Below are 69,078 nucleotides of genomic sequence, written 5' to 3' on the forward strand. Positions count from 1 at the left end.
CCCACAGCCTCAGCTTCATCATGGGAGATTCCAATAATTTTGAAGCTGCACCACTTGTTCGGCAGATAGTCACATGAAAAAGTAAGTACACCCCATGTAAAGTTTTGACTTTTTCAACATATTTCAACATACAGCTATTTGATCTTCATTTAAACAATATTGATGGATAAAGGTGATATACTATAACAAATATCATGAAACATTTACATTTTGTCGTCCATTGTATAATTTAAATAAACATAAATGCAAATTTCGCATGTGGAAAAAGTAAGTACACCCCATGAAATGTTTTTTAAAATCTTTTTAACATATGTGGACATATCAATATTTGATCTTCATGTAAACAGTATCTATAGATGAAGGTGATCTAATTGAACAATAAACAATGAAAAGTTGACTGCAATCATTTATTCAACAAAAACATTAACAGAGATGCCATTTCCTTCTGTGGAAAAAGTAACGACATCATTGGCTCTAATAGGTGGTATTGCACCCTTTGGCAGAAACAACCTCAAGTAGGCGTTTCTTATAACTGTCTACCAGTCTCTGACATCGACTGGGAGAAATTTTTACCCACTCCTCCATGCAGAATTATTTCAACTGTACAATGTTTGAGGGGTTTCTTTCATGCACAGCTCGTTTCAAATCCCCCCCACAACATCTCGATGGGATTTTGATCCGGGCTTTGACTCAGCCATTCCAGAACCCTTCATTTCTTTCTTTTCAGCCATTCCTTGTTGGATTTACTGGTATGTTTAGGGTCATTGTCATGTTGCAAGGTACACCTTCGGTTGAGCTTCAACTTTCCGACAAATGGCCTCACATTATCCTCAAGCACCCTCTGGTACAATGAAGAATTCATAGTGGATTCTATGATGGTGAGCTGCCCCAAACCATAATATTTCCACCACCATGCTTTACAGTTGGTATCAGGTTCTTGTGGCCAAATGCTGTCTTTGGTTTTTGCCAAACATGTCTTCTTGTACTGTGGTCAAATAGCTCTACCTTTGACTCATCTGTCCAGAGCACATTGTTCCAGAAGTGCTGGTCTTTGCCTAGGTGTTCATTGGCAAACTTTAGTCTTGCCCTGATGTTCTTTCTGGACAGCAAAGGTTTCCTCCTGGCACACCTCCCATGAAGATCAAATTTGTGCAGCCTCTTTCTGATGGTAGACTCGTGCACTTTGACATCAACAGTGGCAAGAGCTACCTGTAGGTCCCGTGATGACATTCTGGCGTTCTTCGAGACTTCTTTCAACATCTTGCGGTCTGCTCTCGGGATGAACTTGCTGGGCGGCCTGGCCTGAACAATTTGGCAGTTGTTTGGAATCTTCTCCACTTGTAGATGATCTTCTGGACAGTCGAATGATTGATTTCAAATTGTTTGGAGATCTTTTTAAATCCCTTCCCAGACGCGTAGGCATCTATAACCTTCTTTCTGAAGGCCTCAGAGCTCTTTTGATCTCGGCGTGGTGACGCCGCTCACTTCAACAACAAAGAGCAAACCAAACTAAATGTCTGAGGTTTAAATAAGACAGGTTCCTCCAAGATCCTCTAACGATGTTCTAATCATCTGAGCATCTGAGCATCTGAGCTGGTGCTGGTGCACTGAGCTGGTGCACTTGCTGGTGCTGGTGCACTGAGCATCTGAGCTGGTGCACTTGATTCAAATTTTAGGTATTTGAAGTAGTGATAAATGTAGGGGTGTACTTACTTTTTCCACATGCGAAATTTGCATTTATGTTTATTTAAATTATACAATGGACTACAAAATGTAAATGTTTCATGATATTTGTTATATTATATCACCTTTATCTATCAATATTGTTGAAATGAAGATCAAATAGCTGCATGTTGAAATATGTTGAAAAAGTCAAAACTTTATATGGGGTGTACTTACTGTTTCACGTGACTGTATATTATTATACCAAGAATACAACAACAACAACAACAACATGCATTTTAATGCCATTTTCCCTGCTAGAGCGGGGGTTAGCCTTGCGGTCCCCATGACGATCTTCTCCATTTTGCCCCATTTTCTGCATTTCTCCTTGTTAACCCCCTTGCCCGCATTTCTTCTTCCACTACCTTTAGCCAAGTCTTTCTCGGTCTTCCCCGTCCTCTACTTCCTTCTACATTCATTTCCATCACTCTTTTCAACCAGTCACTTTCATCCTTCCTCAACACATGACCAAACCATCTCAACCTGTTCCTCTTCACAGCATCAATCACAAGCTCTATTCCCATCATCTTTCGCAATTCAGAATTTGTCTTCCTCTCTCTCAACGATACTCTGCACATCCACCGAACCATTCGCATTTCCACCCAACCCATTATTATACCAATAATATGCAACAAAATGTGTATTTTGATGTGCACAAATTTATGATCTTTGCTACTAAAAACCTGTTTGACACTTAAGAGTTTTACACATGATCTACACAAAATGATTGTCGATTTACATGGTTTTTATTAACGGCTGTGGCTGATTTTGCAATGTATTTCACAATCTCCGTTAACTCCTCCAAAATCTAGTGAGACACCATCATACGCTGGTGTCCACTAAGAACCCATAACCTATCTATCCATGTGCAATAGCGGAGCAGCCATGATGTAGTTTTCGAGAACTATCAAATGCACTGTTGTCACGTCAAAGGTCAAGAGTGCATGCACTCGTTGAACACTTCATTCACAAAGCAAGGCATACATGTAACATGCATGCATCAATTTTGTTCAAACTTGGCACAAGCACAGCACAAGAAGGCATATACGTGCACCTCACTTTATTTTGCGATTATTCAAAGATGGTCGACTGATAGACTGATGGCCATTTCAGTTGTAAAAAAAACCCCTGATATTGACACGTCCTCAACCATTTCTCGGAAAAGCATTTACCGATCTTGTTCAAATTTGGCACACAGATAATGAATGATGGGTTAAATACAACAACAACAGGCATTTTAAGGCCATTTTCCCTGCTAGAGCGGGGGTTAGCCTTGCGGTCCCGATGACAATCTTCTCCATTTTGCCCTATTTTCTGCATCTCCCCTTGTTAACCCCCTTGCCCGCATTTCTTCTTCCACCATCTTTAGCCAAGTCTTTCTCGGTCTTCCCAGCCTCTACTTCCTTCTCCATTTATTTCCATCACTCTTCTCAGCCAGTCACTTTTCATCCTTCCTCAACACATGACCAAACCATCTCAACCTGTTCCTTTTCACAGCATCCATCACAGGCTCACGTTCATTACCCATGTCTCGCTCCCTTAAATCATAACACTTCTCACACATGCAGCATACACCTTTCCCTTTTTTTTATTTTTTTTATTTTTTTTATTTTTTTTTTGTATACAATATCGAGGCTCGTGAAAGAGTGAACATTAATCACACAGAAAGACAAACAGACACATAAAACAAATAACATCGGGAGCGGTAGACAAGATGGGGAGAGAGGGGGAAGGACACAAACACAACATTTGAGAGCAGGGACCGAGAGACATGGAGACATCGAGAGATCTGTGGGAGGGAGAGGGCTTTGGGGGGAGGCATGTGAAGGGGGGGGGGGTGGGAGAGGTATAAACATATGGACACTGCCAGGACTTCCAGGAAAGAAGTTGGAATTTCAAACAAGGTGGATCTGGGGTGAATTAGTGGGGGTAGAAAAGATCAAGGTTTTGGATGGGGAAGATAAGAGATAGTGGTGAACAGCTGTTTTAAAGACCTGGAGGGAGGAGTGGGATTGAAGGGAGTGGGGGAGTTTGTTCCAGAGGCGGGAGAAAAGAGGAATGAAAGAGTGAAGGTGAGCAGAGAGCCGAGATTTCGGCAGTTTAACCATCAGAGGGTTGCTGGCAGATCTTGTGCGACCTGTAGGAATATTTGGGGGACAGAGCACAGAGAGAGCTGGGGGAGCAAGCCGGAGAGGAGTCGGTAGAAGACAGAAAGACCACCTACCTGCCTGCGGTGAGTGAGTGAAAGGCCCTCAGAGATAGCTTCAGCGCGGAGATTCCAATGATTTGAAAGCTTTGGATTCAACAGCGTGAACCGAGCCAGGTGTGAGGCAGGAGCACCAGCCCATAGGGGAGAACAGTATTCCATTGAGCTGCGGATGAAAGCCTTGTATGTGGTGAGGAGCTCAGGTGTGCCGAGGAAGGACTTCGCACGACGGAGGATGCCCAGTCGGCGACTGGCTTTGGAGGCCAGCTTGGAAATGTGGTTTTCCCAAGAAAGATCATGGCAGATAGTGAGACCCAAAAGCTTGAGCGACAGAACTTCTTGGAGAGGATTGTTGAGAAAGTATATGGGAGGGTTGTCCAGTCGATCTTTTCGGAGAGACATAGTAAGAGAGTGAGATTTGTCAGGATTGAAAGACATTTTCCACTTGTTTGACCAGTCTGTCATTTTGTCCAGGTCTTCAGAGAGTGAGGAGGCTGCAGACTGCTGATCCGAGGGAAGAGGAATGGAGCGGCAGAGAGTGGAGTCATCAGCAAAGAGATAGAGAGGATTTTCCAGAGAGTCGGAGAGATCATTGATAAAGACCAGAAAAAGCACAGGGCCCAGCACACTGCCTTGGGGAACTCCAGCCTGAAGAGGAAGGGGAGATGAGAGAAATCCATTCAGGGCCACACGTTGACTACGACCAGAGAGGAAGTCCGCGAGCCATGCATGGAGATTTCCATGGATACCATAGGAGGAGAGTTTGGTGAGCAGAGCTGGGTGCCAGACCGTGTCGAAGGCACGTGATATGTCAAGGGAGACAGCTCTGATTTCCTGTTTGGCATTGAGGACCTCCATCCATTGTTGAGACAGCAGAAGCAGCATGTCCAGAGTAGAGTGACCTGGTCTGAAACCAAATTGATGATCAGAGATCAAGCCATTGGAGAAGAGGAAAGATTTCATATCCGAAGCAATGATGGATTCCATGACTTTGCTGATAATTGGGAGCAGGCTGATTGGTTTGTAGTTGCAAGGATCTGTTTTTGCACCTTTTTTGTGTAAAGCGGTAATGTTAGCTGATTTCCAGGATGCTGCAGATGACCTTGAGCAAAAGATAGGGTGAAAAGAACAGAGAGAGGGTGAGATAGAGCGGCAGAGCAGGATTTTAGGACCGTGGGCTGATGCCGTCTGGTCCAGTTGCAGAATCAGAGTCGAGGTTTGACAAAAACTCCTCCACCTTGTCAGGAGAAAAGGACACAGAGTCCAGGAGCAGTTGGGTTCGACTGGGAAAGGTGGGAACAGAGAGAGATGGGTTTGGGACTAAGGATTTTGAGGCAAACACAGAGTTGAGGCATTCGGCTTTGTCACGTGCGATGTCAACTGTGTGGCCATTTGAGGTAAGGGAGGGGATGGAGGGGGAACAAACACCAGAAACGGATTTGACCAGACGCCACCAGGATTTGGAGGAAGGAGACAGGTTTGAGAGTTCATTCTTGAGTGAGGAGAGATAGTGCTTCCTGGCACTCCTGAGGGTAGACACACACTTGTTCCGAGCTTGGTGGAAGGAACTGAGATTGCCTTCAGTTGGATTAGCCTTCCAAGAGGCAAAGGCAAGTTGTTTCAGGGCAACTGCCTCACCACAAGGTTCAGTGTACCATGGACGGGAGGAAGGGTAAGACAACTGAAGGCGAGATGGGATAAATCTGTGCATGAGAGAGATCAGTTTGCTTTGGAAGAATTCCCAGGAAGAATTGATGTCAGAGGCAGTGGAGATGGGAGACCAATCCAGACGATTGATGGCTGCTTGAAGACCGTCCCAGTCGGCCTGAGTGAAATGCCAGACTCGTCGACGCTGAGGAGGCTCTCTGAGAATGGCCAGAGAGATGTCCACTTTGACAAGCACATGATCAGAAGAACCGATTGGAGCAGAAGAAGAGCAGCAGACATTAGCAGGGAAGTTTGTCATAACCAAGTCTAGAAGAGAAGATACTCCATTGGCTGAGATCCGGGTCGGGAAATTGACAGATTGTGTCAATCCCAGTGAGTCACAGAAGTCCTTTGATGAGGTGCCATGACTGGTGAGAGAGGAACCCACACCCAACCAGGTGGCATGATGACAGTTGAAGTCACCACATATGAGAAAGAGAGAGTTGGGATGAGTGGATAGAAGTTGGTCCATGTTGTCAGACAGTGAAATGTAGATGGAGTCATCACTGTTTGGGGGACGGTACAGAACACATATGAACAAAAGGTGGGAGCGGAGAGGAAGCCGTAGCCAGAGGTACTCCTGGGGGCGAGGAGGAAAGAGGGCAGTGCAAGGAGAGTGAGGAAGAGAGTTTTTGATAAAGATAGCCACCCCACCACCAGCCGAGGCTCAGGTCTATCATACCGGAGGAGGGAGTAAACCAGGAAGAGATATTAAGGAATCAGAGATATCATAAAGGAGGAAAGTCTCTGTTAAGCAGATCAAGTCTGGATTGTCAGAAGCAACCTGTATGGAGAGATCAGTCAGGTTTGAGCGAAGGCCCCGGATGTTTGAGGTCCATGCCGTTAATAAAGAGAGAGGGGGAGCATCGGGTACAGGACAGGGGAGGGGAGGAGTAGGGTAAGATGAAGGATGAGAGGGGGAGGTAGGGAGAGCAGTTGATAGTGTGTCAGATATTGCAGAAGAGTTCCAAGAAAGGGAAGGATGAGGAGGATGAAAGGTTTGATGGTGAAGGGATGAGGCACAGTGAGGGGTTGTTTGAGGGGGGGCAGAGGAAAGTAGAAGGTTTGGGGGGGTGGAGGTATGAGATAGAAGGGAGACGAAGTGGGGAGGAGGCAGCTTGGAGGAGGAGGGGGGAGGAGGGAGAATTGGAGAGGAATGGTATGGGGGGAGAATTGAATGGGAGGGGTTGGGGGGGAGTTTCGAAGGGGAGGAGTGAGGGGGGAGTTTAGGAGGGGAGGAGCAAGGGGGGAGTTTTGGAGGGAAGGGGCAAGGGGGAAGTTTAGAAGTGGAGGGGCAAGGGGGGAGTTTAGGAGTGTAGGGGCAAGGGGGGGGATTTGGAGGGGAGGGGCAAGGGGGGAGTTTAGGAGGGGAAGGGCAAGGGGGGAGTTGAGGAGTGGAGGGGCAAGGGGGGGATTTGGAGGGGAGGGGCAAGGGGGGAGTTTAAGAGGGGAAGGGCAAGGGGGGAGTTCAGGAGTGGAGGGGCAAGGGGGGAGTTTAAGAGTGTAGGTGCAAGGGGGGGGGGGATTTGGATGGGAGGGGCAAGAGGGGAGTTTAGAAAGTGGATGATTAATGAAAGACGAACATTGATAACAAATTGGGTTTGTTGTTATTTTCAAGTTAGCAATCCGATTCAGAACGATGGAGGAGGGATGGAATGAATGTGAATTTAGACCATGTAGTGAGGGAGACGTATAAGATATTGAATTTCTTTTTTTTGAAGTGGAATGAGTTGGAGAGGAAATTGAGAAAAGCCTTTTAAATAGGAAGAAAAACAGCGTGTTGTAAATTACCACTGAATAAAACACAGAAGGGGAAAGGTTAAACATATTTAAATAATATTTAAACAGAACTGTGAACAATCTTATATGCACAAAATACCAATACCAACGGGGGGAGAGCCGAGAGGGACCACCACGAGTCACGTGAACAGGGCAAACGGTGGATGGCAAGGAGATAATGGGGGCGGGGCGAACAGCACACCTGGACAGAAAATACAGGATGAGACAACAGTGCACGTGGAGAAAGGAAAATAAATGCTTTTGGTTTTGTTTTGTTTTTTGGGGGGGGTGGAGGGGGGGTGGGGATTTAGAACGTTAGACAGAGTATTATGTTCGGGGTAGAAGGGAAAAAACTAAGAGCCAAGCAAAACACGCTTAAGTTAACAAAACACCGACGGGGGTACAACTACAAGGCCACACACGAGGAGCAGAACACGATTAATTAATTACGAGTTACAGGAAATTCAAACCAAAACGAACTATAATCAAACAATATCGCATGGACGATAAAATAACGAGTTGAAATTTGACTATCTGGGGAAATGGGGGAGAAACACGTGGTCGAAGAACGAACGAACGAAGAAGAATGAATAAACGAATGAGCACAGAGAAGGTAGTCTTTTTTTTTTCTTTTTTTTTGAGTTGAGCACCTCCATCCCTTCAACTTCAATGACACTCCCCTCCTTGTCAGCACGCCACTCAGTTCCCAAAACTTCTTCCATGCACATCTCACTCGAGCAACCGTTGCTGAGTCTGATCCACCTTCTCCATTCAGCTTGTCTCCTAGGTAGCAAAATGTTTTCACACCTTCCAGCTTCACGCCGTCTCCAAGATCCAACTCAACATTTCCTCCATCTGCGGCTCCCTCTGTGCACACCTTACACTTGAATGTAGCTGCCACACTGGTTAATGACCCTCTCAAACTACTACATTTTTGATAAACCCACTCAGCGCACATTGTACATTGAATGGAGTTCACTCCGACACCCTTCCTGCACACAGCACACGGCCACTTCCCAGTTCTTTCCACCTCACCACATGCTTGACCACTTGCCATCACCTTCGTTTTTCCGATATTCACCTTCAGACCTTTTCTCTCCATACATTCCTTCCACTTGTTCATCTTCTCCTTCAGTCCATCCATACTTTCTGTAATCAACACCAGATCATCTGCATAAAACAACTCCCACGGTAAACCCTCCTTTACGTTCCGAGCCAGCACCTCCATCACAGCTGCAAATAGTAGTGGACGTAGTACCGACCCCTGATGCACTCCCACCTTCACCTCAAACTCACCACTGTTCCCGTCCTTCGTCCTTACAGCTGTGTGCGCTATTTCGTTCATTGCCATCACTGCTCTGATCAACCATTCCTCCACTCCTAATTTCCTCAATGCCCATGGCACTACTTTGCGTGGAACCCTATCGAATGCTTTCTCCTGATCAACAAACCCAAGAAACAACTTCTTCCTCTTCATGTACTTCTCCTGCAACTGCCTTACGATAAAAATCGTGTATGTTACATATGCACATATGTTACATATTGTTGCGGATCTCACCGTCGGCCCCTTTTCCCCTTACCAAGGGGGAATTAATCCCCTTGTCTGCGACTGACCGACGTGAGTCCTGAAGCTGCCCAGCTCCCTCCAGAGGCAGGTGAGCAACCTCGTTCGAGACCGCGGACAAGATGTTATTTGCCGAGCGGATTAGCAGCCGCGCCTCGAACCATTAACAATTACTAGACCCGATTCTGAACGTTGGCCAAATTGTGCCACAGGTATTCAATGGGGAAATCACAAAGACGATCTGACGAGGAAGAAGAAGAAGGCAAAGGTAAGAAATGACAGGATTTATTATTATTTACACAAGACAAAATCAAGTAGAGAAGCAATAAAAATAATATACAGGAAAATGGAAGGATCAGAAGGACGCAGAGCAATTCCTTAAACAAGCTTCACTTATACCCAGTGACAAGACACACAAAACAAACTCACGTACACAAATAGGGAATTGCAGGCAGGAATGGCTCAGGGAGCGAATGGTCCAGGCTGATGGTAAGGATGCGTCAGGGGGGGGAGAAGGATCCAGGCAGCGGTAAGCATTGAAGTTCACGCTCCGGGCTCGGTGAGAACAACAGCCGGCAGCTCTGCGTCTTCACAACCCCGGCGACAATAGGGCACCTAGAGGGTCTCGGTTTATTGCCGCAATATCAGCACCCCCTCGCGTCTTTCCGTCTTCTCCGGTTCAGCTGGATCACACATCTCCTGGTTCACGCATCTGCCGCATCTCTCCGAAAAGTCTTGCGCGGGCGCTTTTATAACGCGCTTCCAGATCAATGCGCGCCACGCCCATGATGGTCTCGCATCAGCCCTGGTTGGCTGGTGGGGGCTCGCTGGCTCCACCTTTTGATGACGATGGGCGGGCAATGCCCTTGATATAGCTCCTCCCCCTTCTCAGAGGCTTGACCACGCCGTAATGGTGGCAAATGCAGTTGGCAATGGAGGCTTAGAGGGAATTTGAAAGAAAGGGGATCTATCTTATTTCAATTCGGTGCAATGCAGAGTCAACTAATGGGAAACAGAGTCTTATACTAACATAGAATAAGAAATAACTATTTAGAAGGGTATATGGTGGCCTACGTGCTTGCGATGGATTAACTAAGAGGACGACCTTTGACCTTTACACTTAACGGAGGTATTTACAAGGATCATTACACTATTTACAGAGGGTGATATTTACAACAAAGGATTCTCAGATCCGCAACGATATGTTACATATGGGTTACATCTGCACATCATTTTTTTCCGAAATCGATCAAACATGGCCGACTGGCAGCCATTTTGTTACTTAAACGTCTCCCCATCCTTTTCTCGGACATGCATGGACCAATTCCCCCCCCCCCCGCCCACTCCCCCCCCTCCCCCGCCCAAAAAAAAAATTGCCACAAAGACAATACACGAGACAATATTCAGAAGATTTTGTTTTGCTATCCAATCAAAGATGGCTGACTGACATCCTTTAACTCAGTTCAGTAAAATTACTAAAACCACAGCAGGGGCTGTGACATTTCATGTCTTTTTCTTCTTGATTATCTATTTATTTATCTCTCCATCTATAATTCCATAAAGCTTTTTGCTCCATGTACAAGTGGCAATGGGAAAAGGATATGAGGTCTGTGTAGCATTTCAACAAAGTACTGTTACTTTTTGTCTGTACCTCTGCCACCAAAGGTGGATGGAGGTTGTTTTCACCCCTGACGGTCTGTCTCTCTCTGTCTGTCTGTCCGTTTGTGAACAAGATATCTCAAAAAGTTGTGGAAGGATTTGGAGGAAATTTGGCAGAGATACAGCGTATGTCACATGGACGAAATTATTAAATTTTGGTGAAGATCCGGATTGGGATCCGGCCACTAGAATTTTTAAGTGATTCTTCACCATTGGGAGATAGGGCCAAAAACGATACACAGCAGGATATCTCAAAAAGTTACGGATGGATTTGGACGAAACCTGTTGGACAGGTTGTGTGTGTGACTAGGAAGAATCGATTCAATTTTGGTGAATATCCGGATCCAGCTGGTAGAATTTAAAAAATGATTCTTCACCATTGGGAGATAGGGCTACAAACGATGTATAGCAGGATATGTCAAAAAGTTGTGGACAGATGATTTTGATTAAATGTGATTCTGTATTGTGAATTCTGGTCTATTCTGGGATACAAAACGTAAACTGTTCACCTGGCGGATGTATGCTCTCCACTGAGTGCCGTTCTAGTTATTTTTGTGTACAAAGTCGAGGCTCCTGGAGTAGTTAGAACATAGAACAGATCAGGACATGACAGACCAAAAAGAATAATAGAACGAGACGGGAAACACATCAACAGCAGGGATGAGGGACAAAATAGAGGGAGGCTTGGACATGGGATTGGGGGAAGAATGATAAGTAGGGAAGGATGCATGAGGTGTGCAAGATTGATGCATACGTAAACTCTCAGGAAGGGAAAACTGGAATTGGTGTGTTGTGCATGTTGATAGGGATAGAAGAGATCATCGTTTTAAAATGCTTTCTTGTTCTCCTCATTGTCGTTGTTCTTCTCATTCTCCTACTTCTCCTACTTCTCCTCCTGCTCCCCCACCTCCCTCTTCTTCCCCTCTTCCCTCTTCTTCCCCTCCTCCTTCTCCTTTTCCTTCATCTCCTGTTAAAAGCAGGAGGAGCAGAAGAAGATGGGCATTGGCAAATTCAAACGCTTGGTCACATCTTTCATTGGAAAATGTCAACTTTGTCACGTCTTTCAATTATTGAATGTTTCAAGTATCGGTTCCCTTGCATGGTGCCTATGCCAAACCAGTGGCAATGCCTGGACAAATCACAGAAGCCCCCAGGAATATTGCAGTATTAAAAACAAAAAATTCACATTGGTGGTGTTGTTCACAAGCTTCACCATTTAGAAATGATATTCAAAATGTAAGAGGTTGAAATTTGTGCCCAGTTCCTAGTCGTATTGGTGAGGCCAGAGTGATGTCTAAAAAATGATTTAAAAAAAAAAAAAACTTTAGAGGCCATTTTTCCCCGCAAAGCGGGGGTTGGCCTTTTTCGGGCACTGTGGTTGTTGTTGTGTGTGTGACACCAATTGTTACGGTTCTGGGGTCGGCGCTCCCCTTACCAAGGGGGGGGGGTCAATCCCCTTGTCTTTTACACTGGCCGATTCCCCCAGTCCTGGAAGTATGACGTCACGCCCGGTCAGCACTGAATAGGGTATTAGGCCTATCCGTCCTATGACCTAAGTACCAGCGCCTCCCGGTACGCAAGGAAATACTCCCGCTCGTGCCGCAGTGTAATTGATGGATTGCGCCGAGCGAAGCGAACTGCGGCGCGAGCCGTTTAACAATGACTAAACCCGATTGCGAAGCGTTGGCCGAAATCGCGCCACAGGAACTCAATTGGGAAATCACGAAAGCGATCGGATGAGAAAGGAAACCAAAGTAAGGAGGAACAGGTATTTATTAATTGTTCAAAAAATGATTAAGCTATAATAATCATTTCTCTGACATTCCAACACATCTAGTACCATTTGCAATGGACTTCAGATCGCACAGATAAAATGTAACTGATAAACCAAGGTTGTCTCGATTGTTTTGACAGATGTGTGAGGGTCTGGAGAGAATGTGGTGACCATTTCTCTTGCTCCAGCTTGTTACAAAAAAAACAATATGGAGGAGCATCTCTGTCATGCTACGGGCTGGAATCATCTTGCATATAAAACACAATGCCAGTTTGTGTACTTGTGTGTTTGTACAGAAGTCTGTCTCTCTTCATAAGTGTTGGTTTTAAAGGTCAATCTTTTAACACGAATGTGTGTTCACTATGGTCTATTTTTGAGGATAAAACGAGCTCGAAAAATATTTTCCATAAAAAAGTAGTTGTGTCTCTTCTATTAGAATTGTAGACGGTGGCTTGCAAACCGAGTCACAATGGCGGTGTATAGAAGCGTTTTTTTATATAACAATAAATACAATATGCAGGAAGGTGAAATTCGCTGAACGTGATGTGCAATGCGCAGAGTTAAACGAATGTTTATTTACATCTGTATGATGTCTAAAAAATAGTTTGACACTAGGCCGAGGCTTCAGACTTGGGCACGCTCACGAGGCTGCACCGTCGAATAAACTGTTCCAACCCATCGTTTTTGATGGGCTTTTCACTAGTCAGCATAAAAGAAATGCCAGACATCCATGTCATGCAGAACAACATGTTTAATGGAGTTGCATTTTTCGTTGATGAATGATAATTAGGAATCCACATAAAGCAAGAATCACTGCTCATCTGTAACAAAAAAAAATTAAGAGGATGGATCGACCAACATGATCTGACTTGAACTTGATTGGACCTACAATGTGCTACCGTGGAAGTGTCACACCTGTTTCGTGCAATCCAGGACGTGGCAGGAGTCTAAGGATGCCTTTGTCCAGGAATGATCTCCGCTTTCACAACAATATGCATGGCGTGTCATTAGTGGGACAGACGTTGCCGAAGTGTCATCGTTTCTCAAGATATGTGGGACTGATCTTATCCACAAACACAAGACGTTTATCTTAAAACAAAAAAAACATACATTTATTATGACTGCACAAAACTGTTTTCTGAACAAGGTGCTTGCTTTCTCTCCACCAATCCAATTAATCACTTTTTCTTGACTTCCTTACTTGTTGTTCTTCCTTTATCAGCAGGTTAAACTGTATGCTGTATTAACCCAACCATCCATTTCATCAATGGCCACCGTTGTGCAATTCCTTTCCCTCTGCTGTGATGCTTGCGTTTATTGTTCCACTTTTCCCTTGCCAAATATTGTCTGTTGATATGGTACATTGCCATTGTGGGTGGGAAATGGTGGGTGGGTGGAGTTGGGGTAAGGTTGAGTTGCGGGTGAGGATGGGGGAGAGGAGAAGAGATGGGTGGGGGGGGGGGGGGTGTAGGGGGAGAGATTGGGATCGGAGGAGAGGAGGGAAGGGTTGGGGATTGGGGTAGACAGAGTTGAGGATGGCTATTTTGGAGGTGGGAGGGTAGATTGAGGATAGGGATTATAGGGGAATAGTTGAGGGGGAGAAGAGTTGAGGATGGGGATGAAGGGGGTGGGGGAAGAATTGAGAATTGAAGGTGGGAAGAGTTGGGAATGTGAAGGAGAGGGAAGAGTTGGGGAAGGGGGGAAGGTGCGATGGAAGGGGATGGGAAATTTATTTGTGCACTGACATACTTTGTGTATTTATCATTGGATATGAAGATTGCCATATTGTATTTGTTCGTCCTCTTCAATGCCAACACCTTTTTTTCTCCGATCTCTTCGTCAGTATCCACCACCTGAATGAGGTTTTCAGTGACTCAGACATGTATGAGTGAGCTCCTTCATTTGGTATATGACTATTTATTTATTTATTTCCTTTTTTTTCTTTTACATTTCAACTCAAATGATATTATAGTTGACACCATTTCCATCGATGCCAGAAAAGTGTTGGGTAAAAGTCAGTTGTCGGACCTTGCATTATTGTTTTATGCATCTGCCGACGAAGATGACGGAGGCATTATTTTTGGGTTGTCCATCCATCCGTGCGTGTGTCTGTCCGTCCGTGATAGCTTTTGTTACCGCGATAACTTGAGAACGGCTGAAGGGAACTAAGTCACATTTGGTACAAGTATGTATAATGATGTAAAGATAAATGGATTAGGTTATGATGTCAAGGGGGTCAAAGGTCAGAAGTCTCATGAGGTAAAAAATTCTGTGACTGCACTAACTTGTGCACCAGTGATTCGATTTTGACCAAACTTGGTATAAGTATATATTATGATAAGATGAACTGATTAGATCTCGGCATCAAAGGTCTGAGGTCATGTCAGGTAAAAATGTGATATTTGAGAACAGCTTAAGGGATTTAAATCAACGTTGGTACAAGTATATGCAATGATGTGATTGATAATGTGGGTGGAGGCATATCTGTCGACATCACAATGTCGAAGAGTTCCATTCTAGTTGCTTTTTTTTTCCTCATTGAAGGTCTGAGAATATTGCTCATTAGACAATAACAATGGAATGCACAGCCTTAAAATTCGTAATTGTGCTTGCTTTGCCTTACTGCAGAGGCCTTTTGATCACCTCGATTGATGTAAGCACCTTGTGTCCAAAGAACAAGCATCTACATGTTTGGTTTGAACTTGCCACAAAGAAGCACCTGTAGTCTCTTGTCACAGCTCAATTCTGACGTCTGCTCTCACCACTGAACCACTATATGACCGCATGTTTTGTGGGAACGTAACATTAAGTTTTTAATTTTGAAAATATGGGGTTTACCGCCTGGGGATCGTTAGATCAAGAATAGTACAAATGGTGCTCACTGTTCAAAAGTCCTTTTTAGTTGCACTCTATAGGGTTTGCAAAATTTGATGCTGTGAAAAATGGTGCCAGTCATTGTGAACTTTCAGCATGTGTGCATTGAAATACGTTTGTTTAAATGAGAGTAAACACATTTGAGTCACATCCCGATTCATTTGCAAGTTCATTTTGACTGGAACATGCATGTGAATGATCTCGGAACATCTGGGGATGCATACGAATCTTTCTTCTGTGCCAAAGTATGAAGATGGGCATCTTTTATATCGGTGTATATGCATTATAAAGTGATATTTCTATGCATTATTAAATGGTATTTCTATGCATTATAAAGTGTTATTGCATCACCATATTTATTGACGAATTGAAATGAAAAATGCTTGGCCTGCGTGTCTCGCATATAATGTTCTCATCACCCTGCTCTTCTCCTGGCTGCCTGCCGTCCCCTGATATTGATTGATGCATTGGCTCGTAGAAACCACCCAAGTAGGACAAGCTCCTTGTGTTCAAGGGAAGATAATTTTTCATGGGGCAGGTGACAGCAGTACAAAGAGGTGCATTGTTTCTAAAACCACTGCACCAACCACAGCCATTGTGTACCCGCCCACTTGTAATGCCGTTGTACGTTTGTGGTCCTCTGTAATGTGCCGCATTTAAAGTTAGGATTCCTCGTGGCTGTGCAAATGCGGCAAAAGTTGGAACTGTCTCCTCGGTGGCATAATCTTGGGTCTGATTAAGTATTGACACCTTGGGATGTTTCGTCGATCGTAGCAGATAATTTGGTTGTTCAATTTGCAAAAGTGTAGTGTGCAAGCGATTTGCAAGAAATTGGGAGTCAACCGAACCCCCACAAAAGCTTTGGGAACCTTTTCGAGAAAAAAAAGCATTATTTGCAATATGAATGCAACTCGACTATATAAAGCCCGTTGGGCTGTCACCATTTTTCTCAGATGCTTTAACGGATTTTCGTCAACCGTCCAGAGGTTGATCAGTGAATGCTTGGGAGTTTTTTAGGCAAAATATATATATTTTTAAGTTCGTTTATTTTATTTTTTTAAATCGTTCGTAGTGCCCAAGCCTTTTTGATTAATGACAGTTATATACTAGAACGCCACTCAGTAGGGCGCATACTCCCGCCGTGGGTTTAGTTGGAATAATACGTTTTGTTTAACATCCCCTCTCCGACTCCGACTTCCGGTCCCTCGAGCGACGAGGCTTGCTTCGATCTCTCCACGGCATCAAAGTTTGAGTGTTCTCCCGTTCGTGTCTTTGTCAAATTTCCGCTGGGTATTTTGTTGTGTATGTGTTGTGTGTTTTGATTTGGTTTTGGTTTTGTAGTTGTTGCAAATTTTGTGTGTAATTAGTCGTTTTTTTGTTCATGCCTCGTGCGGCCTGGTCTCTCCAGGCTCCTCCACACCCCCCCCCCCCCTGGTCAGTGTTTTGTGAATATGGGTTCTTTCCTTCATAGTATTTGCTTGTTTCTTTGATTTTCTTTTCTCCCCCCTACCTCTCTCGAACATCTTACCCTTTGTCCAGCGTTTTGAAAACAGAACAAACAAATAAACAACAACAAAAAAAATTCTATATTAATTCTTTCTCTTCTCCCGGACACGTGCTTGTTCGCTCTCCTCCTCGTCTCGACTTGTGCCCCGCCCCCTATATCTCGTTTTTCTTCCACCTCTGCTCCTGCTTTCTCAAATCCACGTTCTCACTTAGAGACTTTTCCCAGATTGTTTTTCATGGTTTTGTTTAAATATTATTTAAATATGTTCAAAACCGCAGCCGTGATGCTGACGCCGCCCCCCCCCCCCCCCAGAATTTCCATGTTTTAAACGTTTCCCAGTGAGTACCCTGGATTAGAATAGGTACACCGTATCCCTGCGTGTCGTAAGAGACGACTAAGAGGGTTGGCGTCAGGAAGGGCATCCGGCCATAACAACATTGCCTCAAAAAGAGAACCATGACAATTACAACTACATATGGGCAGGGTACAGCCCGAAGTGGAGATCGGTTTCTGATGTTTGGGACATGGAATGTAGGGACAATGACAGGGAGATCAGGAGAAGTGGTGGAAGTATTGGTCAGAAGAAGAGTGGACATATATTGTGGGCAAGAGACGAGATGGAAGGGAAGTGGTGTGAGAATGGTGAAGGGTAGGCAGCGACAGAAATACAAGTTTGTGTGGCAAGGGTGCCTGGAGGGCGTGAATGGTGTTGGTGTCCTGTTTTTTGAGGAGTTTGTAGACAGTGTGGTGAGTGTGACTAGAGTGAGTGATAGGTTGATGATGGTGAAAATGATGATTGGAAAGCTCTTGGTGAACGTCATCTCGGGATATGCTCCGCAGGTTGGTCGAAGCGATGAAGAGAAGGACAAGGTCTGGTGTGCGATAGAGAAGCTGATGGAAAACGTGAAAGATGAGGAAGTTGTTGTGGTAGAAGGAGACCTAAATGGACATGTGGGAAGGAGTATGGATGGTTTTGACTGAGTTCATGGGGGTTACGGATATGGTGTGAGAAATGCAGAAGGTGAAAGGATTTTGGAGTTTGCTGATGGAGCTGATTTGTTGATTTGTAATACTCAGTTCCAGAAAGAGGAAAATAAGCTTGTTACATACACGTCAGGTGGGTCGACGACAACCGTTGACTACCTGATGGTGCGTAGGCGAGATAGGGGGCACCTCCGGGACACAAAGGTGATCCCGGGGGAGGAGGCTGTTTCACAGCACCACTTGGTTGTCTGCGACATAAGGGTGAAAGGTGTGAGGAGAGCTCGGCGGGTGAAGTACCAACCGAGAATGAAGGTGTGGAGGTTGAAAGAGGTGACAGTAAGGGAGGCATTACAAGAGAGTCTGAGTAGGGTCGAGGATGATGTGGTTGAGCTTGAAAGTGGTTGGATGTCAATGAAAGCTAGTCTGTTGGGAGCCGTTGGTGAGGTATGTGGATGGACAAAAGGACCACCGAGGCACTCGGAAACATGGTGGTGGGATGATGAAGTTGGAAAGAGGATTGACGAGAAGAGGAAGAAGTTTAAGGAGTGGCAGAAGGCGAAGGGTACGGGAGCAGAAACAGCAAAGCATGAAAGTTATAAGGCAGCCAGGAAGGCTGCAAAGAAAGAGGTAGCAAAGGCGCAGGAGGCATGTTGGAAAATGTTCGGAGAATGCTTGGATTCGGAAGAGGGTCAGAAAGCAGTATTCAGGATTGCAAAGCAGATAGCGAAAGAGAGGTGTGATGTGATGGGGGTGAGTTGCTTGAAGGATGAAGTGGGACAATTCGTTGTCGACCCAGATGGAATTAAAGGAAGATGGAAAAAATATATGAAAATGCTGTTGAATACAGAGAATGAATGGGATGGCAACATAGAGAGTAACCCAGTTTTAGGACCGGCAGAGAAGATAACTGAGAAGGAAGTTGAGGAAGCGATAAAAGCAATGAAGGGTAGAAAAGCGGGAGGGCCGACGGGAGTTGTGGGAGATATGTTGAAAGCAGCAGGAAGTTGGGGTGTGAAGAGAATGACAGAGATCTGTAATCTGGTGGTGAAAGAAGGCCGCATTCCAGTGGATTGGGAACCGAGTACCCTCGTCCCTCTATACAAGGGGAAAGGTGACCCTCTGGAGTGTGGCTCGTACCGAGCGATAAAGTTATTGGAGCATGGAATGAAGGTATTGGAAAGGGTGTTGGAGAGGAGGATAAGGAAGAAAGTGAAGATCGACGAAATGCAGTTTGGATTTATGCCAGGAAGAGGAACGACAGACACGCTTTTCATTGTGAGGCAGTTGCAGGAGAAGTACATGGAGAAGAGGAAGTAGTTGTTTCTTGGGTTTGTTGATCTGGAGAAAGCATTCGATAGGGTTCCACGCAAAGTATTGACATGGGCATTGAGGAAGTTAGGAGTGGAGGAATGGTTCATCAGAGTAGTGATGGCAATGTATAAAAGAGCCCGCACAGCTGTAAGGACGAAGGACGGGAACAGTGGTGAGTTTGAGGTGAAGGTGGGAGTGCATCAGGGGTCGGTACTAAGTCCACTACTATTTGTAGCTGTGATGGAGGTGCTGGCTCAGAACGTAAAGGAGGGTTTACCGTAGGAGTTGTTGTATGCAGATGATCTGGTGTTGATTGCGGAAAGTATGGATGGACTGAAGGAAAAGATGAACAAGTGGAAGGAATGTATGGAGACAAAAGGTCTGAAGGTGAATATCGGAAAGACGAAGGTGATGGCAAGTGGTAAAGCATGTGGTGAGGTGGAAAGGACTGGGAAGTGGCCCTGTGCTGTGTGTAGGAAGGGTGTCGGAGTGAACTCCATTCAATGTACAATGTGCGCTGAGTGGGTTCATCAAAAATGTCGTGGTCTGAGAGGGTCATTAACCAGTGTGGCAGCTACATTCAAATGTAAGGTGTGCACAGAGGGAGCTGCAGATGGAGGAAATGTTGAGTTGGATCTTGGAGACGGCGTGCAGCTGGAAGGTGTGAAAACATTTTGCTACCTCGGAGACATGCTGAATGGAGAAGGTGGATCAGACTCGGCAACGGTTGCTGGAGTGAGATGTGCATGGAAGAAGTTTCGGGAACTGAGTGGCGTGCTAATGATGAGGGAAGTGTCGTTGAAGCTGAAGGGAAAGGTGTATGCTGCATGTGTGAGAAGTGTTATGATTTATGGGAGCGAGACATGGGTAATGAACGTAGAGCAGCAACGAAGGTTGGAAAGGGTGGAAATGCGAATGGTTCGACGGATGTGTGGAGTATCGTTGAGAGAGAGGAAGACAAATGATGAATTGCGAAAGATGATGGGAATAGAGCCTGTGATTGATGCTGTGAAGAGGAACAGGTTGAGATGGTTTGGTCATGTGTTGAGGAAGGATGAAAGTGACTGGTTGAGAAGAATGATGGAAATGAATGTAGAAGGAAGTAGAGGACGGGGAAGACTGAGAAAGACTTGGCTAAAGATGGTGGAAGAAGAAATGCGGGCAAGGGGGTTAACAAGGAGAGATGCAGAAAATAGGGCAAAATGGAGAAGATTGTCATGGGGACCGCAAGGCTAACCCCCGCTCTAGTAGGGAAAATGGCCTTTAAAATGCATGTTGTTGTTGTTGTTGTTGTTGTTGTTGTTGTTGTTGTTGTTGTTGTAACATCCCCTCTCCCCAAAACAATAAATGAAAAAGAAAGTAGGCCCTAACTGGTAGAGAATTTATTTTGATATATCTCGGAATTGGAGGAGATAAACATCATTTAAGAATAAGAACAAAAGCTTTCATGCAGTAAAACAGAAAAAAACCTTTCCCAAAAAAAATTCCTGGATCTGGAATAATATCCTGAGCTTCACCAAAAACTAATCAATTCTTCCTTATCCCAAGGGCAATCATCCCACCAACTTTCATCTAAATCCGTTCAGAACTTTTCCGGATATCTTGTTCATGAACATACGAACACACACACACACACACACACACACACACGGACACACGGCCACACACACACACACGGACACACACACACACACACACACATACACACATACACACGGACACACACACGGACACGGACACACACACACACGGACACACACACACACACACACACACACCACACACACACACAGACGGACACAATCGAATGTACCTGAAATCGTAATAAACCTGAAAATCGCAGAGCCAGAACCAGAATTATTTATTTGGTCTGGGAAGCCCATTTGACGTTTCTTCTTCTTCAGCCTCTCACAGCCCTGGGTGAATATTACACGATCTTTTTTTTTTTAAGTTGGAATTTTGCCAAATCTGTTTTATTCATTTGTTAATATACCTCAGCCATTGATAAATCTGGAATTATAATTTTACTTGAGGTTCAAATTAACCCGGGAGATTGTGTCAAACGATGCCTGCAAGTCTGTACATGTGATAAATTATAATTAATCATCCACAGTCGAAGACTTCTTCACGCAATAACAACTTCTAGCTTCCAGACCGTACATCCAATGGTCTTCAAATTTTGCACACTTGTTACTCTTCATGACCGATTACAGTATGAAGTTTCACGGCGATCAATGAAGTGGTTCAAGAGATATAAATGTTTTTATTATTTGCGTTTAATTAACGATGTCTGCCAAACCACGTGACCTATCGCAAATTCCAAAAGGACATTTTAGTAGACTGATATGCTGAACAGATCTATGAAGTTTCCCCTCGATTGGATCACAAATGAGGGAGGAGCTAGGTTTTAAATGTTTGTGCTTAAAAACGTCATAACTCTGAAACCATGTGATGCATGACGTCATTGATGCATGAAAAACGTCATAAATCCCCGACGGAGGATTCACTTTTTTGTTCGTCATGGGTATGCTATTCTGCCTGCAAAGTTTGGCCTCGATCTGTTCAGGCGTTTTGGAGAAAATTGGCTTTTCGTGTTTTTCACTCAAAACAATATGGCGGCCGAACCACGTGACCTGTGACGTCATAATTACCATAAATATATTCTACAGACCGAGTCCCTCCTATGGTGAAAATTTGCTCTCAATCGCTCCAATTATTGCAGAGAAAATGGTTTTTAAAGGAAAACAGAAAAAAAAATTCCCCAAAAAATTCCTGGATCCGGAATAATATCCTGAGCTTCACCAAAAACTAATCAATTCTTCCGTATCCCAAGGGCAATCATCCCTCCAACGTTCATCCAAATCCGTTCAGAACTTTTCCAGATATCTTGTTCACAAACACACGAACACACACACACACGGACACGATCGAATGCATTACTCCCTGGCGGGAGTAACAAGTACACATTCACATAAAAAATACAAAACAATTACCAGACATTCGAACACAAATAACCAAACGATTCCGGAAGCGGTCGAAGTTGGTGGTAGGGCTTCTTCTTCTTCTCCATAAACGTCATCATACTTAGAAACGTGATCAACAGCACATTCAGGAGCATATATTCAATGAAAAGGTAACATTATGATTTGACATTTGTGATGGATTCTGATTTGGATGTGATTGCTTTTCCATTATATTTGCCCTCATTTCAAATAATATTAATGTTAATGTTAATGTTGATGTTTCTTTTTCGCTTGAGCAATGCTGGGTACACCAGCTATAAATGCTTATATATTTTACTCGGGGTACAAATACAAATACAACTTTGTCTGGGGGGTAACAGGCTATGTGGCCGCGGCCTCATTCGGGGGTGTGTTGGTGTAAATTCTCTTTGTAAATGTGTACTGTGTAGTGCCACCTGGTGTTGGTGGCAGAGGGTATTACAATTTCGTTTTTTACCTGGGCAATACTGAGGTTAAAGCACTCTTTGCACGGGTAAATTTTTCCTCCTTCCCTTCTCCCCTCCCACAAAACAGAGGGGCTTGTCAAAGCCACCCCTCTACCCCCTCCCAAAAGATGTCTATGCAATATATCTTTCCCCTCCCTCTCCCCTCACCTCCCCTCACCTCTCTCTCCCCTCCCCCTTCCACTCCCCCTTCCACTCTCCCCCACTCCCTTCCTCATCCCTCTCTCCCCTAACTCCATCCCTTCCCCCCGGCAACGCCGGGTACTCCTGCTAGATTGTCATGATGCTGAAACGTATGAATGCAATATTGCTGTTGTTCATGTGAATTGATGAAGTAAACGACCTGGCACTGCATGGTCATTTTAATTGTTATCTCGTCTTTGTTGCCGTGCAGATTTATACTTTTAGGCTATATGATATTAATGGGTGCTTTGCAAGCGTAAACATCATCATTCAGTCGCATTTCTCTGACACAACGTGTCTGATTTTCTCTGAAGGCTGAAGTTTTTTTTATTTTTTGTTTTTTTTTGGATACAAGATCGAGGCTTGTGTAAGAGCTAACATCAATCACAAAAAATATAAAAAGACACAAAAATATATCATGAAGGGAGTGGGAGACGAGATGGGGAGAGAGGGTAGCACACAAGTACAACAGGGACATCGGGAGATCTGTGGGAGGGAGAGGGCTTGCGGGGGAGGAGGCAGCTGATGGGGTGGGGGGGGGGGGGGGTGCGAGAGGGATAAAACACATGGGCACTGCTGGGACTTCCAGGAAAGCGGTATTTCGAAAATGTGGATCTGGGGTGAATTGACAGGGGTAGAAAAGATCAAGGTTTTGGATGGGGGAAGATAAGAGATGGTGGTGAACAGCTGTTTAAAAGACCTGGAGGGAGGAGTGCGGTTGAAGAGAGTGAGGGAGTTTGTTCCAGAGGCGGGAGAAAAGAGGAATGAAAGAGTGAAGGTGAGCAGAGAGTCTTGATTTTGGCAGTTTCACCAGAAGGGGGTTCCTGGCAGATCTTGTGCGACCTGAAGGAATATTTGGTAGACAGAGCACAGACAGAGCTGGGGGAGGAAGGCCGGAGAGGAGTCAGTAGAGGACAAAGACCACCTACCTGCCTGCCTGCCTGCCTGCAGTGAGTGAGTGACAGGCCCTCAGAGTTGGCTTCATCGCGGGAGATTCCAATGATTCTGAAAGCTTTGGTTTCAACAGCGTGGAGCCGAGCTAGGTGTGAGGCAGGAGCACCAACCCAGAGGGGAGAGCACTATTGCATCGAGCTGTGGAAAAAGCCTTGTATGTGGTGAGGAGCTCGGGTGTGCCAAGGAAGGACATCGCACGACGGAGGATTCCCAGTCAGCGACTGGCTTTGGAGGCCAGCTTGGAAATGTGGGTTTTCCTCGGAAAGATCAAGGCAGATAGTGAGACCCAAAATCTTGAGTGACAGAACTTCTTGGAGAGGATTGTTCAGAAAATAGATGGGAGGGTTTTGCAGATGCTTTTTAGAGAGACAAAGTGTGTGTGAGAGTTGTCAGGATTGAAAGACATGTTCCACTTTTTGACCATTTTATGATATTGTGCAGGTCGGCAGAGTTAAGAGGCCACTGCCTGCCGATCTGAGGGTTGAGATGTGGAACGATTGATATTTGGTTGGGATATCTGATTGGTATTTGGTGGCATTTCACGCACACACGCACACACGCGCACATGCTTCTAACAACATTGGATGCTTAAATTTAGTATATTTTCTATTGTGGTCCTGAAACCAAACAAACAATATGTTTTTAACAGCCCTCAGTTTGTGAAGATGATTATTATTTTCTTTTTATTTATATATTTTTTTATATATATTCCGTATGTATGTATGTATGTATGTGTATATATATATATATGTGTCACGCTACCAGGTTCTTGTACCAGATGCGCTAATCATCTACTGGGTATAAACGCCGTTGAAAGGCGGCGCCACGTGTTTCACCGTTTTCTCTTCTGGATTGATCGTTTATCAGCAATAAACTTCCGTAAATATACCTTTATTGGACACAGTTTCGTCTTATATTTCACCCATCGACGGAAAAATATACGATCTTTCGTTCTATGACAGTGGCATTACCTGTTATGATCGTTGAAGCCTGAATTTTGCTTCGGACTCGACGGTCATTTTCCGCGATTCCGCGGCAACAGTCGCCTGGTGGCGCGCTAGTCGCTACACGTGTTTGTTTAGATAATGATTATGATACTGATAATGAATAATACTAATTCGTGACTGATAATTATCATTGAGTCATTATCTTGTGAGTCTAATTCACAAAGTACATACAAGTACAGCATTGTTCAGTAAACGATATTCTTTGTCCAGTATATGAATAAAATATCATGCACACTGGATGCACAGCACTGAGCAGCATGTACAGGTCTTATCAATTGCACAAACTATGATGACTGTCTCAATCATTATAATGATTATAATGATTTATAATGATTTTTATAATCATTATAATGATTGAGACAGTCATCATAGTTTGTGCAATTGATAAGACCTGTACATGCTGCTCAGTGCTGTGCATCCAGTGTGCATGATATTTTATTCATATACTGGACAAAGAATATCGTTTACTGAACAATGCTGTACTTGAATGTACTTTGTGAATGTCTCAATCATTATAATGATTGAGACAGTCATCATAGTTTGTGCAATTGATAAGACCTGTACATGCTGCTCAGTGCTGTGCATCCAGTGTGCATGATATTTTATTCATATACTGGACAAAGAATATCGTTTACTCAACAATGCTGTACTTGTATGTACTTTGTGCATTAGGCTCACAAGATAGACTTGACCTTTGAATCACACTTCTGGCTGCCAACTTAATATCCCGTGGGGGTTTAAAGTGTAAGTAGTTTGATGCCACATGCATTTCTTGTCCTTCATGGATAAGTCAAGCCTCGTGTACATGCAACAACAACAACAACATGCATTTTAAAGGCCATTTTCCCAAAAAGAGCGGGGGTTAGCCTTGCGGTCCCCATGACAATCTTCTCCATTTGCCCTATTTTCTGCATCTCTCCTTGTTAACCCCCTTGCCCGCATTTCTTCTTCCACCATCTTTCGCCAAGTCTTTCTCGGTCTTCCCCATCCTCTACCTCCTTCTACATTAATTTCCATCACTCTTCTCAACCAGTCACTTTCATCCTTCCTCAACACGTGACCAAACCATCTCAACCTGTTCCTCTTCACAGCATCAATCACAGGCTCTATTCCCATCATCTTTCGCAATTCATCATTTGTCTTCCTCTCTCTCAACGATACTCCGCACATCCGTCGAACCATTCGCATTTCCACCCTTTCCAACCTTCGTTACTGCTCTACGTTCATTACCCATGTCTCGCTCCCATAAATCATAACACTTCTCACACATGCAGCATACACCTTTCCCTTCAGCTTCAACGACACTCCCATCATCAGCACGCCACTCAGTTCCCGAAACTTCTTCCATGCACATCTCACTCTAGCAACCGTTGCCGAGTCTGATCCACTTTCTCCATTCAGCATGTCTCCGAGGTAGCAAAATGTTTTAACACCTTCCAGCTTCACGCCGTCTCCAAGATCCAACTCAACATTTCCTCCATCTGCAGCTCCCTCTGTGCACACCTTACATTTGAATGTAGCTGCCACACTGGTTAATGACACTCTCAGACCACTACATTTTTGATGAACCCACTCAGCGCACATTGTACATTGAATGGAGTTCACTCCGATACCCTTCCTACACACAGCACAGGGCCACTTCCCAGTTCTTTCCACCTCACCACATTCTTTACCACTTGCCATCACCTTCGTCTTTCCGATATTCACCTTCAGACGTTTTGTCTCCATACATTCCTTCCACTTGTTCATCTTTTCCTTCAGTCCATCCATACTTTCCGCAATCAACACCAGATCATCTGCACACAACAACTCCCACAGTAAAGCCTCCTTTACGTTCTGAGCCAGCACCTCCATCACAGCTACAAATAGTCGTGGACTTAGTACCGACCCCTGATGCACTCCCACCTTCACCTCAAACTCACCACTGTTCCCGCCCTTCGTCCTTACAGCTGTGCGCGCTCTTTTGTACATTGCCATCTCTACTCTGATCAACCATTCCTCGACTCCTAACTTCCTCAATGCCCATATCAATACTTTGCGTGGAACCCTATCGAATGCTTTCTCCAGATCAACAAACCCAAGAAACAACTTCTTCCTCTTCTCTATGTACTTCTCCTGCAACTGCCTCACAATGAAAAGCGCGTCTGTCGTTCCTCTTCCTGGCATAAATCCAAACTGCATTTCGTCGATATTCACTTTCTTCCTTATCCTCCTCTCCAACACCCTTTCCAATACCTTCATTCCATGCTCCAATAACTTTATCGCTCGGTACGAGCCACACTCCAGAGGGTCACCTTTCCCCTTGTATAGAGGGACGAGGGTACTCAGTTCCCAAACCACTGGAATGCGGCCTTCTTTCACCACCAGATTACAGATCTCTGTCATTCTCTTCACACCCCAACTTCCTGCTGCCTTCAACATATCTCCCACAACTCCCGTCGGCCCTCCCGCTTTTCTACCCTTCATTGCTTTTATCGCTTCCTCAACTTCCTTCTCAGTTATCTTCTCTGCGGGTCCTAAAACTGGGTTACTCTCGATGCTGCCATCCCATTCATTCTCTGTATTCAACAGCATTTCCATATATCTTTTCCATCTTCCTTTAATTCCATCTGGGTCCACAACGATTTGTCCCACTTCATCCTTCAAGCAACTCACCCCATCACATCACACCTCTCTTTCGCTATCTGCTTTGCAATCCGGAATACCGCTCTCTGACCCTCTTCCGAATCCAAGCGTTCTCCGAATATTTTCCTACATGCCTCCTGCGCCTTTGCTACCTCTTTCTTTGCAGCCTTCTTGGCTACCTTATAACTTTCATGCTCTGCTTTTTCTGCTCCCGTACCCTTCGGCCTTCTGAAACTCCTTGAACTTATTCCTCTTCTCGTCGATCCTCTTTCCAACTTCATCATCCCACCACCATGTTTCCGAGTACCTCGGTGGTCCCTTTGTCCATCCACATACCTCACCAACAGCTCCCAACAGACTATCTTTCATTGACATCCAACCACTTTCAAGCTCAACCACATCATCCTCTACCCTACTCAGCCTCTTTTAATGCCTCCCTTACTGTCACCTCTTTCAACCTCCACACCTTCTTTCTCGGTTGGTAATTCACCCGCCGAGCTCTCCTCGCACCTTTCACCCCCATGTTGCAGACAACCAAGTGGTGCTGTGAAACAGCCTCCTCCCCCAGGATCACCTTTGTGTCCTGGAGGTGCCCCCTATCTCGCCTACGCACCATCAGGTAGTCAACGGTTGTCGTCGACCCACCTGACGTGTATGTAACAAGCTTATTATCCTCTTTCTGGATCTGATTATTACAAATCAACAAATTAGCTCCATCAGCAAATTCCAAAATCCTTTCACCTTCTCCATTTCTCACACCATATCCGTAACCCCCATGAACTCTCTCAAAACCGTCCATACTCCTCCCTACATGTCCATTTAGGTCTCCTCCTACCACAACAACTTCCTCATCTTTCATGTTTTCCATCAGCTTCTCTATTGCACACCAGAACTTGTCCTTCTCTTCATCGCTCCGGCCAACCTGCGGAGCATATCCTGAGATGACGTTCACCAAGAGCTTTCCAATCATCATTTTCACCATCATCAACCTATCAAGACTCACCACACTGTCTACAAACTCCTCAGAAAACAGGACACCAACACAATTCACGCCCTCCGGGCACCCTTGCCACACAAACATGTATTTCTGTCCCTGCCTCCCCTTCACCATTCTCACACCACTTCCCTTCCATCTCGTCTCTTGCACACAACATATGTCCACTCTTCTTCTGATCAATACTTCCACCACTTCTCCTGATCTCCCTGTCATTGTCCCTACATTCCATGTCCCAAACCTCAGAAACCGATCTCAACTTCGGGCTGTACCCTGCCCATATGTAGTTGTAATTGTCATGGTTCTCTTTTTGAGGCAATGTTTTTATGGCCAGATGCCCTTCCTGACGCCAACCCTCTTTGTCGCCTCTTACGACACGCAGGGATACGGTGTACCTATTCTAAGCCAGGGTACACACCGGGACACTTGTTTTGTGGACAAAAATGGGTACCTCATTTTTACTTACAGGCCTTTCCCCATATTTACGACCCAGCAGTATTGAATTTCTGTGTACGATTCATGCAGTATTTGTAAAAATAGAAAATGGCTTGTGGATACAAATATTCAATTTCATACATATGCTCTTCAAGTTATCAATAAATGTCAAACGTGATTAATATTGGAAACTCTCATTGACAGAAACGCATGGCACCAATGATTTTGCATTGGCCAAAGATGGTGTGTCAAAAGCAACGGTGGAGGAGCCAGGTACACAGCCAAATGGAAGTGCAGTGCATGAAGCTGGGCAGGTGCCCGACACGTCGTCTGTAGTCGCCGAAGCTCCATGGCGAGGGCCTTCGACGAAGGCTCTGCAGTTTATCAAAGCCTATGAGGATAAGCAGCGGATGTTTAATGAGGAGATGCAGAACACGAAAGCGGGTTTTGAAAAAACTCAACAGCAAGCTGTGAACCAGCGGCCCAGCAGTAGTACGAACTCGAGTTTCCTCATGAGGGTTCAGCAGAAAAGCAAGGGCAATGTTTCTCAGTCTTATACAGCTGATCATGCAAAAGAGCCTTCAAAATCAGCAGGATATTCTGAAAGTGGAGCTGCTTCTACGGTCAATAAAACGAATCCTATAAAAGCAGTGGTAATACCGCAAAATGATTATTCATCAACCAGTGAAGACCAAATACGCAAGAATGAAAAGTCCTTATCCACTGAGAATGACCTTGCAAAAAGTTTGGACATCCATGATCAATCAAAAGCACAAACGTTATTCAATGAGCCTAAAGTAGAAAATGGTATAACTAATAACAAATCCTCTGCATTTGCTTCTCATAGCTATTCTGAGCAAAAGGTCACCAATGCAGTTTCAGCACCATCTAACCGCAGCGGTGCTCCTCTTCACCGTTTTGAAAAACAAGAACCAACTCCGATCTTTCGGCAGGATGTCTGACACGAAAAAGAACTGATGAGGTTACCAGGGATTATACACCTAAGGTTGGCTTGACCACGTTTAAGGTTGTTCCCTCGAAACCTGCATCGGTCATTATGGCTGAGAGGGCATCATATGCATCCTCTAATGATGTGAAGGCTGAAAATATACAAGATAAAAGAAATGATCTGGATGCTAAAGTCTTGCTACAGCCTGGGCCCAACTCGCTGGCAAGCAGCCGTGAGAAAATCTCCAGCGACGGCAGTGTGCCAGCGTTATCCTTTGCTGACAAAACTCCGGCGCAGGGTGAGCATGTGGATGTGGGCAAGAGGTCTGAAGTGTCCACGTTGGATTCTGTTGGCGACACAACCGGCAAACCATTGAGCCCACAAGGGAAACTAACAGCAAAAGATATTCCTGGAGCCAATGCTCAAAAGCAGCACCCAGGTGCTCATGTTGAGGCTCCTCCCTTTTGGCTTGCACGCTCTTCCTCCTCCTCCTCCTCCTCATCTCAGTACGTGACATCTGCAGTTGCCCGAAAGAATTCCCTTCGGTCACCTCGAGAGACGTTTGATGAAGGAAAGCAAAAGGATGCGGTTAGAAAACCCATGTCTCCCATTGTCCCTCCCAAGCCAACATTTAATCTGGTAGGCAGTCATATCATTCCTCCACCACCAGAGTTTTCTTCAGATAGACCTCTGCCAGGAGAGCAGGTTTCAACATCCAGAGTGGTGGTCATTGAAGGGTTTGGCTCTATGCCAATGCCTTACAGAGCTCACAGGCCAACTCATTTGCCTAGCCGTACATTTCCATTTAATAAGGCTGCGTCATTGACTGGAATTGCTGCACGTGGAGCCCAATCCAACAAAGACACTTCAGCACTACTTTCCCAAAGAGGGACTACTGGCAACATTGAAACCAAATCGACTTATTTAGAGACATCCCGTTCTCGTGGAATGCCGCAGAGGTTGCCTAGAGCAAATCCTTTCTTCCAGCCACCTCTAATCATTGATGGCTGCTGTGATAGTGCTCCTCGAGAGCCGGACTCCCTTTCACCATCATCTGGAGCCGCGATGTTTGGTCCTGTACAGAAGTTCAAGACCATTGTTCAGAAGCCACCTCCAAAAGAGACGTCGCGGCACAGTGACCTCATGGAGGAAATCCAGTTGGGAGGAAGTGAGAGACTCAAAAAGGTACACTATCAATCTAGAATTTCCTTTCTCTTTCCAATTCCAAGTAATTGGGTTTGGCTTTCGTGTATTCAAAGCATTTTTGCCTTGTTCAGTATTTTTGATCCACTTAATAAAGGCAAAGCATATTCCATGACTGTTGACCTCATCAAATGTTTTTGTCTGGATGCATTTTTATTTTTACGGCGTAGCCCATAGGGCAATGCTGTCTAGAACAGTGTTTATCCATCTGTATGTATGTCCCCTCAAACGTATACCAATCAGAGCTGAGGATCTGGTCACATGACAGGGTGATGTGATTACGTCTGATGTCATTATGGCGGTATGGCAGCTGACTCTGCACATCGCCATTTTAATTCCAATTTTAATTCCAAAATTTTAAATTCCATTTAATTCGTTCAGGCAGATCATATCGTCGAACCTGTCATATATCACATTCACCATGCTCTACGTTTACGTTTTTCATTCAGTGTGAAACCCAAACAAACAGGTTGTTAAAATGACCATCAAATATCGAAAGCATAGACGTTACGTCTCTTCCAACAATACGGTACGTATAGGCCTCAGGCTTTATGCTTCACCTTCGGGCTGCTACGGACAAATTAAGCCCAGGTTTATTAATACAGTTGTATCGTTTCAGTAGTATTGTTTTCGTTATCTCTTATATATACAAGAGCAAGTGTTTGTATGTATGTATGTCCGCACTTCACCTATTGGTTGGACAGCTGACCTGACTCCACCCACAAATATAACCTGAAATACTTAACCTGAAGTACCCAGAGGACCCAAAAGACACCATCCCCCCGAGAACCCAAAATACCCCAAGGACATAAAACACCCCAAAAGACACCGAAGACCCAAAAGACCCCGAAGACTGAAAAGGCCCAAAACACGCCGAAGACACAAAATACCTCAAAGACTGAAAAGACCCCCAAAGACATAAAATACCCCAAAGACTGAAAAGACCCCAAACACCTAAAATATCCCAAAGACTGAAAATACCCAAAAGACACCAAATATCGAAAAGACCCCAAAGACCCGAAATATTGAAAGGATCAAAATATCCAAAAGACCCCAAAAAACCCCAAACACCGAAAAGACCCCGATGACCTAAAATACCCCAAAGTCTGAAAAGACCCCGAAGACCTAAAATACCTAAAAGACTCCAAATACCTAAAATACCCCAAAGACTGAAAATACCTCGAAGACCCAAAAGACCCCAAAGACTAAAAAGACCCGAACACCGAAAAGACCCCAAATATCTGAAATATTGAAAGGATCCCAAAGACCCAAATTATCCTGCAGACCTTAAAAAAACCCAAAGACCCCCCAAAAACCCTGAACACCGAAAAGACCCCGAAGACCCAAAATATCCTGAAGACCCCAAAAAATCCTGAATACCCCCAAAAACACTGAAAATACCCAAAAGACCCCGAACACCGAAAAGACCCTGGAGACCCAATGGACCCCAAAGACCCAAAATACCCTTAAATACCATGAAGACCAAAACACCAAAACACCAAAACACCAAAAAGACCCTGAAGACTGAAAAGACCAAAAACACCCTGAAGACTGAAAAGACCAAAAACACTCTAAAGACACTAAAGATCCAAAAGACCCTTAAAGGGGAACCCAAATTCAATTTTTTTTTTCTTCTGAAAACCATTGACAATCAATCACAGTCTAATTTGAAGGGGATTTTATTTTGTTTGTGAATCATAAAGTGCTGAAAAATCAGTGTCGAGTTTTCCAGTGACATCACATTGTGAACTCACTGTGATCCTGCTGGTGACAGCACATAGAGACAGTGCATTCCGAGCTGCTCGGATTCCCATAATGATTGGGGATGTTGGAGGCGGCGGGTGTGTAAGTTGGTCGTGGGTATTGTTATCTAGGGGCAATTGTTGTTGGGGGGTTGTGTGGGGGAAGAGGTCATGAGTATTGTTAGTTACGGTGATTGTTGATGGGGGATTGTGTAGTGGTGGTGAGGGGTGGTCATGAGTATTGTTGGCTAGGGTGACAGTTGTAGGGGGATGGTGAGAGCATGGTGGATGGGCAGGGGGTGGGGGGGAGGGTTTGTAGGTTGGTCGTGGGTACTCTTGGCTAGTAGGGTGGTGGTTGATGGTTTATTTTTTGGGGGAAATTGGGATGCCTCAAAACCCAAGGGCACCTAAGTTGAACAGAGAGATGGTGTGGGATGGTCATAAGTATTGTTAGCTAGGGTGATTGTTGATGGGGGGTTGTGAGAGGATGGTGGAGGGGAGGAAAGAGGGTGTTGTGGGGTTGTTGTGGGTATTGTTAGCTCGGGTGACTGTTGAAGGGGGATTTTGAGGAGATTGTGGATGGGAGGGTGGGTGGGAGGTGTGGGGTTGTCGTGGGTATTGTTAGCTAGGGTGATGGTTGAAGGGGAGTTTTGAGGTGGTGGAGGGGAGGGTGTGGGGGGGGGGGGTGGTGTGGGGTTGTCATGGGTATTGTTAGCTCTGGTGACAGTTGAAGGGGGATTTTGAAGGGAGGGTGGGGGGGTGGTGTGGGGTTGTCATGGGTATTGTTAGTTAGGGTGATGGTTGAAGGGGGATTTTGAGGAGGTGGTGGAGGGGAGGGTGGGAGGTGGGGGTGAGGTGTGGGGTTGTCATGGGTATTGTTAGCTCTGGTGACTGTTGAAGGGGGGGGGGGTGTGGGGTTGTCGTGGGTATTGCTAGCTCGGGTGATGGTTGACGGGGGATTTTGAAGGGGGGGTGTGGGGTTGTCATGGGTATTGTTAGCTAGGGTGATGGTTGAAGAGGGATTTTGAGGAATTGTTGGAAGGGGGAGGAGGGGGGACGAGGTGAGTGTGGTTTGGTCATGGGTATTGTTAGCTAGGGTGACGGTTGATGTTTGTTTTTCTGGAAAATTGAGATACCTCAAAAACCACGGCTACCTAAGTTGACCAGAGCCAGCAATATTACCAAAGGAAATATTCAAGAAATCCAAGTCAAAGCAGTTGTATCAGCAGAAACTATCCTCCAACTAGATGGTATTCATAGAATACTTACCCTGCACATTCAACTTGGTGTGAGCCAACTCTTGTTTTTGAACGTTTCTTTTATTTTTTTGATCCAATATGGCTGCCAGACCACGTGAGCGATGACATCGTAAATTTATATTCTCTAAATAAATTGTTGCATAGATCATGCTCAATAAATTTCAAACTGATCAGACTAAGTGTTGTCCCTGCCGATTTATGATGTCATAATTATGGCAACAATGACGTCATCGTTAACAACACCTATTCCCCATATGGAGTTATTTACAATGAGCCACGTTCAACTTTTTCCATAGAGCGGTTTTGGAGATGAAGAGGTGCAACGTTTTTCGGTTTTTCCAAGATAGCGCCTGTAACACATGACCTATGACATCATGATTATCATTAAAATATTCCAAAGGAGGAGGCGCTCCTATGGTGAAAATTCAGTGTCTATCAGACCAACAGTTGCTGAAAAAAAATTAATGATCGGATGGATAAGTGTTGTATTTGTCGAATTATGACGTCATAACGAAGGCACTGATGACATCATCATTTGGTATCCATGGAAACTCCTTTGGTATCCATGGAAATCTCCACGCATGGCTTGCGGACTTCCTCTCTAGTCGCCGTCAACGTGTGGCCCTGAATGGGTTTCTCTCATCTCCTCTTCCTGTTCAGGCTGGAGTTCCCCAAGGCAGTGTTCTGGGCCCCGTGCTTTTTCTGGTCTTCATCAATGATCTCTCTGACTCTCTTGAAAATCCTCTCTATCTCTTTGCTGATGACTCCACTCTCTGCCGCTCCATTCCTCTTCCCTCAGATCGGCAGTCTGCAGCCTCCTCACTCTCTGAAGACTTGGACAAAATCACAGACTGGTCAAACAAGTGGAACATGTCTTTCAATCCTGACAAATCTCACTCTCTTACTATGTCTCTCCGAAAAGATCGACTGGACAACCCTCCCATCTACTTTCTCAACAATCCTCTCCAAGAAGTTCTGTCGCTCAAGCTTTTGGGTCTCACTATCTGCCATGATCTTTCTTGGGAAAACCACATTTCCAAGCTGGCCTCCAAAGCCAGTCGCCGACTGGGCATCCTCCGTCGTGCGAAGTCCTTCCTCGGCACACCTGAGCTCCTCACCACATACAAGGCTTTCATCCGCAGCTCAATGGAATACTGTTCTCCCCTATGGGCCGGTGCTCCTGCCTCACACCTAGCTCGGCTTCACGCTGTTGAAACCAAAGCTTTCAGAATTATTGGAATCTCCCGCGATGAAGCTATCTCTGAGGGCCTTTCACTCACTCACCGCAGGCAGGTAGGTGGTCTTTCTGTCTTCTACCGACTCCTCTCCGGCCTTGCACCCCCAGCTCTCTCTGTGCTCTGTCCCCCAAATATTCCTACAGGTCGCACAAGATCTGCCAGCAACCCTCTGATGGTTAAACTGCCGAAATCTCGGCTCTCTGCTCACCTTCACTCTTTCATTCCTCTTTTCTCCCGCCTCTGGAACAAACTCCCTCACTCCCTTCAATCCCACTCCTCCCTCCAGGTCTTTAAAACAGCTGTTCACCACCATCTCTTATCTTCCCCCATCCAAAACCTTGATCTTTTCTACCCCCGCTAATTCACCCCAGATCCACCTTGTTTGAAATTCCAACTTCTTTCCTGGAAGTCCTGGCAGTGTCCATATGTTTTATACCTCTCCCACCGCCCCCTTCCCATGCCCCCCCCCCCAAAGCCCTCGCCCTCTCTCAGATCTCTCGATGTCTCCATGTCTCTCGGTCCCTGCTCTCAAATGTTGTGTTTGTGTCCTTCCCCCTCTCTCCCCATCTTGTCTACCGCTCCCGATGTTATATGTTTTATGTGTCGGTTTGTCTTGCTGTGTGATTAATGTTCGCTCTTTCACGAGCCTCGATCTTGTATACAAAAAAAATAAAAAATAAAAAATAATAATAATAATAAATAAAAAAATACATTAACATATCTTATTCCCCATGGGGAGTCGGTGACAATGAGCCAGGTCTCGTTTTCTCCATGGAGTGGTTTCAGAGATGTAGAGGTGCGAAGTTTTTCCAAGATGGCGCCTGCACCACGTAACCTATGACGTCATAATAATCATTGAAATATTCTACAGGAGGAGGCCCTCCTATGGTGAAAATTTCGTGTCAATTGGACCAATAATTTCAAAGAAAAAAAATTCATACTGATCGAATCAAGCGTTGTACAGGGTCCGTCAGGGAGATGACGATTTTCAGAAAACTCGTACACAGTTATTTTTAGTCGAATTTCAATTTTTATTTTTTTAAAAGACTACATATATAATGCCATGTAATACACTGTAACAAAGACATTTAAAAAAAATGTAATTCATGTTTGAAAAATGACATCATCTAAATGGCGGCCGTTCTTGTCCAAGCATTCTTGCAGACGCGCGGAAAAGTTCCAGCATTTCTCAGCACAGCAGCATCCCTCAGCAGTTCCAGCATTCTTTCTGCGAACGTAAACCGCCGTACGAAATCATTCTGCTGCAGTTCTTGAACCACCATGATTTTGTACGCGTGATAATGAAGGTCCAAGTGCAAAATTCGACAAACTGATCTGTCTGACATCCGTAGAGCGCGAGCGTGCCGTACCGCTGACCGACGAGGGCTGGCCTCCACAGCTTGTCGAACCCTTTCGATGTTTTCCGGGGTCGTAACGGTTCGATCACCTCCCCAAGCTGCTCCCGGCCTCACAGGTCCAGTTGTCCTGAAGTTTTTTTACCCACTTCAATATTGTGTTTCAAGACGGAACGGCGCCACGTCGACCAACATTGAAGTGAGTACGAAATCTGCGCTGTGTAAGCACCACCGAACTACCCGTTTGATTAAACGTCTCAACAACAAAGACGCGATGTTCCAGCGTCCACAGCTTCATGGCTACTGAAATGGCGCCTAACAACGAGTAACCAACAGCCATCTCACGCATGCGCTAGACCCCCCACTTGCATTGTTATACCCAATTCAAACATGAATTACATTTTTTAAATGTCTTTGTTACAGTGTATTAAATGGCATTATATATGTAGTCTTTAAAATAAAAAAAATTTGAAATTCGACAAAAAATAACTGTACGAGTTTTCTGAAAATCGTCACCCCTCCCAGCCGGACCCTGTACTTGTCGAATTATGACGTCATAATTAAAGCACTGATGACATCATCATTAACATATCTTATTCCCCAAGCGGAGTACTTGACAATGAGCCATGTTTGTTTTTTCCCATGGAGCGGTTTCGGAGATAGAGGTTATAGATATAGATATGGAGTTATAGATGTATATATAGAGGAGATATAGAGGATAGAGAGGATATAGAGGCAACCTTTTTTCGATTTTTCCAAGATGGCGCCTGTACCACGTGACATATGACGTCATGATTATCATTTAAAAAATTCCACAGGAAGAGCCGCTCATATTCTGAAAATTTCGTGCCAATCGGACTAACAGTTGCAGAGGATTTTTTTTTTTTCATACTGATCACATCAAGTGTTGTACTTGTTGAATTATGACGTCATGATTAAGGCACCGATGACATCATCATAAACATATCTTATTCCCCATGGTGAGTACTTGACAATGAGCCATGTTTACATTTTTTCCATTGAGCAGTTTCGGAGATATAGAGGTGTAACGTTTTTCCAATATGGCGCCTGTACCACGTGACCTATGACGTCATAATATTCACTAAAATATTCTATGGAAGGAGGCCCTCCTAAGGTGAAAATTTTATGTCAATCGGACCAACGGTTGCCGAGAAAATGAATTTTTAAAATGCAGACATGGCATAGACTTGACCTTACTGAAATGCAGACACGTACGTATATAACTGAATGCGTAACCCCGCTTTTTGCTTCGCGAGCACAGGGTAATAAGAGATGGCAGAAAATGTGTTGTACGCTTGGAACAAGAATGCCCATAGGGTCCGCCCGTAGGGCGGGTACTCTGCTCGTAATAATAATAATAATAATAATATAGTAAATATGACCATTGTGGCGGACACAAAAGCCCACTGGCGTGGCGACATCATTCCACGCACCAAGTGGGCGGTGGCCACGCCCGAGGGGTAGGTGTGGCCTCATGATATACACCGGGCGACCAGCCCGGAGCATTTTCAGTGTTACAGTGTAGTCTTACAATAAAGACGTTTATATGTTACCGCTTGTCCGCTTCCTCCTTGCTCACAAGCAGCGCGCGTAACTCCGCGCTTTACTGGTGAACCTCGACGTTGGATCTGCCGAAGCGATCCTTCCGAACACGACGCCATGGCAATGGCGATTAAACTTCCCGAATTTTGGGAGGCCCAGGCCGAGGTCTGGTTCGTTCAAGCCGAAGCCCAGTTTCAGCTTCGGCGCCTCACCAACGACGACCTGCGCTACTGCCATGTCGTCGCCTCCCTCGGGCCCGGCACGGCCGCTCGAGTTGTGTCCGTCCTTCGCCACCCACTGGACGGCCACAAGTACGAGACACTCAAGCGGCGACTCCTAGCCACGTTCGGCCTCACGGACGACGCACGTGCCGACCGCCTCCTGGATCTCCCCGAGCTCGGTGAGACGCGCCCGTCGGTCCGAATGGACCATATGCTGTCCCTGTTGGGCGACGAGGCCCCCGGTTCGCTATTCCGGGCGCTTTTCCGGTGCCAACTTCCAGCGCAGGTTCGCCTCGCGTTGGCCGGGACCGAGCGAACGGAACCCCGAGCATTGGCAGCCGAGGCGGACAGGTACTTCGCCGCTTCGGACACGCGGGCGAGCGTCGGCGTGGCCGTCACGGCCCTCGACGCTGATGTTCAGCAGCATGTTCCACAGCATCCGCTTCTACAGCACGCTGATGTTCAGCAGCATGCTGATACGCGCCTCGTGAGCGCCGCCACGCCCCGCCCACCGCCGCGGCGAAAACCGCCACCGCGGGGAAACCCGCCAACTCCACCGGTCTGGCGGAGCCAGCCGCGCTCCCCCAGCTCCACCACCTGGTGCTGGTTCCACGCCAGGTTCGGCCACGAAGCTCGGCGGTGTCATCCGCCGTGCTCCTTCAACGGGTCGGGAAACGCCCGGGCCGGCGCTCAATAGTGGCGATGAGCGCCGGCCGTTCGAGCAGCCTGCTGTTCATAACGGACACCTTCTCCGGGCGCCGTTACCTGTGCGACACGGGAGCGCAGGTGAGTGTCATTCCCGCCGGCACGTCAGACAAGCACGCCGCGGGTGGGGGCCCCGCACTGCTTGCCGCGAACGGGACGCCCATCCGTACGTACGGAAAACGCTGCCTCTCTCTGCGGTTTGGAGGGCAGGTTTTCCGATGGACGTTCGTCACCGCCGACGTGCCCATGGCACTGCTTGGCGCGGACTTCCTGTGCGCTAATGGGCTCCTGGTCGACGTCAAGCGCAGACGGCTTGTCCAGGCCGAGACGTTCAGCTCGCTCGCTTGTGCGTTGCCCAGCTCAACGGGCGGCTTGCCAAGCGGCTTGCCGAACGATTCGGTTCCGGCCACGTTGGTCTGTACGCTTCCGGCAGCGGACGCATTCACCCGCCTCCTCGCCAGCTTCCCGGCCCTCACGCGGCCCACCTTCTCGGCGGGGGCCGTCAAGCACGGGGTGGCCCATCACATCCCCACCGTCGGGCCACCGGTCTACGCCCGAGCACGCCGCCTCGAGCCGACGAAGCTGGCGGTGGCAAAAGCGGGGTTCGCCACCCTGGAGCGACTCGGCATCGTTCGGCGCTCAGAGAGCGCTTGGGCGTCGCCGCTGCACATCGTGCCGAAACCCGGCGGGGGATGGCGACCGTGCGGGGACTATCGCCGTCTCAATGACGCCACGACTCCCGACCGCTACCCCCGTCCCCCACATTCAGGACTTTTCCGCCCGTTTGGCGGGCAGGTCCTTCTTCTCGAAGGTGGACCTCATACGCGGCTACCATCAGGTCCCCGTCAGGCCGGAGGACGTCCCGAAGACGGCGGTCATCACGCCATTCGGACTCTTCGAGTTCCTGCGCATGCCCTTCGGTCTGAAGAATGCGGCTCAGGCGTTCCAGCGACTGACGGACAGCGTCCTGCGCGACTTGGACTTTGTCTACGTCTACCTGGACGATATCCTCGTCGCCAGCGCGTCCCGCGAAGAGCACCTACGCCACCTCCGCACGCTCTTCGAACGCCTGGGCCAGCATGGCCTGATTGTAAACCCCGCAAAGTGCCGGTTCGGCGCCGCCACAATCGATTTTCTGGGGCACCGTGTCACCAGGCACGGAGCCGTCCCCCTGCCGGCCAAGGTGGAGGCGGTGAAGGGGTTTCCGCGCCCCCGCACGATCAGAGGGCTGCAGGAGTTCCTGGGCATGGTGAACTTTTACCATCGGTTCCTGCCCCGTATCGCCCAGCTCCTGCGCCCCCTGCACGAAGCTCTCCGAGGTAAGCCGGGCAAAGGCGACGTTACCTGGACCGAGCAGATGGACACGGCGTTCACGGGCGCGAAGCTCGCCTTGGCTAACGCCACCATGCTCGCGCACCCGGCGCCCGATGCACCGATCGCCCTCACCACCGATGCCTCGGACTACGCGGTGGGCGCGGTGCACGAGCAATGGGTGCGTGGAGCTTGGCAACCGCTGGCGTTCTTTAGCCGGCAGCTTCGCCCGCCCGAACGCCGTTACAGTACCTTCAACCGCGAGTTGCTCGGACTTCACTTGGCGGTCAGGCACTTCCGCCATCTGCTCGAGGGCCGGGCGTTCACTGCCTTCGTCGACCACAAGCCGCTGATCTTCGCGATGGGCAAGGTCACTGAGCCGTGGTCGGCCCGGCAGCAGCGTCACCTCTCGGCCGTGTCCGAGTACACGACGGACATCCAGCACGTCGCGGGGAAGGACAACCCGGTGGCGGATTGCCTTTCCCGGGCCGTCGCCCACGCAGTCCACCTCGGCATCGACTATGCCCGGATGGCAGCGGACCAGGCCGCTGACCCCGACGTCCAGGCCTTGCGGACCGCCGTCACGGGCCTCCGCGTCACCGAGGTGCCATTCAACGGCGCGGGCGCGGCCCTCTTGTGCGACGTCTCCCTCGGGCGTCCTCGCCCCATCGTGCCCGCGGGATGGCAGCGCCAGGTGTTTGACACCATCCACGGCCTGTCCCACCCGGGCGCGAGGGCCTCCCAAAGGCTGATCGCCGACAAGTTCGTCTGGCATGGCCTCCGGAAGGCCGTCCGCGGCTGGGCCAGGACGTGCCTCGCGTGCCAGCGCGCCAAGGTGCACCGGCACACCCAGGCCCCGTTGGCCCCGTTCACGGTGCCGGAACGCCGGTTTGACCACGTCCACGTGGACCTGGTGGGACCTCTGCCCCCCTCGCGGGGTTTCACCTACGTCCTCACCATGGTGGACCGCACCACCCGGTGGCCGGAGGCCGTGCCCTTGGCGTCGACAACGGCGGCCGATGTCGCGCAGGCTTTCATCGCCACCTGGGTCGCCCGGTTCGGCGCCCCCTCAGACATCTCATCCGACCGCGGCCCCCAGTTCACCTCGGAGCTCTGGGGGGCGGTTGCGCAGGGGCTCGGGGTCCGGCTGCACCGAACCACGGCCTACCACCCCCAGGCTAACGGCCTGTGTGAGCGATTTCACCGCTCATTGAAGGCCGCGCTCCGGGCCACCCTCCGCGACGGCGGCTGGGTCGACAGGCTCCCCTGGGTCCTGCTGGGCCTCCGGACGGCACCCAAGGAGGACCTGCGCACATCCGCGGCGGAGTTGGTCTTCGGGCAACCGCTGCGGGTGCCGGGCGAGTTCCTCCCCGACTCCACGGCACCATGGTCCGCGGCACAGCAGCGCTCCGCTCTGCAAGAGACCGCCCAGAGGTTCGCCCCGGTGCCAACGGCATGCCACGGGCACCCACCGACGCACGTCGCCCCGGAGCTTCGCACGGCGGAGTACGTCTTCGTCCGCCACGATGCCCATCGGACACCACTGCGGCCCCCGTACGACGGGCCTTTCCGCGTGCTGGAGACCGGGGCGAAGCACTTCACCCTGGACATCGGCGGTACTCCTGACCGCGTTTCGGTAGACCGCCTCAAGCCGGCCCACCTCGATGTGGACCATCCACCGCCAGTGGCCCGACCCCCACGTCGGGGCCGCCCTCCTGCGGGCGGACCCCCGGCACCGCCCAGCCCGCCGCCACGCCGCCCCCCGGTCCTGCACCCATCCCAGGGGCAGCCAGGGGCATCCCACCTGGCATCCCTGCACCCCGGACGCCGCCGATCGCCAGGGGGCGCTTCGGCCGGGTCATTCGTCTGCCCCGCAAACTGGCCTTCCAGGTGCGCGGGAATTCTGGGGGGGCGCGTGTGGCAGACACAAAAGCCCACTGGCGTGGCGACATCATTCCACGCACCAAGTGGGCGGTGGCCACGCCCGAGGGGTAGGTGTGGCCTCATGATATACACCGGGCGACCAGCCCGGAGCATTTTCAGTGTTACAGTGTAGTCTTACAATAAAGACGTTTATATGTTACCGCTTGTCCGCTTCCTCCTTGCTCACAAGCAGCGCGCGTAACTCCGCGCTTTACCATTACACTTTAATCCCAATGTCGTGAATATAAAGTTATTGGATTGAATCGGTGTGTGGTTCATGATTCCATGATAAGCGGTGTACGGTACAAACAACAGCGGAAGTACGGAATTGGCCTCGGTTTTTTGATAGCATGTTATTAACCCAACCCTTGCGGGGTATATAGATTACAGTAGATCTTCCCTCAGTTCTGCAAGTAAAATTTACCTCACTGATGTTGGGATTCCTCCAAATTTATTTGCTTAATGTTATAGACAGCATTAGCGACTGTTTAAAAAGCAAATCAAACGTGTTTGAGTTTGTGGTTTATAATATTTTACAAGCCCGGCTACACCGCTTCGACTTTCGGTCTTTATTTAGTTTCCTTCTGCAACGCTAACTCTTGGCAAAACATGGTTTCTAAACTCATACCAAAATGTTATATACAGCACTGTATTGGAGATACTTGATATTTCAAGTCTATGAGGTTTTTGCAAATATCTCAAGCAAATTTTTTTTACACAATTGGAAAGGTGATGCGTTTGTGGAATAAATAATTTGTTATTTAACAGATAAAAACTGCATCTCAAATGCCAGCATATATTATGCATTTATTAAGGTGGCCATGGATACATGGTGCAGCTTTCACCCAACCTATTGAATCACATGTTTTGTCACATGGAACAAGTTAGTCGGTGCTTGTCATCTCACACTATGCCACGTGTGATGAATGCTGTGTGTTGTGTGGCAATAGGACATTGTATCTCGTTGCATGTCTGTGCCTTTGGCCATTTGGTAAATGCCATACATGCCATTGTCCTATGGGGTTAAGTTAAAGGGGTGGAGCCTAGCTGTATGAAGAGTTAGGTTGAATTGAATAGTCTTTTGCGATATGTCCGTGTATGTGGGTTTTCTTGTGTATAACCCCAAGAACCGTCTTCTACCTAACATTTTATCTACTGCATGTGGACCTTTACATTGCTCTTCTATAAATACAACAACAACAACAACATCATGCATTTTAAGGCCATTTTCCCTGCTAGAGCGGGGGTTAGCCTTGCGGGCCCCATGACAATCTTCTCCATTTTTCCCTATTTTCTGCATCTCTCCCTGTTAACCCCCTTGCTCGCATTTCTTCTTCCACCATCTTTAGCCAAGTCTTTCTCGGTCTTCCCCGTCCTCTACTTCCTTCTACATTCATTTCCATCACTCTACTCAACCAGTCACTTTCATCCTTCCTCAACACATGACCAAACCATCTCAACCTGTTCCTCTTCACAGCATCCATCACAGGCTCTATTCCCATCATCTTTCGCAATTCATCATTTGGCTTCCTCTCTCTCAACGATACTCCACACATCCTAGGCTTGCTATTCTATAAATGTATCTATCTATAATTCCACTAATCTCTGTGTGTATGTATGTATGTATGTATGTATGTTTGTCTGTGACCGCTGTTTCTCGACAACCACGGGTCCGATATACTTTAAACTTGCCAGGTATATTGCTGGGGACCCGAGGATGTGCCTTTTCAAGGTTTCATATTAATCGGACAAGTAGTTACCGAGCTATGTCCAAAAAACGATTCAACCAATCAGAGAGCAGCGAGCTATCACGTGTGCCGAACGTGGCGAACAGACTCTGCCTCGGACGGCACATTTGAGAGCGTATTCATTTATTTCACGTTGGCAAACTATGTTGGCGTTAAACTATGTTTTAAAACTAATTAAAACTAATTTGCGATTCTTTCGCTTTCCTGCGCGTTTGTGCACGCTATGGCGATTTCTTTACCAAACTCCGGAAGCCGTTCGCTTTGGACCAAACCATTTCATGTAAATAGAGGGGGGGGGGGGGGGATTGTCACCGTACTCGCAAGCCGTTCGCTTTGGACCAAACCATTTCATGTAAATAGAGGGGGGGATATAATTTTAGATATAGATATAGTACGGGCATGCCCTAGTTCTATAAATGTATGAAGCCGTTGCCTAACCTTAGAGCCTGTACAAAAATGGTAAGAAAACGCATGGAAAAGTTGGTTGCAACAGACGTTCTTGTGGTATAGCGTATAGAGTGGGCTTTTAATATATCCCCTCACCCTACCCCCCCAAACCCCCCAGCCATTTGACACCATCTCCAAGGCCACTTATTTTTTTTGGAAGAATTTGTTTTGTTTTCTTTGGGCTTGTGATCTGAGCACTGCTCCATTGCTTTAAAAGTACAGTACAAATTAAAATAATGAAAATTTAACTTTTAAAATCATACAAGATGAGACCATCATAAAGAGTATGTTGCAAGGCAAAATATTTTCATTGCATTCCACAACGTGGTATGGTGGGGGTGTGGGAGGGGGGAGGGACACTCTGCAGGTCAAAATAAGTCCAGTACCTGCTTGTATGCTGCAGGTTACGGCCGAGGAAAGAAATGACAAGAATGGAGCTGTGCAAGAGACTTCACACGATGCCGTGTTGACGGCAATACGCAATGGAAATGGACTTGACAGGCTGCGAAAGGTAGCAATGTGCATTGTGCATGTTTATGGTATCTGTAATCCCTATTTAATCTAGTAACTTGGTACCTCATGAAAGATGACGTTTCTAGAAACACTACAATATGCCTGTGTTTGGAATTGAGAAAACTCGACTTTTTAATCCAAATATGCTGATGTCTGGGTTTGTGAATTCTGTGGTGGTGGGTCAGGTGGGATGTAGGTGCTTTAGACAAAAGTGGGAAGCCATACCGAGCACAAGGCAAAAAAAAAAAAAAAAAAAAAAAAATTGTATATTTTGGAACATGCAATTGCGATCTGCCACATCGACACATTGTGTTTTGCCCATCAATCACAACCAGGAAGCATCACCGTTATTAAGCAGTAGGGATATGTACAAAGGAAAATTGCAGTCTTGCTAGAGAAGGGCCTCTAGCAGTACAAGAACATCAGTCAAAAGCTTATCACCAAGCAGATGAAAAGCGAAGCGACCGACCGGTTTCGCCCTTGTTGGGGCTCGTCATGGCAACATATCGCGGTTTCATCCACTTAGTAACTTTGAAGTCTTTCGGCTTACATAATGGCTAATGATGCACCAGTTTTTCACTTTGATATTCCTGTACTACGCGAGACCCATCTGGGCTTGCATTCGTGACGTAGTCGTGAAGTAGTCATGAAGACACATCATCATGGCATTGGTCTAAATTTGGAGCACTTCAATAGACACATTTGCACGTCTCCCGATTGCTTAATAACAACGATGATGTTTCCTGGTTGTGATTGGTGGGCAAAACACAATGTGTCCATGTGGCAGATGGCATCTGTGCGTTCCAAATACAATGTGGCCTCACCAATCACAGTTACTAGTGCATCATTGGGCAGTAATAATGCCGCAACCCTGCTTTCATGTAATGTGTTTAATATCTGGCAAGTGAAGGAGAGCTGAATAATTTCCTTTCAGACTGGTTCTGAAGCAGCAGTCGACATGGCTAACCATCAGAAGCAGGGAGTCATGCAGTCTATCACATCTGGAGAAACGCCGGTGTCATTGGGACCAATTGTACCACCGCCCGCACCCGCAATATTGATTGCCAACACCAAGGCAGGCATCCCTTCGAGGAAGACAACCGATCCTGGGACAAGTCGAGAAGCCCTGTTCGATGCGATTCGCACTGGTGATGGTGCTGCTCATCTCAAAAAGGTGAGTTTGTGGTTTTACTGGCCCAGTCTGGGGGTTTGCTCTTTTATTAACCCTATAATGATTTGCTCTATCCAATGAGTTGGTGCCTGGGAAATGACTTTATTCAATATTAGACATGTATTAATCTTGTAGGTTGTGCAGTGTGCACTTGCGATTATAATTAATTGCGCTTAAGGATGAATTCATTACCTCTCTGCCAAAGAATGTGGATGGAGTTTACTTTTTCACCTCTGTTTTTCTGTCTGTGAGCAGGATATTTCAAAAAGCTATGGACGAATGCAGGCGAAATTTGGTAGACAGGTTAGGTGTATGACAAGGACGACCTGATTAGATTTTTGTGCATACCCGGGTACTATAATTTAAGTGATTCTTCACCATTGAGAGATATGACCCAAAACTACACTACATGACCAAAAGTATGCGGACACCCCTTCTAATTCGTGGATTTGGCTGTTTCAGCCACACCCATTGCTGACATGTATATATAATCAAGCACACAGCCTTGCAATCTCCATAGACAAACATTGGCAGTAGAATGGGCCCTACTGAAGAGCTCAGTGACACAACGTGGCACCGTCATAGGATGCCACCTTTTCAACAAGTCAGTTCCTCAAATTATTGCCCTGCTAGAGCTCCCTCGGTCAACTAAGTGCTGTTATTGTGAAGTGGAAACGTCTAGGAACAAAAACAGCTCAGCCACGAAGTGGTAGGCCACACAAGCTCACAGAACAGGACCGTCGAGTGCTGAAGCACGTACTCACTACCGAGTTCCAAACTGCCTCTGGAAGCAACGTCAGCACAACAACTGTTGGTCGGGAGTTTCACGAAATGGGTTTCCATGGCCGAGCAGCCACACAAAAGCCTAAGATCACCATGCGCAATGCCAAGCGTCGGCTGGAGTGGTGTAAGGCTCACTGGCATTGGACTCTGTAGCAGTGGCAACGCGTTCTCTGGAGTGATGAATCATGTTTCCCCATCTGGCAGTCCGATGGACGAATCAGGATTTGGCGGATGCCAGGAGAATGCTACCTGCCTAAATGCATAGTGCCAGCTGTAAAGTTTGGTGGAGGAGGAATAATGGTCTGGGGCTGTTTTTCATGGTTTGGGCTTGGCCCCTTAGTTCCAGTGAAGGGAAATCTTAACACAAGAGCACACAATGGCATTCTAGACGATTGTGTGCTTCCAACTTTGTGGCAACAGTTTGGGGAAGGCCCTTTCCTGTTTCAGCATGACAATGCCCCCATGCACAAAGCTAAGTCCATACAGAAATGGTTTGTCGAGATCGGTGTGGAAGAACTTGACTGGCCTGCACGGCTGCACAGAGCCCTGACCTCAACCCCATGGAACACCTTTGGGATGAATTGGACCGCCGACTGCGAGCCAGGCCTAATCGCCCAACATCAGTGCCCAACCTCACTCATGCTCTTGTGGCTGAATGTAAGCAAATCCCCGCAGCAATGTTCCAACATCTAGTGGAAAGCCTTCCCAGAAGAGTGGAGGCTGTTATAGCAGCAATTGGGGGGTGGGGGGGACCAACTCCATATTAATGCTTATGATTTTGGAATGAGATGCTCGAGGTTCGGGTGTCCACATACTTTTGGTCATGTCGTGTATATACTTATACAGCACAATATCTCAAAACGTTATGGGCATATTCGGACAACTTGGTGGACAGACTTCGTCACTGATGAGGAAGAATTGATTCGATTTTGGTGAGGATCCTAATCAGAATACGAGTTATTTTAATTTTTGGGTGATTCTTCAGAAATGAGAGATGGGCCTAAAACTATATATATATATATATATACATATATATATATATATATATGTATATATATATGTATATATATATATATATATATATATATATATATATATATATCTATATATATATATATATATATATATATATATATATATATATATATATATATATATATATATATATATATATAATGATATTTCACAAAGTTGTGGGCTGATTATGCCAACTTCTTGTACATGAGTTGGGTAGGTGAGAAGAACAAGCTGATTCTATTTTGGTTAAGGTCCGAATCCAGATCCGCCTATCGGTGGGATACATAATGTAAATCTTCCCCCATCCAAAACCTTGATCTTTTCTACCCCCGTTATTTCACCCCAGATCCACTTTTTTGAAATACCGACTTCTTTCCTTGAAGTACTAGCAGTGTCTATTTGTTTTTACCTCTCCCACTCCACCCACCCTCGCCCCCTGCACCCTCCCCCAAGCCCTCTCCCTCTCACAGATCTCCCGATGTCCCTGTTCTCTTCATTTGCACTTGTGTGCTTCCCTGTCTCTCCCCATCTTGTCTCCCGCTCCCTTTGTTATATGTTTTATGAGTCCGTTTGTTTTCTTGTGATTATTGTTAGCTCTTATACGAGCCTCAATCTTGTATACAAAAAACAAAAAAACTGTTCAGCCTGGTGGAGGTATGCGCTCTACAGAGTTCTGTTCTCGTTCTGAGTTATCCTGAAGTTGCCTTGGATTGAAGGATTGTGTGAAGCAAAGGGGATGGGAGAAGGAGTGGTTGGTTGGGAAGATAAAGATTTTTGGAAGGATCAGCAGTAAATCAGTTTTTAGGTTAAACCATTAAATTCAATCTCTTGCATGAGCCTAAATCTTTGCATGAAAAATTTGTATCTAATTATTTGATTTGCTTTAACTTTAAATAATTACTTCTTCTTAACACACCCGCTCTTCATCCATCACTAATATTATTTTATCCTTTGACATATAACTATTTCCTGCAGTCCTTCTGTGCATAAGCGTCCAGCCACCTTTGCCTTACTATTTAACTCTTCCTCAAGCCAAGAGTGTAGAAAATCATTTTTGCCAAGGAGTTTTTGGCATACTATTGCTGGATCAGATTGTCATTGCAAGTACAGCTGAAGTGCATTACATTGTGCTTGTAGCGAGAATGCATTTGCTTTTTTGGCAGCGTTCGGATTAACCCACATGCCAATATCCACAATGCCGGTCATCTCATAGACTTTGCTGCTCTTTTGATTTGGCTTGAAATTCTGCGAAATGTTCTCCCTCACCAGTTTCTCCTTCCTTTTGATTAAGTTTTTCTTCACCATAAAATATTACTCAACATCCTGCAGTTTTATCAGTAAGGCACTGCTCCCTCCCAATCCCTGCAAAACAGTGTTTTATCACCAATTTTTTTTTTTAATCAGCAATATTATTTTGGGCAGCCAGTTTGGCGCCACAGTCTGAACACTTTTCTCATGACGCTGGCCCTAGATTTGAATCCAACATGTACAATGTTTATTTATTTCCTCCTCGTAATGCCCTTGCCATTCATATTAAAAAGCTTTTTCACGACGTTTTTCTATTGATTATATTGTTAAGGAAATGACAAAAAGGTGTTGTTGTGGTTGTGATAAGGACAACTGGTACGCCAGATGTTGTGGGTTCAAATCCAGCTGAGGCAACAGCATTTAGAATTTGTTTTCTAAGCTTCTGGAAACCAAACTAGTCTCAGGAGAATTTAGTCATAGTTGGACTTTTGGTTAAAAAAAAACCTGTGCTGACGTTTCCAGATGAGCACCTATCCCACGATGCTTCAATCCCAAGTTGAAATTCCATAGTGTGTTCGTTTGTCAATTGTCTCGACTGTTGTTGCAATTCACACAAATGTGCACGTTGCTTAATTTAATTGGCCCTGCACTGAGTCTTCGATAATTGTAGAAAAAATCCCAGCTTGTTCATTATTGACCAAGTAATCTGGTGGCACTGCCTATTCTGGTCCACATGTAATGCTACTTCAAAATTTGTGGCTGACTCATGCCCTCAGGGCAACTTTGTATCGGCACTAAAATGCTGACAATACGAAAAGCCATTACTGCCAAAAATAACCTCCAACTAAAGCTGATGGGGATTAAAGGATAAGGGTTAAAGGTCATAAACGATTTTATTTTTCAAGGCACATCAAAAGAATAAGTGCTCAAAATATGGTGTATTTGCCAATAAATTGCAAATGCCATTTTGATTTTTAAAACCATTTAATATGCAGTCAACTTACTAATTTTTGTTGATATCCGTTAATTTATATTGATACACACCAATTCTGATTAATTAATTTGAACAGGAGGCTATGTGGAGCACTCACTAACTCTAATACCACCAAACTTGAATAGGCCTGAAGTTTTAATTTGATGTTGGATCTATAACTTCTATTTTATAGCACACACTTGCAGCAATTAAAAACCGCTTCATTCCCTTGTGCTACTTTGCTCTACATTGAAATTGGCTCGTATCCCTTTGCCTTCAGAAACTCTCATTAAACAGGACGTCAGAGCATATATGTACATCCAAACAGGAAATGTAAAAATAATTTTTTTATTTAAAAAAAGACAAGTCAGGAGACGACGATGGTTCACGAGCACACGGTATTCAATGACAAAGGACGGACTATAACCGAAACAGGCCCGGGCTGGGGGGTCGGGGACCCATGTAGCAGGTGTCGGCCCCCGACATGTGGTGTACATGTCTATTTACGAAGGGCCCCAATGCGCTGCGTGCGCAGGCCTTTAAGAGCGTAATTGTGTGTGGTGCTGGCCTGGAAATGTCAAAACGAAGGTTACTGACCTTGAAATGAGATAGAAAATAATGTGTAATCAGTTATGAGGTTAGTTAGCTACACAATACCGAAAATTCGGTTCGATTCCGACAACTTTGAAAATTTGACCTTTGTGACCTTCAAAGGTCAAAGGTCGAAGATTCTGAAATTTGTTGGAAAACTTGTATTTCATGATGTATGTGATAATATAAGATCATGTACGACATTTCACCCTATCAGGAAGCAAACAATGTCATAAAACCATCAAAAATCGACTTTTCTAAATTTCGTGACGTTGTGACCTTGACCTTGGGGTGAAAATGAAAAATCGAGCTCCGTGGGGCTGGACACATGACATTGGCCAAACCAAATATCGAAACCACTGTCAGATTCCGCCAAACCCCTCGGAGAAGATGTAGCTTGAACTCGATTACTCCCTAAAAAGACATCTTTTTTGGGCGTGGCTCCGCCCACAATGGGCGCAATACGCCCACTTTAGGCACGACACAACTAGATCATGATATAAACCTCCCACCCAAGTTTCATCAAGATCGGATGATATCATCGGGTAGTTATGCTGCGGACAGACACACAGACAGACACACACCCATAACTAATATAGTGGTCACTCTGATAACTCGTGAACCAATATCATTGCCATCAAGGGATATTGTCTCTAGCCACTTTGTGTCCTAAAGTAGTGTAAGGGAATTAACACAGGTTTTGATTGACATATTCTATGCACGAGAGGTAGATATAACTTGGAAAAACTAAACATAAGTACCCTATTTTCCGGTGTATTAACCGCTTTTTTATCTGCAAAAAAGTTCAAGTTGTGGTTGCGGTTAATACACAGATATAGAAAAAAAAATCTGTCTTAAAAACAATCGATACTGAATTTCAATTATATTCCAATTATTATACATATACCAGTAGATCTATATTCTACTTATCAGGGAAAGTTTAGAGCTTTCATAATTATGTAAAACTATGCAAGTACAAACGATCTCGTTTGCACGTTTTACCCGTCGTGTCATGCACGGTAATCTCGACATGTCATCACGTTCCTGTCAATTCTGATTGATCGACAAACATGAGTGAGGAATGGTTGACGGTAATAACCACCTGGTCTCCAGTGCCGGGTTTACAATGGCTCCAATTGTTCCTTGGCGTCAGGCCCACAATCAGACGGGGCCTCTAATAACCAAGATAGATTTTTATTTAAAATTAAAGTGCACATGTTGCGATATATTTAAATAAAGAATATGTATATAATTTAATGCTACTTAAAAAAAAACATACAATTTAAATTCAAAAAACATACTACCATTTCCTGGCGTGTGGCATCACCACATTGTTAATGGCGTACATTCCAGTTCCAGTACAGTAAGCTGGTACATTCTGGTATTATAGTGTCCTTCAATGGATGCTTTATGGAATTAACTACCGGGACGCCCTTTTAACCTTTACACAACACTGGAGGCAGGAGGGGCCAGACTCGAGCAATAATAATAATAATAAAGCACACAATAAAAAAAATACAATCCTCATATCCGCAACAATATGTATTATAGATACCAGAATGATATAATTTTTATTACAGTAGAATCATATATACACAATCTTAGCATTTATCATCTTAATACGAGTACATCTGACTATGGATGAACATGAAAATAGAAACAAAACAAAGATACTGTAGTTTTCATGGATATTTCTGACAGTTTAGTCTTGAGCTGCTCGCTTTCGAAGATTCGGTTCTCCTTGCGGTTGTGCTCAACAACTTGTAGCACATTTTGGTAGTGGTCTTCACTTCTGGCTGCTGAAAGGAAGTCAGAGCTAAGCTTAACTCCCCTTTCTGCAGAGTCATTCACCACATTCAAGGCTTCAACATTAGTCCATGATGTCTGGTAGGCTGCAGAGTTAGTCCATTCTTGAACATCGGTAACTAGAAATGCCCAGTCAAGCTTCAGATGATGAAATAGGTACCATGAATCTGGTCCAACAAAATCAGCCAGAGTGGTCTTCTCAGTCAAGTCATCAGGAAATCTGGGCTTTCCAAACCCAGTACCAAACCGTCCTTGTGGGTTGGTTACTGGAAAATCTGGCTGAACCTCCAGAAGTCTGTCTGCCAGAGCACGGCGATGGTCATGAGGAACAACTGAGCTGAAGAGGGCAAGTGGAACCATCTCTTCTGTGAGGTACCAGAGATGTCGTTTGAAGGCTTTCAGGGCACTTCTTGAGATTCCAGCATTGACAGCTTCATACTGTTTCAGTTTGGAGATGAGCTGCAGGTCATTCCATGGGGCATCGGTGACAGAGGTACATGTCATCCACCAGGAGCTGTATACTAGAGTGACAAACGTGACAAATTCTCTGATCTTTGGCACTTGTTTTTCTGTGGTAATTGGTAATTGCTGGAAGATCAGCGATTTGTTTTTCGAAGAGACATAATTTGATTGAGTAGAGGAGCTTCGCCATCCATCTGGCTTTATGCAGTGCACCAGGATGCTTGAAGGTTATTTGATGTTCAGCTACTTCACCATCAAGGAATACAGTACACAGATCAACAAATTCCAAATAATCATCACGTCTTAGAGATTGCTCGGTGTGACAGAGTCTGAGAACATTATTTTGCCAGTCACTTGTCAAACTTGTTGCTGCTTCATTTAGTTGAGATGGATCAAATCGTGAAAGTGGTTCATTGAATGTGTGTGGAAACATTTCAAAGTTCTTGCGAAACCTTGAGAAGAGGAAGATATCTGGTGACTTAGATGCTTCAACTTTAAGATCAGTAAAAATGTGCGTAAGAATGACTTCACCAATGTGGTGTCTGCAGCCTGACCACAGAAGAGCTTTGTTAAGCCGTTGTTGAATTGTTACACAAGCTGCACTGAAGTGGCCGCTGTTAGATGCAGTTGTGTCAAATGTCAAGTTGACAACATTCTCTTGGCAGTTCCATGATTCAAGTAGGTTATTAGTCAGCTGAGCAATTATATCTCCAGATTTACGGTCTGTTCCAGGCTTGTAGGATGGAACACCCAGCAGCTTCATATCAGTTTGAGAACCCAAAAGCACAGCCAGGCGTTCTTCAAAAGTGTTTTGGTTAGTTAAGCATGGAAGCAGCTTTGAGTCCCAGTGCAACGTAGCAAGCTTCGGAGGTATCCATTTGTCCTTACAGGTAGTAGCAATATGCTGTCCAATTTTGCGTCTTGATTTATCTGCTGTAGCATATGATGTTGACACCTTTGCTACATCCCCTCCTGTTTCTTCAATAACAGCTTCTGTGAAAGCAGCCTGTTGGGTTGGTGTCATCTTCATCCTTGTTGCCAGTGAAACAAGAATGGGCCTCTTCAGGATGTCATGTGGAATGAAAACTGATGTGCCAGGTCTAACTAAACGATGATGACTTCTTGAGGTTGTTGGTGTGCTTGTTGAAGGTCCAAGAGTTACTTCTTCATCACTGTCACTAATATTATACACAGTGGTTGTAGTATTTATGTTGAACTCCAGCTCCATACTTGCTCGCCTCTCTGATTCTTTTTCCTCGCGGTTCACTTTACGCTGCATCTTATCTGCCAACAGTTTATCTTGGCAGCCAAATGTTGCACAGCGATCTGTCTTCATAGATTTCAGGAATGCTAAGTCTTCAGGATTCTTGATGTGAGAACTAGCATCATTGGGCCACAAGGGAAATGTCTCCATAAATTTCATCTCCATTTGATTCACCTTTGTGATGCTTGCTGGAGTTGTTCTTCGGTTGATAGGGATTGATCTAAGCTTGGAATTATCATCTGCAAGTTTGATAATTTTCTCAATAGCCTTGCGTTCAGAGATGATAGGAATATTAGCCTTGCCATAAAATGGTGTCACTTTCTGCAGTACAAGCTTTGCTGATTCCCACCGAGAGCGTCGTTCAAGTTTGCCATCTTCCGTGTGCCACATGAAACAATGTAGTACTTGTAAACAAGTTGGAAGTCTGGTGCCATTGATCTGGGAATCTTGTTCAGTTATGGCACTTCCAAGACCAAACACCTTGGTGGACTCTCTTGTTGCAACAGATGCTTTCTTTACTGTGCCATCCATTGTTTTATTTGAAAGAAAAAGGTAGTATTAGTAACAATAATGTCATTTCATAATTATGTACAACAAATAAATCAATTATCCAATTTTATTAGAGTATAGCCTAATAATTGTTTTAATCATCTTGTCTAGTTAAAAGATCTCTGTAAAGACAAGATGACTACAACATTCAGGATATTCTTTAATTTATATATTATATTTTAAAAATACTCTTCATTTAGCTTTATATCCATATTTTGAAAAAAATCATTATTTTGACTATTTGTATATAAATGAATTGTATCCCTATCCCTATGATGATGATATATTGCTACAGAGCACAATAATACCTTTACAAAGAGTTATTATATGTAGCAATCAGTCAATCCTTTCATTTTTATTTATGGGCCTCAAAACAGCTGCGTGTCAAATTTCCAACTCTGATACCACCGACTCAAAATATGAAATGGTGAGGTGGACCCAGAAGATGATGTCCAAACCTTACCAAATTTTGCATAGCAACTTTATTTTATGATTGGAACAAAATAAAATTGGGGACAGATCAATCCAACATCTTTTTAAAAAATAGTTGGGCGTTTGATGCACCCTAATATATATATATATATATATATACACACATATTGTTGCGGATCTCGGTTTACGGCGCTCCCCTTACCGAGGGGGGTTTAAGCCCCTCGTCTATTAAGCTGGCCGTCCGAGTCCTAGAAGATACCGCGCTCCTTCCGGTCGGAAGCAGGGCGATACTTCTGCCTGAGCCACGGACAAGATGGAAGATTGCCGAGCGGTTTAGCAATCCGAAGCTCGAGCCGTTAGCAGAAAGACTAACCCGATTCTGAGCGGTTCCTATATCGTGCCACCGATATTCAATTGGGGACAGGACACAAGCGATCGGATGAGAGGAACCAAAGTAAAGCAAGAACAAATATAATTTATTAATTATGTACAAGAAACCCGAAGAGGAAATGAAAGAAGGGAATATACAAGAAGAAGAGGCAGTGACACAGGGCAGCCTTAAGCAGTCTTATATTATCACACGCCCAGGACAGTACAAACACACTTACACGAATGGGGTGGTGGTGGTGGGAAGGAAGAGAAGGGTCCAAGCCGATGGTTCCAGGCTCCGGGTCTGCCGTGAAGAATGGCAGACAGCTTCGCGTGTCATTGGCGCACGACCGACCTTACATACGCGAGGGGCGGGGATGCTGCGTGCGTATAGCGTGCCGAACGCTCTCAAACCAAACGGCAGTTCGTATCAAACGATGGTTCCAAGCGATCCTCTGCGCAGTGTTCTTATCATCCGCCGGCTCTGCGCTGTTCTCTCAATCGCAACGGTCCCCTGCACAGTTCTTCATCAATGGCCTCCCCTCGCGCATCTCTCGCTCATCCCCCGCATCTCTGTGAGAGGGCTTGGCGCTTGCGCTTTTATAACCTGCTTAGAAATCAAGCCGCGCTTCATCGAGCCATGCCTATTAACGAGCTCACCTCAGCCCTGGTTGGCTGGTGGGGGCTTACCGGCCACGCCCTGGTGGTGAGTTGACGTGGCCACACCTCGTTCTTGCCGCCCCCCCCCCCCTTCTTCTCCAAGCCTGACCTCGTGTTCAATGGCGGCTGAGCCAGGCAGTGAACGCCACTGGCAAGCCAAGGAACACAATTTGGAGGAAGGCTCCGCCGCAATATGAATTGACAAGGGGGCCTACTCTTATTTAATTAATACAACGCAGATTCAACTATTGGGAACAGATCCTTACCTGAAACACATACTAATGAAATAACTAAAGGAGAAGCCTATGGTGTGCTACGTGTTGCTCGTAGCCTAACTAGGGTGCGACCTTTGACCTTTTACACCAAAAATGGGAATAGTTACAGGGGATTATTTATAAGGGAATATTACAGATATTTACAAAGTGGAGGGTTCTAAAAACCACAACAATATATATAGATATATATATATATATATATATATTATATATATATATATATATATATATATATATATATATATATATATAATTATATATATATATATATATGGTGTGGAGGTACACAGAAATTTGTGACAGCAAGTTTATGTCGTGATTGATAAGTTGCAAAATATGTTTGGCTGAAGATGTGATTCCTATCATTAAACCTGCTGAAAAGGTTTGACATGATCTCAGTATTGGTTGTTTGGGACCTTTGTTTTGTTTTTTGGTGGTCGTGGATGATTAATGGTTGCAAAACGGACTTTTATGAATTGAAATTGGGATACATTCTACATGGTAGCTATGGTACATTATTTTCCTTGCAACAGGTAATATTTATACTTTTAATGATTATATAATTTGCTCCATTGGTGATTTTATGCATCATTTGTACTCATTGGAGCATGGAATGAAGGTATTGGAGAGGAGGATAAGGAAGAAAGTGAAGATTGATGAAATGCAGTTTGGATTTATGCCAGGAAGAGGAACGACAGACGCGCTTTTTATTGTGAGGCAGTTGCAGGAGAAGTACATGGAGAAGAGGAAGAAGTTGTTTCTTGGATTTGTTGATCTGGAGAAAGCATTCGATAGGGTTCCACGCAAAGTATTGACATGGGCATTGAGGAAGTTAGGAGTGGAGGAATGGTTGGTCAGAGTAGTGATGGAAATATACAAAAGAGCGCGCACAACTGTAAGGACGAGGGACGGGAACAGTGGTGAGTTTGAGGTGAAGGTGGGAGTGTATCAGGGGTCAGTACTAAATCCACTACTATTTGTAGCTGTGATGGAGGTGCTGGCTCAGAACGTAAAGGAGGGTTTACCGTGGGAGGAGTTGTGTGCAGATGATCTGGTGTTGATTGCAGAAAGTATGGATGGACTGAAGGAAAAGATGAACAAGTGGAAGGAATGTTTGGAGAAAAAAGGTCTTTTTTTTTTCTTTCTTTTTTTGTATACTGAATCGAGGCTCGTGAAAGAGCTAACATTTACTTCACAAACAAATCAACCAGACAATCAAAATATATAAAAAGAGGGAGCGGAAAACAAGATGGGGAGAGAAGGGGAAGCACACAAACACAACATTTGAGAGCAGGGAGATGTGTGGAAGGGAGAGGGCTTGGGGGGAGGAGGCGTGGGAAGGGGGGGGGGGTGGAGGGAGAAGTATAAAACACAAGGACACCAAGGACTTCCAGGACAGAAGTTGGTATTTCAAAAAAGTGGAATTGGGGTGAAATTAGTGGGGGTAGAAAAGATCAAGGTTTTGGATGGGGTAATATAAGAGATGGTGGTGCACAGCTGTTTTAAAGACCTGGAGGGTGGAGTGGGATTGAAGAGAGGAAGCGCACTACTGTAAGGACGAAGCACTGTAAGTCTGAAGGTGAATATTGGAAAAACGAAGGTGATGGCGAGTGGTAAAGCATGTGGTGAGGTGGAAAGAACTGGGAAGTGGCCGTGTGCTGTGTGCAGGAAGGGTGTCGGACTGTCGGAGTGAACTCCATTCAATGTACAATGTGCGCTGAGTGGGTTCATCAAAAATGTAGTGGTTTAAGAGGGTCATTAACCAGTATGGCAGCTACATTCAAATGTAAGGTGTGCACAGAGGGAGCTGCAGATGGAGGAAATGCTGAGTTGGATCTTGGAGACGGCGTGAAGCTGTAAGGTGTGAAAACATTTTGCTACCTCGGAGACATGCTGAATGGAGATGGTGGATCAGACTCGGCAACGGTTGCTCGAGTGAGATGTGCATGGAAGAAGTTTTGGGAACTGATTGGCGTGCTGACGAGGAGGGGAGTGTCGTTGAAGCTGAAGGGAAAGGTGTATGCTGCATGTGTGAGAAGTGTTATGATTTATGGGAGCGAGACATGGGTAATGAACGTAGAGCATCAACGATGGCTGGAAAGGGTGGAAATGCGAATGGTTCGGTGGATGTGTGGAGTATCGTTGAGAGAGAGGAAGACAAATGATGAATTGCGAAAGATGATGGGAATAGAGCCTGTGATTGATGCTGTGAAGAGGAACAGGTTGAGATGGTTTGGTCATGTGTTGAGGAAAGATGAAAGTGACTGGTTGAGAAGAGTGATGGAAATGAATGTGGAAGGAAGTAGAGGACGGGGAAGACCGAGAAAGACTCGGCTAAAGATGGTCGAAGAAGAAATGTGGGCAAGGGGGTTAACAAGGGGAGATGCAGGAAATAGGGCAAAATGGAGAAGATTGTCATGGGGACTGAAAGGCTAACCCCCACTCTTTCAGGGAAAATGGCCTTAAAATGCCTGTTGTTGTTGTTGTTGTTGTATTTGTACTCTAACTTCATTTTAGCAATTAGGTTGATGTGCCATTGCTGGGGGAAAAGAGTTTCTTTGCAACCAAATTTAACCTTGCTTTTTATTTCACCCATTTCTCACTGGCGTTCAATTTCCAGAGCTGGGAACAATATTGCTGATTGTTTCAAATGCATATATTGAACATGCACGCACGCACACACACACACACACACACACACACACACACACACACACACACACACACACACACACACACACTTATTGGGTACTCCCCAGGTGGGCATTAATGAACTTGAAAACAAAACGTGAAAACCGCCTGTGGCTCATGGTCTATTTCGGAAATTACATTGACACAGTAGATAACATGGAGATGCCCCTTTTGCTTAATTGTCAAGAGGTGGCTCGTTGAAGGAAAAGGTACGAATGATGATCTCAGAATGAAATATCCTCGATCCAAAATTAAATAATGTGAATGTGAATGAGGACGACAAAATTCACAAAATGTATTTGCCGGAAGGAATAAGGTCTTCTATTTAAGATGGGCTGAAGGTAAGTAATGAATGACTCGCTCGTGATACTGCAGTGCATCTGATTGTCAATTTTGTTTTTTTTATAATTTAATAAATAAGTACTAAAATACAGCATAATTTTGGTGATTTTGTTAATATTGAGTTGATATGTTTTTTATTAGACTGTGAAGTGCCTTCTCATCCACCCAAATCCGGAATCTGCACTGAACGAGGAGGCCGGGCGCCTTCTCCTCGAAGCATATGAAGATTATGCGCAGCATGCCCGTTTAATCACAGAGATCCATGGCATGCCTGCCGGCCCCAATGGTCTTTCAAAACTGGATCAACAAGCTGCCACTGCTGATGGCCCCTCAGCTAAGAAACATGCTGGTGACGAGGACAAAAAGCAAATGGGCAAAAAGAAGGTGGACAAAAAGCGCGCATTGAAAAGGCTTTAGGTGTAATGTAATTTCTGTTTGTAAAATAAATAAATAAATAAAGAACTTTGGTTTTACTTTTTCTCCTTTGTTTGTTTGTCTGTCCATCTTTCTGTTCAGTCTTGTATTTACCCATTTGTTCTTTCCAGATAATTTTTTTTAACAACCTGGCTTGCTTTTTCTGACTGAATTTCAATGAAATCACCCACCTGATGGATATCAGGGTTTTTAACCACTCGATGTCACAATTGGATATTTATGCATTTCTTAGACTGGAAAAATAACTTTATTTGCTTGTATGTGTTCAAAGTTGTTTATTTTTCTGTCCACTTTAGTTCTACCATTTTAATATACTATTTTGAATAAAGCAACAGCTGCATGTGTATTGTTCTGGTGTTGCTTAATTATTGTTCAAAATGAGTATCGATCAGGTTATAAAGAAAAAATAACCACCTTTGGAGGCCATTTTTCTCCGCAGAGCAGGGGTTGGCCAAATTGATCAGGTTATGCAATATCCAAATGGTTTGTTGCTCGATTCATTTCCTTTTTATTTGCAATAAAAGGTTTCCCCAAGCAGAATGTTATTTGGATTTTGAATTTGTACTGTAAGCCCGCTTTTAGATTTATCTGGTATCCATACTCAAATGTATTTGTAAAACAAGATAGCGTGTGGCAAACTGTTTCAGCCCGTTAGATACAATGCAGCACCAATGCATCAGGCCGTGCCCAAAGTGCCCCCACATGAGCCCCAATTGATGCAACCAACAAGGCCATCATATCCACACACTTAACTTCAATAACTACACAACAAACCCTTTAAAATGCCCTCACATGATTAGCAAGGAGGAGCATTTAATCCAACCAACAAGCTATATTGCAGTTTTATCAGCCAATCAATTTCCATTAAGATTAAGCCGATAAAAATTGCAATCGTGTGTGTGTGTGTGTGTGTGTGTGTGTGTGTGTGTGTGTGTGTGTGTGTGTGTGTGTGTGTGTGTGTGTGTGTGTGTGTGTGTCTCCCCCAACAGGAAGGTGCAGAGATGGCACATTTACCTCTGATCTATCTATTTTGTGGGTGTGATTCTCAGCACGACTCCAAACTGATGGATTGATTATTCGCAAGCAGGCCATTGCATCACATCATCAAGCACATGATTCTCCTTTACTTTGGGATTGAACTCACCTATGGTGAGTTCCAGGTGCCTGCAATATAAAAATCACTCATTCAACCAGTTTCAATAGAGAGGTCATTCTGCTGTTTTGTGTCACTGTGTGTACCACAATGAGCATGGAGAAAAGAAAGAAAATCAGAGAATTGTTTGAGGTCAGACACAAGATTGTAGCCAAAGCATGGACAATCTTAAGGCTACAAGTCCATCTCCATAGACCTTGATGTTCCTGTGTCCACCGTATGCAATGTTATCAGGAAGTTTAAGGCCCATGGCACTGTCACAAACCTCCCTGGACGTGACCGGAAGAGAAAACTTGATCGTAGATTGCAGCGAAGGATTGTTCGAATGGTGGAGAAAGCAGCTCGATCAACTGCCAAACAGATTCAAGCTGACCTTCAGACATAAGGTACGACAGTTTCAACTCGCACCATCCATTGCCAACTCTATTAAAGGGGGTTATATGGTAGGAGATCCAGGAGGACCCCACTGATGAGAGAGAGACATAAGAAATCCTGACTGGAGTTTGCCAAAACACACGTGAACAAGCCAAAATCCTTCTGGTAGAATGTCCTGTGGACAGATGAGACCAAATTAGAGATTTTTTGGAAAGCACATCATCTCGAAGTTCACAGAAAACAAAATGAAGCCTTCAAAGAAAAGAACACCTTCCCTACAGTCAAACATGGAGGAGGTTCAGTGATGTTTTTGGGTTGTTGTGCTGCCTCTGGCACTGGGTACCTTGAATGTGTGCATGGCATCATGAAATCAGGAGATTACCAAGGCATTTTGGAGCACAATGTTCAACCCCGTGTCAGAAAGCTGGGTCTCCATCAAAGGTCATGGGTCTTGCAGCAGGACAATGGCCCCAAACACACTTCAAAAAGCACCCGGGAATGGTTCACGACAAAACACTGGACTGTTCTGAAGTGGCCAGCAATGAGTCCAGATCTAAATCCCATTGAACACCTGTGGGGAGATCTGAAAACAGCAGTTGGGAGAAGGCACCCTTCAAATCTAGCAGAACTGGAGCAGTTTGCACAAGAAGAGTGGGACAAACTGTCAGTAGAGAGGTGTAGGAAACTCATTCATGGCTAGTCAAGTTGTGCAAGTCACAGAAGTTCTTGTGAACTCAAACTATAAATCACGTTTTATGTGTGCACCCTCTCGTCATGCAAATTGCTCTTGATATACTTGAAGGAATGGCTCAGAAGTCATCATCACGTGGCTCATCTTCGGCAGAACTGTCATTCTCGACAGATGTTCGCTGATTGTCACAGGTACTGAGTTTGCGCACGTCCGTGCACTTGAGGCCATTGGCCATGCATACACATTTGGGAAGCTTGCAGCTTTTGGGACAGGTAGAAGCCAGTAGCTCCCGCACAGCTTTAGGTGCATACAGTCTACTGCCAGCTGGACATGTCCATCCTGTGTCTCCCAGTACTAGCCTCTCCCGATGGGACAAGGTGCCTCTGGTCTCTTCTGCAGACTCTTCCAGATGGCCACTTGATCGGTGGCCTGTAGTGCATGCTTGTGTAAACAATCTTTGCAAGGTGGTAGTTCGTGACTCTCGATCTCGCCTTTTTGGCACAGCATAGGTGGTATCTCAAATCGTTAACTTTTATTGCACCACTTTTAGCTCCAACCAGAAGGCACCTGAATTTCTTCAACTTATCCATGAGCCCATCACGAACATCCCATTCCTTGCCCAACTGGGAGAAGGTGTTTTGTATCTCATTGTTGGTACTGATGATTTTGAGTGCACGTAGTTTCCCTTTGCCTGCAAATGTGCTGATTGTGTCATATCCTGTATTGGTATGCATGCCAATGAGAATGCCAACAAGTACAGATGTAGGAGTTCGAAGTATTTACAATGTATTTAATTTCAATATATTCTCTATGCTCGGGATGCATGTTACTGGGGAGCGGTGGGGGAGGGGGGAAGCTATTAGGGGGGGGGGCAGAGCCCCCATTTTCCCTTGTGGGGCTTTTGATAATTCTTGTGGGAACTCATTCAATTCAACCTTGAGTTCAAATTTTTTCTATGACTTGCCTCCCTCGGAAGCAGCTTTCTTTCCCTTTAATGTCAGTTTTCCTTCTGAAGGCCGTCCTCTTCTTTATCTATAAATAGAAGTCACTTGATGCTATGCTTCCAGGAAGCAGGGTTCTCCAGGCATATCTGCGACCTGGTTACTCTGTGCTGCATGTAAAAAGGGCAATAAACAGTCTATCAAATTGTGATTGGGTGTGTTCCTGAAAAGGTACTGACCAAACCCTGACACAGATACATTCAAAGTACACCGCCCCCCATGTCAAATAAATAAATATCCTCCAGCGCGGCATTGCCAGAGCGTCTAAGGCTGCAATACTGCCGTGCAGCTCATAGAGACTGTATTTGGAGGGAGAGGTGTACAAAAATAGCCTTTACAGCCAAATCACTTGGTCATTGTCATGTCAAAATATCAGCTTCCGAGCTCAAAAGGTGCCTGAGATAATGCCCAGAAGAGAAAGGAAATGAAAAAGTACTTGATTAACAAATAATAATTAAATAACTAATCAATTAATTGATTAATCAAAAAACCAAAAAAAATACCGTTTTTGCCAAAGTACTTACTATTTTGCCGACATTTCAGCTTCCGAGCTCAAAGGATGGCTGAGATATCGCCCGGACAAACAAACAAGAAACTGAGTACTGAGTGAAAACTGAGTACTCCCTTTCAGCGCGTGTCATCGCCGAGCCCCCTTCGGTGCCCGGCAATGACGTCATGCAGCGCCTGGAGATGGCATAGGAAAAAAGCGGTGTGCAATAACTATACATTTTGGGTTAAAATTCTGGCAAACAGCGACTTTAGGAGTAGAGAGTTGTATATAGGGTAATAAAACAGAGAAGGCCGAGAGCTACACACTGCAATCACACATTTTCCATATCTAGGGACCCTGGCCTTACTAAACATCACAATTAGCCTTGTTCCGTCTGAGACCGACCAACCGCAATGGCTCATTGACTATTTCGAACATTGTGAAATTCCAAAATCATATTTATTAACAGCAAATATATTGCGGTGCGGCGGTTACCTTATGTGCAGGTAACCGCATGTGGCGGTTACCTTATGTGCAGGTAACCATTACCTTATTTGGGCATAATACACGCGCACGGGCCTGTTGGACTTTTGGTTGTGTGGACGTGACGCACGCGCGGTTGCCGGAGCCACGCCCTCTGAAGAGGGCTTTTGGCTTTATATAAGCGTGCCGACTTCCGTTCGCTTTTCGTGTGCTGGATCTTGCTGTTTGAATAAACCAACTTCGAACCCTACGAATGGCCTCGTTCTCTCGCCTTCCGCGACTCCTAAACTGGTGACCCCCGGCTGCCCCCGAACGGATTCGGGGGCTGCAAACGAACACGGCAAGCACGCCCTAGCCAGGGAAGCCACCTAAGCTGGTGACGCCAGCTTCTCCCACACGGCTTCGGGCGCAGTTTCGGACGCGGTTTCGAAATGCCGGAGTTTCGGAAACGACGACGGCCATGACTATGAGGTTCGCGCACCGCGCTCGGCTCCTCTACAACCAGAGGGGCGAGCCTGCTCCAAGACCCTCCGAAGGCATGGCTGCTTCGTCACCTTCGCGCGCACTGACGTTGGCGGAACGGCTGCTTCGTCACCTTCGCGCGCACCGACGTTAGCGGCACGGCCGCTTCGTTACCCTCGCGCAACTACAACTACAACCGCAACTACTTCTCCGACCCTGCATCCTCGGGAGGCCCGTGAGGAACGTCGGCAGCCTCCCCCGAGGCCTTGACCAGCCCCTCGGTTGGCTCAACCGCTTTTCGCGTGCACCGACACCGAGCGCTGCTCGAGCCTTCTCGGCACTGCACCCGTGAACTTCAACCTCGGGAGGCCCGCGAGGAACCCCGGCAGCCTCCCCCGAGGACTTGACCAGCCCCTCGGTCGCCTCAGCCTACGCATAGGCCCGTGGAGTGCATTCTGGGGGGACGTATGTGGCGGTTACCTTATGTGCAGGTAACCATTACCTTATTTGGGCATAATACACGTGCACGGGCCTGTTGGACTTTTGGTTGTGTGGACGTGACGCACGCGCGGTTGCCGGAGCCACGCCCTCCGAAGAGGGCTTTTTGCTTTATTTAAGCGTGCCGACTTCCGTTCGCTTTTAGTGTGCTGGATCTTGCTGTTTGAATAAACCAACTTCGAACCCTACGAATGGCCTCGTTCTCTCGCCTTCCGCGACTCCTAAAGCGGCATATTTCTTCACGGCGAATTAAAAAAAAAATCGTGAGCAATCGAAACAGCGCTGTGTTGTTTTATACACCTCCCAGGTTCAATTTTGGTCCTATTGAAAAAATTATAATTTTCCCGTCGATTTGGATTAAATTGAAGCAACTTTTGCTGAATTTGTTTTTCTCTCCGAGGAGCGTTTCCGTGTTTCAGGGTGGAACAGACAGACAAACAGAAAATGCACCGCGTTAAGCGAGGAATTGGTGTAAGCAAACTGATATATTGAAATAGTTGGTGTTGTCAATACATGATCCAAATGGCCTCCTGTGAAAAAAATGTTTTTGCATATTCCTGCGTCACGGCGCACACATTCGTTTTACACTTACAGAGTACATACCCTCAAAATACTCGTGCTTCCGCTCTTAATGTTGAACACAGGATTTCCATATTCGTACGTCTTGTGGAATGGTGGAATTCAAAACGAGACGAGGATCCCCGAATTGCAAAAACTAATGACTACGTTTAATGAACACTCGAAATTTATGAAAGAAGCGTGGGATTTTAAAAAATCACAAACAAAATGTCAACCAGTGAGTGTTACGATGTCTACAATACATCGCAACCCTCTCACCTCGCACGTACCATGTACGAACCGGTCCGAAAGTCCGTACGCACACAATAAATAGGCGGGACGCCCTCACGACGCAATTTGCGAATCACGGCTGAAGTCAAGTGCAGCATGTGGATTTCCCGTCGTCGGTGACGTATGTGACGTCATTACGTGGGCGAATTTCGCAACGTGGGAATTCCCAACGACTCGCAATTCGAAGCGGCAGTTTCAGTCGATACCTGGTTGTGGCTGCTTGCGCGTTTACTTCACCTGCTCTTACAGTCATAGTGTCGCTTTGTGTAAACAGGACAGGTTTATCGTTTCATTTCTTTCACGCAACTTCGTGGCTCGTCCTGTACGCCTTGGGGCGTACCGCGTACGTACAACGGGAAATATGAAACGTACATGCGATCCCGACAAGTTGTACGACTCCCTCCTACGACAGTGCATGCCTTGTTCATGTCACGGCACGGAAAGGAACCGCGTGCGACGCGTACTGCAACGGTGAGTCACGTGTTTGTGTGTACGTGTGTTCGTGCGGGGTGTTCGTGTATGATCACGTGCTTATAATACGCGCACGGGCGACCGTTTAAACCGCTGCCTTGTGTGCGTTACCCCAATCCATGGTTACAGACTTGCAGGACTTTAACGAGCAATGTATTTCGCCCGGTATTCACGAGAATCGCGCAGTTCGTGCAATCGCAAACACACAGAGCCCTGCCTGCTCGAGTCATATTGTCTTGCACACGTGATTCGTGTAACCCCGTGTGCAAACGTCCTGAACACTGAACTCATGCACAAAAACGTCACTGCGTCGCCCCGCCCACGCGCTTTGCTCCTCCCCCTCCTAGCTTCCCTCGTGCACAAAAAACGTCACTGCGTCGCCCCGCCCACGCGCTTTGCTCCTCCCCCTCCTAGCTTCCCTCCTCCTCTTAGGTTCCCTCGTGCACAATGACGTCACTGCGTCGCCCAGCCCACGCGCTTTGCTCCTCCCCCTCCTAGCTTCCCTCGTGCGCAAACGGGTTCTCGGAAATGGCTCGACGGGTTAAATTGTTGGGAGCAGCGAATGCACAAATCATGACGAGCAGACAATAACACAATATCGCCTTTATTGGTCTTGTTTATGGCTGACAACCTGACATGGAGGTTTGTAAACTTTCTAAACGTATCCACACTGTTCCCTTGTTTATGCTCCTCTCTTTGGATTGGTTTAGGGTTCAATTGTTGAAGAAACACTTTGACGTTCACTTTGATTTGGGGTTCACGTACCTTTTATGAGCACCCCACGTACCGTACGGTGTTTTTACACACTTTATAGGTGTTTTTGTTGGTTGTCATGAGCCACAAGGGAATGATTGTGGATTTGCATACCTGTGGTGGTTTTAAGATAATGATCTGTAAAGGGGAGTTTCTGGGCGGTGTGTTTTGGGGAGAGGGGCTGTTGTATTGTTCAATACAAACCGAATCACAGTGCAGTGCTATGACTTAGGAAGATACACTGTAAAGTTGGAATTTCAGTTTTCCAAGTGAAATTTTTCCATGGCAGTTGTTTTTCCATGCTGTTTCAATGTTGAAGTCACCTCTAGCTGTCTCTGTCTGTCTTTGTCTTCTCGTCTGTGCAACCTCTGCATCGGGTGCAATGAATTGTGCTTCTTCCAAGAATTTCTGAACTGCGTTTTATTTCAGGTGCCTGAGCACGGCCGAGGAAACAAAAAAAAACGCACAAACAAATCTTCTGGGCACAATTGTTAGACGCACCATTTTGGAGTTGCCCGAGGTGTGAAAGATGGAGTGGTCCTCAAGGCTTCTGGTCTGTCGCCGAGAAACCTGAGTGCAGCATGAGCAGAGAGGAAGTTAGCGAGTATGTTGGAAACAGTTAAGAAGGCTGGTGCAGCCACATTTTGGAGAGAACGGTCAAGAGTGGATGGCCAGCTGGTGGAACGTTCCGCTGGTTGTGGTCGCAGACGTTCGAGTTCATCCTTGGTGAACAGTTGCTGCTACAGAGTGCTCTGTGCTCCATGATCCTCCAGTTGGACTGAGGCTGTGTCCTGCAACACGTCTCTGCTCCTGGTTCGAGATCTCAGCGTCCATCTGCGCTGTCGGTCAGACTACCTGTTGGATGTTGGGCTCATGGCGGACGTTCCCCTTGCCAAGTTTTTAGGCCCAAATTGTGCTTCAGGCCTAATACGCTGCTGAGTTTCTGATTACGCAGTTTTAACTGACTTTCAACATACTCTCACTTGGAGTCTGTGCAAGTTGTCAAACGGAAAATCGAAATCCTTACTCTCCTTCCCCCACCCCCTTACCTGGTGTTATTTAACAGCACAACGGCGTCAAACTCAAGACCCTAAGATATTGCGCCAGCCACCTTAACCGTTAAGCCAACACCTCACTTTCTTGCGCTTTAAGGCATTTGTTCAAAGCACAAATAAGCGTTAAATTTGTAAAAACTGCCAATTTGAACACCTTCCAAAACTTAGCGCGTTCATCCATATTTAAGATGACACTTTTCTTGGCACAAAAACACAAAAATTAACGTTGGCATACTATGTGGCAGTCCCATGTCTCAATGGAACACATGTGCAGGTGCCAATGAGCCGAGAGATGCAAACTGAGTCACGATTCTCATGTAGACGGGGGAATGTTCACCATTGATGCATTACTGAGTTAGGTAATGTAGTTGTCGTATGATTGGGAGCTTTGAATGGCGAGTTGCACAAATCGGATTCATCCCGATAGGTCCAACTGCCAGGGATGCCAAACAGCAGCTAACAATTACCAGAAAGTCGGAAAGAACGTAGGTGGCGCACTGTGTAAGTAAGCTCAACCTATTTCCATGGTACAACGAACGAGTCTACAATGAACGATGGATGAAGTCAACAGGACGTGCTGCGCTTGTGTACCTCTTTTGCTGTGATGAAGGGTTCATTGCCCGAAACGTTGGTTCTTGTTGTTTCCCACTGCTGAACGGCTATTGCCAAGGAAAAATGAATAATATAGCTCGACTCATCGCATCGCAAATTTACAGATAATTATTATTATTTTGTTTGTGACCTGTGGCTGCTGGTCGCATCATTGCTGGGAGTGCAGCTGTGCTACTGATGCAGTGCCAC

The 69,078-nt window shown here is 45.8% G+C and overlaps 1 protein-coding gene across 1 annotated transcript; it reads left to right on the forward strand.

The window, feature by feature from the left end:
* The first annotated feature begins 29,715 nt into the window (after positions 1-29,715).
* On the forward strand, positions 29,716-59,978 carry LOC137418590 (uncharacterized). Its single transcript, XM_068104688.2, has 4 exons — positions 29,716-30,885; positions 44,819-44,926; positions 45,863-46,102; positions 59,703-59,978. Exons 1-4 carry the CDS (start codon positions 29,809-29,811, stop codon positions 59,976-59,978), a joined length of 1,701 nt encoding a protein of 566 aa, XP_067960789.2. The 5' UTR covers positions 29,716-29,808.
* The last annotated feature ends 9,100 nt before the right edge of the window (positions 59,979-69,078 follow it).

This window comes from Myxine glutinosa, unplaced genomic scaffold, assembly GCF_964187855.1.
Source record: "Myxine glutinosa unplaced genomic scaffold, kmMyxGlut1.1 SCAFFOLD_651, whole genome shotgun sequence".
In the NCBI taxonomy this organism is placed as follows: Eukaryota; Metazoa; Chordata; class Myxini; order Myxiniformes; family Myxinidae; genus Myxine; species Myxine glutinosa.

Bases quoted from the DNA above. Each gene is read 5' to 3' on its own strand.
- LOC137418590 (XM_068104688.2), top strand. From the start codon at position 29,809: ATGGCTGAGAGGGCATCATATGCATCCTCTAATGATGTGAAGGCTGAA. The intron at 44,927-45,862 runs GTAGCAATGTGC...ATTTCCTTTCAG, and splicing joins GACTTGACAGGCTGCGAAAG to ACTGGTTCTGAAGCAGCAGT. The intron at 46,103-59,702 runs GTGAGTTTGTGG...GTTTTTTATTAG, and splicing joins GTGCTGCTCATCTCAAAAAG to ACTGTGAAGTGCCTTCTCAT.